Below are 60,948 nucleotides of genomic sequence, written 5' to 3' on the forward strand. Positions count from 1 at the left end.
TAAAACAGAAAACGGTTTATTTAACTATGCACGAGGCAAGTGACATCAGGTTTGTACTCACGCAGGAGTTGAGGCAACAGCATATAGAGAGGTCACACAGATCTGCAGGCAGGCCCACCTAGAGTGACACAGGCATTTCATGAGGAAGAGTCTCCATTAGGCATTTGCAGAATTCACACACATTTCCTCCTGGAAGTTGTCAGGAAGCAGCTTCTACCCTACAGTCCCTCTTCACTGAGGTCCCTGACTGGAGGCAACACATAAGCCTCTGGGAAGCTACTCCCTTACTGCAAATCCTTGTTGGAGCTTCAGCTGCTCTTTGTCTCTATCCTCTCTGCCTTTCTCTCCTAGAGAGACTATGACAAGTCTGCCCTAGTGTATCTATTCCTCATTCACGGGGTTTCCTGGTCCCCGACTTGGACACATGGTTTCTTCTGGGCCTTCTGTACCCAGCCCCTCTGAGCACACCCAGCTGGATCAGCATCCAGAGGCGAAAGAGGAAGAGGCCACTCCTTACACACACTATAGTGCAGTGTAGCAGGAAGCTGTCACACCTCTCCTGGCAGATCACTCTAAGAAAAAGGTGGGGGCCTTAAAGCTGCAGGGCAGATTAACCCATAGGGGCTCCTGCATCTGTATATATGTAATATCCTGTCATTCCTCCCTTGGTCCACCCCAAAATTGTTTAAACATACATTCTTTGCCCCAGTTGTCTAGGATCTGATGCCACAATCTGCCCCTTTGCATCATCAGTCTGGCTAGGGTTGCCACCTTTATGTCTGGCTGAGACCGGGCGGGGGGCGGGTCTGTGACGTCAGTGGGCGTGTCTGTGACGCCAGTGGTCGGACCCATGACGGCAGTGGGCGGGGCTATGACGCGGCGATCAGCGATTGGCCGATCGCCGTGTCAATCAAGGGAATCCCGCCCGGTTTTCCTTATTTGAAAAAATGTGCAGGAAGTATAGACCCGGGCAGCCCCTCAAAATACCGGGCTGTTCGTGTCAAAACCGGACAGGTGGCAACCCTAAGTCTGGCTGGTATTCTACTTTTCATTTTGGGGCAACATCAATGTCTCAGTATGGTCCTAGGCCATCAGGATTTTCTACCCAGCCCAATCCACATATGAAAAAATCTCTGACTAAACATTTAACAGAAACCAATATTTAAGTCCCATTACCTTCACAATTTAACTCACTATTGTTCTGTCTAGCAGTTGTCTCCTGATTCCACCCAGGCCCATGTGCTCTTAGGTCTTTGCCAATATCTGATTCTGTCCTTCTCCATAATGATTCCTACCCAATCACATATCTGTAGGATGTCTCCTCTAACACCCACTCCCACAAGGCTATTCTTACCCACCAGTACCAAACAGGACCCATAGTGATATGCCATGTTTTTGTAGGTCTAGTAACCCATAGCAGTAGGGTTCAGAAACGGAACTAGAGGGGGGCGGGCCCTGGCGCTGGAGGCGCAGCCGGGCCCCCCGCCCCCCTCAATACACCCGGAACTGGCCCGGCGCAAAGCGGCGCGTGAACTGCCGGGGGGCCTGAGGGGGTGCAGGCCCTGGCCCACTCGCACCCCCTGCTCCCCCGGTAGTTCTGCCCCTGGTAGGGTTGCCACCTTTTCTGGAAAAAAATACCAGGCTTCCTATATATTTATCTTTTTCCCTATTAATAACATTGGGATCAACCATAATTTTTACCGGCCACGCCGGTAAAATACTGGACAGGTGGCAACCCTACATAGCAGTGGGATGTATGCTTTCAGGATTCCAATTGCAGAAGACCAGTCAAAGCTAACTGCTGGTTTTAATGGGTTACCAGAGCACAATTTACAGTAGTTATGCAGAACTGTCATGTAATGTCACTGGGGACAGTAGTCCTGCCACTTAGGAATTTTGGGTTCCGTGACACAAGGCTACACACACACATAGCCAATAGCACTTAATGACTTTTCACCTACTTAGAAATTCTTGTACATTTTTGGCATGTTCTGTTCTGTCGGTGCTTTACATGATTAAAGAGCAGAACCTTTTCTTAAGGGTGACACTTCATATACTGTTTTTTACTGACTAAATAATTGGGATCTAACTTCCTACAGTTTGGGAACTCATGCTCCGATCACTAAAGGGTAGGAAGGGAGCCATTCCCATTCAGGTCATTTGCAGCATTTAGCAGCATGCAACAACATTTGAGCGTTTTAAGATTATGGAACAGGAAGCAGTTTCAGGTACTTTAAAGGGATTTACATAATGCATCAGTTAAAGGGACAGTGACACAAAAAAATGAGAGAATTTTAAATAATTAAAAAAAAAATGTATTGTTTCCCAGCACTAGTACAACTGGTGTGTTTGCTTTAGAAATACTACTATATAAACTATAGTAGTCTTTCTAAAGCAGACACATAGCATTTACCAATGCAAGGCAACAGTGTATGATATGTTAATTACTTTAAAATTAGTATTACTGTTCCTTTAATAGTCCTTCATACCATCTCCAGCAGAATCCTGCATTGAAATCAGTTTTTTATATTTAATTTTGAAATCTGACATGGTGCTAGACATTTCAGTTTCCCAGGTGCCCACAGTCATGTGACATTCTCTGATAAACATCAGTCTCTCTTTACTGTTGAACTGCAAGTTGGAGGGATAAAACCTCCATCCTTTTACCCCCAGCAGTCAGTAGAAACCAGTGTAACCAGATAACAGCTCCATGACATCTGCATTGCTTAATAGGCACTCAATAGCATAATCAAAGTCTGACTAAGCCAAGTCACTACTCACTTTATTTCCATTAAGTAGGAGAAACAGTAGCCTTATGCTATCTCTTCAGGCAATTGCACTGTGCCTACCACAATTGCTGGTGATTTGTCAAAATGGATATAAACTGCACATGCGCTTCATCACAATACTCAATGCCCGCATTAAAACATGGATGACGAAATGACCAAAATGGCATACCACTGGTAAGTTTACAAATCGCTGAGGCATATTTCCATGATTTGAATAATATACCAGTAGCAATTTATATTTTTGGCAAGGGCACGCCATTTTGGTTATTTTCTGACCTGTGCCTTAATAGCAAAATTGCCTGTGTGTCCTAACAGTATTTATTAGCAGAGTGACTGAGATAAGAAAGCTAATTAGGAAAAACAAGTTCTCAGCAGTTTTGAAACATGTAATTACATAAACCGGTCATACCGACTAGCAAAGAGTCGTACACAAGTTTTTAAACACATATTTTATAAAAAGGAAAAGTTGGGGGTGATAGTTTTCCTTTAAGCATAAAATGCTCATTGGAATGTGGACACAATACTAGATAACACACTTGTGTGCCAGCGCGGCTCTCTAAATTTGTCATAGAATCCCCCCCCCCTTATACAAAGAGAGAATGGAACTACAAGCAACTTATAACTAATAGACAGTAGAACAATTAGCATTCAGTAAGTGAATCACAGCATTGCCATCTGGTTCACCATGAGTGATGTGCCGTGTATAATACACTATATTCAGCACTTTAGTTGTCTCTTTTTTTCTCCCTAAGATTATAATTTTTGGTCACATAAAAGCATTTATCAGCTCCAGATATTGTATTATGTTCCAATAAGTGTGTACACCATCAAGGCCTCTTTAGCGTTGCACCCTGATTATGGAATTTACTACTACACTCCATAAGTCTCTGAATGGCTTTCTATGATTCAACGGGCCGAATGCACAAGGACTTTATGTAGAGATGGATCTGATCACATCTCCCACCAACAACGATGAAATGCTGCCAGCATCACCTGTGTGCCAGTGTACTTTTTTGCTCATGCAGGTAGAAGTCAATGCCTCCCATCATTAAGCGGAAGATCACCTTTATTTTTAGTATGTTATAGATGGACCTATTCTAAGCAAAATTTCTTTGGTTTCCATTGCTTATACAGTATCATATGTTTTTTGAACTATTATCCTCCCTAGTCTATTATCCTCCCTACTATATCTCTTTCCAGCCTGCAGCTGAAAAAAGGGAATAGTCACTCACCCCCAGCAACCAAAAAAAACCTCTGAAGATGATGTTTTAATTTTATCTCAGATCCTATTCTTTATTGCTTATTTTTTTTATGGTTCTCTGCTATTAATTTTCCACTTTGATTTCACAACTGCTAGCTAGTTGCTAGGGTAATTCATTTATAGCAACCACATAACCAGTTTCCAACTCCAAGCATGAGAGCTGAAGACAGGTGAGTAACTACAGAGAAAGCAGACTCTGCAGCTACAGGAGGGCCCAGGAGTAGTGATGTGTGGGTCAGGGTTCCCCTGACCGCACCTGACCATAACCCACCCTGCTAATACCTGCGCCCGCCCGCACCCGCTTCCGGGGGTCCTTTTATAGACCCGCACCGCCCCACCGAAAAAGGGGCTGGGCGAGCAGACGCGACACTATAAAACCAGAACCCCGGAAGTCGAATCCCGGCATTTGAAGGTGGCGGGCGGGGAGAGCAGGAGAAGAGCTCAATCCACACCCGCCACCGACGAGGAGCTCTGAGTGGTCGACCGAACCCGCCCGACCCGCGGACATCACTACCCAGGAGGTATATGGGCCCCATGAGGCCCTTTTCATATATAATTTCAATAAATAATGGTAAAACAGGTCAACCTCTAGACATTTTGGGGGCCTGAAAAATTATTTGCTGTGGGGTCCAGTAATATCTAGTTACACCACTGGTTGAATAACAAATTATGTAAAAAAATAAATGTGTTATTCTTATTTATTTTTAATATTTGACATTTTTGTCTTGAAGCATTAGGGACTCCTTGAGATGGATACTAGAAGATTTAAAAAAACAAAAACAAAAAACACACACATCAATGCAAACCCATTGTCACAATGATTGTGTTGGTTGCAGGGGGACAGCATATACACTTCTGTCTGTAGGGAGAAATAATGTGAGAATGACAAGACTGCAGCATACAGAAATTGTATTTATAATGAGCTCCCCCAGCAGACTGCAAAGGAGTGACCAGTTTACTAAATACTGGATTTGTCTACAATGGGGTGAACACGATTGTATATGTTTTAATGAAATTAAATCACATGCAAAAACATTAAAAAAAAAACACAACAGCATTTTCTAATCTTTGTGAGCAGAATAATGCAGACACACAGGCACGTTCATTTTTTAGAATATATTCTAAATGCATTCTCTGTCTCCTCGATGATATCACCAGAATCCCTAACCCCACCCCATGAGGATTTAGTCGCCGCCCCTTCCAATGGAAATAGCTGTGGACTATGAGGTCAGAGAGAGCGAGGTGGGGCTGGCTGTTGTGATGCAACTGTCAGCTGTTGCAACTGTTCTACCAATTGAGCAATGAGAGGAGCCGGCAGAGCTTGCTCTGTATACAGTGCTGTACCTACCTCAGGCTAGGCTTCTGTGTTCTGACTTGGATCTGCTGCAGAGGAAGGTAGGACTATCCCTTGGACTGTTGGCTGTTTGTCCAGTTGTACCACTTACATTTGTCACACTGTGATGTGTTAGATACAAGCCTTGCACTCAATACTGATTATTTTATTTGTATACTGCCTTTAATATATATACACTCACAGTTATCTTGATGTACCATCAGTTATATCACTACTCACCTATACAGGCATCTGATTATATGCGCCTGGCGGAGCTGTATAGCTGTGTACTGACCTGCTTGCCTCTGTGTATACAGACACACATGTATGTACATATATATATATATATATATATATATGTGTGTGTGTGTATATGTATATGTACACGTGGTTACAGTTGTAGAGATCAATGTACGAGTGACATCATCTTGCCAGCGCCAGGTTTACGTGAATGGGTTGTATTAACCCTCTTCATGCTCAGTGCGTAACCGGCATTCACCAACAGCGTTATGGGGTAGTGCGGTAGCGCTACTAGAATCTTGGTTATTCAGAGACAATCAGGATATATATATATATATATATATATTTTGCTTGTAAAAGCACCAATAAATGCTTGCCAGGTAATGTAGTACAGGTATGGGACCTGTTATCCAGAATGCTTGGGACCTGGGTTTTTCCGGATAACGGATCTTTCCGTAATGTGGGTCTTCATGCCTTAAGTCTACTAGAAATTAATTTAAACATTAAATAGACCCAATAGGCTGGTTTTGCTCCCAATAAGGATTAATTATATCTTAGTTGGGATCAAGTACAAGCTGCTGTTTTATTATTACAGAGAAAAAGGGAATCCTTTTTAAAAAATTTGGATTATTTGGATTAAATGGAGTCTATGGGAGACAGCCATTCCATAATTCTGAGCTTTCTGGATGTCGGGTTTCCGGATAAGGGATCCTATACCTGGTTAGGGTTGCCACCTGGCCGGTAAAAATGATGGTTGATCCCAATGTTATTAAGAGGGAAAAAAGATAAATATATAGGAAGGCTGGTATTTTTTTCCAGAAAAGGTGGCAACCCTACATATGGTGAATTCTAATATATGGCATATTTTGCATCCCTCCCTTCCCCTTTTGAAATGTAGATATCCCCCCCTCCACTATTTATCAGCTAATAATACAAGGGTGGAGACTATCCCCCCTCGCCCAGCCCTATAGGCCAGAGGGCATATGGATTGTTTTTCCTGCACAAATGCACTACTGGACATCAGGCTCTTTATATTGCTAATTTACTGACAATGGAATCATCACTTGTACTCACAGATGTGCACTGAGGGGGAGGGTTTGAGAGAATTAGGGATGTTTTCAACCTGAATAATAAGGGCCTCTGTCCAAATCCTACCCCCACCCCCATATTACAGTGTACCCTCTCTTGCTTGAGAAGGGTTAAAGGGCACCTCTGGGGGACAAAGAAGACTTCTGGTAACAAGGAGAAAGGAAAATTAAAGGAGAAGGAAAGGTTAAAACTAAGTAAGCCTTATCAGAAAGGTCCATCCAAATATACCAGTAAACCCCCAAAGTAATGTTGCTCTGAGTCCCCTGTCAAAAGAAACACTGCATTTCTTTCCTTCTATTGTGTACACATGGGCTTCTGTATCAGACTTCCTGCCTTCAGCTTAAACCTCATTGCCCTGGGCAAGAGCATGCTCAGTTTGCTCCTCTCCCCCCCACCCCCTCCCTTCTCTACTGTAATCTGAGCCCAGAGCAGGGAGAGACTCAGGCAGGAAGTGATGTCACACCACATTAATACTGCAGCTCGTATTCTAAACAAACAGAGAGTTTCTAGAGCTTTTTACTCAGGTATGGTAAAACATTCTACAGAATAAATATAGCATTCTAGCTTGCACTATTGCAGATAATCTATTGGCAATAAAATGCCTCCGTAGCTTTCCTTCTCCTTTAAGGAGGGAAGCCTTTGTTGAGCCTAAAAGATATCTACCTTGTTTGTTTTATCATCACAGAGTTCCAACCTGCATCCCTATAGCTGTGTACTACAGCTCCCAGCATCCCCTAAACTGCCAGTTCTGATTCTGAGAATTGTAATTCACCATGGCTGGTTAGGCCTCCCTGATCCATCATGTAAAACAAATAAAGGAGGTTATGTCTTTAAAAGTATCCCCCCTTTTTTGTCTTTACTCCTAATCCCCTTTAATTCTCCCCCCCCATCTGTTACACTTTCCCCTTCTGTCTCTCTTTCCGTTTGTCCTTCACTTTAGCTGGTTCTGCCCTCTGTCTCCTGGATCTGGTTCCTTGTATTTATCCTTACTCTCTATTCCTCCCTTCCCCCACTTCTCGTTGCTCTGTCGTTTTTCTCCTCTACTCCAAGTCCTCCCTGCATTTCTTTTTCCATCCCCTTTCCGCCTCTGTACATCTCCTTCTGTCTAATTTCTTTTAACGGGTCTCTGTATATGTCTTTTCCTATTCTTTTCCCTCCTTGTTTAATTCTTGTGCATTGCTTACTTGTTTCATATTCTAGTCTACCTATCCACACAGCACACACTCTATGGCCAGTTTTATCAGTTAACCTGCCTCTATGATGTTGTAGTATGGGAGGAAAGTAAACTCCTTGCAGAATAGGAACTGCCATACTGCTAGTCTCTAGCGAGGCAATGAAACAGTGACCTTTGTGCTCACAATCATAAATCAAGGATGAAGGTTCCTTTACCTGTTAAAGGATCAAAAAAAGTCTGACCTCTTTCTCTTTTATATTCTTCCTATTAATAACATTGGCAGCATGTCTTGTTACTGCCAAGGCCATTTAATTCCAGTAACCTTAGTATCTGTGTGAAACTATGTATACTGTACATACAAATGTGCATGGAAAAAATGTTCTTGACGTAGCGTACAGCCTAAGTGAAACAATATGGCAGCTCCCACCCTGTTCCGTCTTCCCAATAAACTATAACAATAAATTGTGGTGCCTCGATCCAGCCACCCCCACCCATAAAATATGCTGAGAAGGATCATTCTATACACTAATAGGCTATGTAAAAGAAAATACATAAGCTATATATATATAGGTTGGTTCCACACAAAGGGGTGGTTTCATCAGCATCTCAATTCAAGGGTTAAGAAAGTCTAATTTAGGCTTGTGGTTGTGCCTGATGGTGAAGCATCTGTTTAAATCCTGACACAAATAACATTTACTCCTCGGCAGATTCCCGAGGCGCGTCCCCAATATGCAAATGGATAATCCCTCTCTAGTAAATACACCGAGGCTGAGTGGAGGTGAGGAGGAGGAGGGAGGTAGCGTTGAAGAGGAGGATTCTGCCTGAAATTTCAGTCCTTCTTTGGAAATGTACATTAAGGGCAGGTGTCTCTAGTGTGGAACCGTGCCCAGTGCTAACCTTGCTTGTCTCCTATAAAGGTAGCAGCGCCCTGCTATTTGGGATCAACCTTTCCTGTCAGCTGGGCCACAAACAGCTATTTAATACCGCTGTCCCAGTTGGCATTTAATTACTGCATCTCAGACTGCCAGCGAATAGGTGGATGTTCTGTCTGCTTCCTAGTTTGTCCTCCACTGGGCCTGTAATTTTCCATGACCCTTTTAAAGGGGATGTAAGAGCAAAAATAACATTTCTACCTACTGAAACAAATTATAATTCCAAATAACTTTCCATTACACATTCATTAAAAATGTCAGTTTTAGGTAAATGTAAATTGTAAATCTGCAGCTGAAAGCAGATTTTGTTTACCCTGTTTTTCTTTTCTGGTTCTGAGCAGATTTTAATTCTGTTCCATTGTTTTAAAAGTCAGAACCTGTAGTACAGAGAATAGTAATGAACCAAAAGCTTTCAATATATATTCTATTTGCAAATGCTTTAAAAACACTGAAAATGTTTCCTGAGGGGGGGTATATGGAGCAATAGGAGGAGTTATAGGGAGGGTTATATGGAGCAATAGGAGGAGTTATAGGGAGGGTTATATGGAGCAATAGGAAGAGTGATAGGGAGGGTTATATGGAGCAATAGGAGGAGTTATAGGGAGGGTTATATGGAGCAATAGGAGTTATAGGGAGGGTTATATGGAGCAATAGGAGGAGTTATAGGGAGGGTTATATGGAGCAATAGGAGGAGTTATAGGGAGGGTTATATGGAGCAATAGGAAGAGTGATAGGGAGGGTTATATGGAACAATAGGAGGAGTTATAGGGAGGGTTATATGGAGCAATAGGAGGAGTTATAGGGAAGGTTATACGGAGCAATAGGAGGAGTTATAGGGAGGGTTATATGGAGCAATAGGAGGAGTTATAGGGAGGGTTATATGGAGCAATAGGAAGAGTGATGGGGAGGGTTATATGGAGCAATAGGAGGAGTTATAGGGAGGGTTATATGGAGCAATAGGAGGAGTTATAGGGAGGGTTATATGGAGCAATAGGAGGAGTTATAGGGAGGGTTATATTGAGCAATAGGAGGAGTTATAGGGAGGGTTCTATGGAACAATAGGAGGCATATAGGGAGGGTTATATGGAGCAATGGCAGAAGACAGAGGGAGGGTTATAAGGAGCAGTAGGGGGAGTTATAGGGAGGGTTATATGGAAGAGTTATGGGGTTATATGGAGCAATAAGAGGAGTTATAAGGAGGGTTATATGGAGCATTAGGAGTAGTTATATATATGGATCATGAAGAGCTATAAGATGGTTTGTATGGAACACCAAGACAATTATCATCAAGCTGTGGGAGTAGGGTCCTTTTGAAGACTAGTATATTGACCACTGTACATCACTGAGAGGAGAATCCAGTTACGTATGTTGACTGCGCAGAGAATATTGCTTGTCACGTTCCTGGTGTCCTCCGATGAACTGACCGGGTGTGCTCAGAATAACTCTGATTCTTTGGCTGCGCTTTTAATAAATAAACCGTTTTGCTGAAAGTAATTCTCGGCTGGGATGGCAAGCATTACCCAGATGGTTAATTTTCCTATGGAGCAATTGCCTTATTCTCTTATGTATGAACATATATTTAACTCTGTCTATGCTTGAGATGTATTCATCTACGGGAGGGTGAATGAGCGCCTCTATACTAATACCCTTGTAAGCTGTGTGTATTTTACAAAAAACTCTCAGAATTAACCCCTTAAAAGAGCTGGAGTTTGCATGCCAGGTACCCAGTCCCTTTTCATTGTTATGTGGTTTCTATGTATGTGATGTTTGCAATACACTGGCTAATGATGGGTGGGGTTGAGGTGTTGACGTGCAACAGATCTATGTACAGATTTTGTGCCAGACTTTTGGTTGCTTTGCAACTGTGACCTTGAACTGTCCACAAACAATTACCCTGAATATGTTGCCCACATCTCTGTGTGTACTTTTTGTTTACACGCAGTGGTATGTAAACTTTGAGTGTTCATAAAACATTTTGAACCTGCTCATATTTATATTTAAAGGAGAAGTAAAGCCTTGGGTAGAATTGATGTATTTTGTATACTGGACTTTCTTAGCAGATTTTTGACAGACAAGTATGTATATTCAAAATGTTACAATTTGTTCTTCAAGTCTAGAGCTAGTCGTATTTTCCTTTGGTGTCCTATAACATCTTTTCGACTTCATGGGTCATCCAAGTCCTGTATTGTGCTTGCCCTTGTCAGGAATCTTGGATGTAATTAATCTACATGACACCAGCTTTATAGTCTGCTACTCCTTTCTGGGGAGAGGGCAGTGGGTTCATTTTCATAAGGCCTGGCTGGAAACAGTTTCTAGGTCTCAGCTGCCTTCCCCCTTGTGTACAGAATGTTCTGCACCTAATGTTATGGCAACTGTATCCTAATGTGACTAGCAGACTCTATTAAAGATATATTCCTTTACTGCTCTACAAGTAGACATATCTTTTCAGCTACATACAGTAAATGCATGTAAGTGCTGTAAGCAATGTCCCCTCTAATTTGTTGTGTGCACCCTTTCTAAATGTGTGTTTACACCTTTTAAAAAAACAGTGTGTGCAGGTAATAAATTATGTGTAGTGGGCACCACAATTTGTGTGCGCTGGCCTCAAAATTTGTGAGCACAAGCGCACAACTTAAAGGAGAACTAAATCCTCCAGGTACAAAAAAAGCCCACTTCTCTCCATTGGCCCCTCATCTCTCCCTTCCCACACAGTCTATTATGTAAAAAAAGTGCCCTGTTTGAAAACCTCAGCTAAAAATGCAGAATAGTGCAGCGGAGTTCCCAGGCACAATCTTCTGTCCATTCAGATAGTCTTCAGGTTTCTTTTGTGACACGGACCCTGCAGGCGAATGCACAGTTGAATCGGATTCCTGACTATCTCCAATTGCGCATGCTCCTGCAGGGTGCGTGTCTGCTCTGAGACACTAAGCTGCTCTCAGGTTTTCAAACAGTGCACTTTTTTACATAATAGACTGCGCAGGGATGGAGAGATGAGAGGGACTGAGGGTATTTAAGGGGGACTGAAGAGGGTTTAGTTCTCCTTAAAGGGAACATTGGCTGTAAGTCTGTCTACTAATCTGTGCGGGCTCACTTGACAATGACCTGAGCCATTGTGGCCTATCATTAAGAGGTTGCATTATTTGTGACTTCTCTCCGGTTGGAGTCTTAAAGGAGATGGAAAGTCAAATCCCACTTGGGGGTGCCAAATGTTACCCACAAGTGAATGTATTTACTTACCTGAAACAACGGGTTGGTGCACCGGCCCGGAGTTATTCCATTCCAGCTTCATCTTTCTTCTCGCGGGCCGGGGTTTCAGGTAAGTGAATACATTCACTTCGGAGTGTCTAACAGTTGGCACCCCCAAGTGGGAAACTACTTTCCTTCTCCTTTAAGGGTTTACACTTTGTTAGAGGCCATTGGGTGCGTGACAAATTATTGAGCCTGTAAATTTAAGGCCTTGAAGCCATGCCACTTTTGACCACCTTATAGGACACAAGAATGCAAAGATATGTAAGGCAGACCCACAAGGTGATAAAGGTGACCTGCTCCGAGTTAGAGTAATTGGAGTGAGAGGCCTAATCACTATTTGTCTGTACCCTGTTCCTATCCTTCTCTTATTACACTTGTTCCTGTATCCGTGCACCTTGAGGGCTAGGACCTGAATATGCTTGTTGGAATAATATGATAGTGCAAACAAACCCATCAGCAAATATTTGCATTATCATATTTCAAAACAAGTACGCAGAGTGTCTTTGCATAGGAATGCGTCTCTGCATATCTAAAATTAACAGGTGTTTGCAAGACCCTGCGAGGGAACATTTTCCCACTGTGCACAAGCTTCAACTCTTAGATCTGTGTGCATATACAGCAACTATACTTTTGTATTTTTAGAAGTATATTATCTCCACTCATGTCCATACTTGTTCCTCAGTTTTATCTGCATGTACACTCTGTCCTCTGAACCATCTGCATATTCTGCCCCTCCCTGTGGGTATATTTGAATTATTTATTTAAAGTATATGCCACCGTATTTTTGCAAACACTAGTTTAGATACATCTGTTGGTCTTTGTAGCTGTGGATGCCATTTTTTGCGTTTCACCAGCCTCCCTTCCTTTTATGTTAATGTACATCTGCTTTGCATTTATATGTGTGTCTGTGTTTATACACTGACTCTGCATTTAATTTCAATTCATACAGGTGCCTGTGTATAACCAGCTCCACAGGTGCCTGTGTTCACCAGTTCAGCCTGTGTAAATGGAAGACCCATACCTCTGTGTGCTCTGTTTGCACGCATGCCTGAAAGCAATTTTAGAGACAGAAAAATGTGATGTTATATTAAGTAGGATTGGCATTCACTTTAATTTCTGTAGTTCATCAGTGAGATCCGTTGACATGGGTTACTTCTCTACAGGGATCCATATTTGTATGACTGCTCTGATGAGGTAACTTCATCTAAAAACTACAGTAAAACAGCACCTTCGGGAGGATAAATTAGGATACTAACAAGCACCATAAAGCCACTGGAGAGTCTACTCCACAAGACAATCATTGCAAAGTTTCTATGGTTTTCTATCTATTTGAGAGACCAGTGTTATATGGTAAGGTCTATTGGGTAATACGATAAAAGGTGCAAAGTTTGGCATCTCGTAACAACCAATCATTTGGCAGTACCAGGTCCGGACTGGCAATCTGTTGGTTCTGGCAAATGCCAGAGGGGCTGCTATAAGGTGCCATAGAAAGTCAGTATTTAGTGGGCTGGTGGGGGCTGTTTGGGCCTCTGTGTGGGCTACTTGGGCTTCTGTGTACCTGGAATGCCAGGGCCTATTTTAATTCTCAGCCCAGACCTGGGTAGCACTTACTTTTTAGCCATTTGGAGACAAATTTGAGATTGGTTGCTATCAGACCAGGTAAAACGTTGCGCCTTTTATTACATTACCTAGTTAATTTGAAACCCAACGTGCTGAAGAGAAGTGTGCATAGTACATCCTGGGGGTTGTTGGTCTTTGTACCTGGTTTTATAGAGCAACAAGTGGTGTGCTAGGTACGCCATTGTCTTTGACCTTTGCTGTTGTTAGTCTAATTTGCACTCGTTTGCACAGTGCTGTTAATTCCTTGCTAGGCCTCTTACACATTTAGGCCTCATACACATTTGTTAAAGCGATTGCCACATTTGATCACAATTCGATCATCTCCTGTGGTCATTTTTACATTCATCTATGTGGGATTCGCATTGTCCCATCTATATCTCGCATTCTGACTGCTATTAATGACAAGTTCTAGTTCACAATTAATTTAAACCTAAAATGTGGTCTGTCACATCAGCTGGATGTCACAGATGGTAGGCACTGACTTGTCCGTGTGTGTGTGTGTGTGTGTAAGGTGAGATCAGTGTGCAGGCTGTACTGAGTGCCTAAGGCTTAAGGGTCAGATGACCAAAACACACGGCTGGTTAACCCCCTCAGTGTCAGTCACATGGCAGGCCTCATTAAAGGAAAACTTTACCCCCAAAATGAATACTTAAGCAACAGATACTTTTAATAAATTACTTTTATTTAATATGAAGTGGCATATTAAAGAATCTAACTAGACTGGAATATATACTTAAGTAAATATTGCCCTTTTACTTCTTATACCTTGAGCCCCCATTTTATGATATTCTCTGTGCTGCCTCAGAGATCAACTGACCAGAAATACTGCAGCTCTATCTGTAACAGGAAGAAGTGTGGAAGCAAAAGACACAACTCTGTTTGTTAATTGGCTCATGTGACTTAACAAGTATAGTTTGTTTGGTATGTTTGTGTGCACCGTGAATCATACGATCCCAGAGGGTGCCCCTTATTTTTTAAAATGACAATTTTCTATTTATTATTACCCAATGGCACTTACTACTAAAAAAGTATATTATTATGAAAATGTTTTACATGAAGCAGGGTTTTACATATGAGCTGTTTTATGCAATATCTTTTTATAGAGACCTACATTGTTTGAGGGGTATAGTTTTCCTTTAACTCGCCAGTTAGTAGAAAGGCAGCCATTTTAACAAAGCAGTCAGGGGTGTAACTAGAGAAGAAGCAGACCCTGCAGGGGAGCCCAGGAGCTATAGGGGGCTCTATAAGGCCCTAATTCATATAAATTTCAATAAATAATAAAACGGGTAAACCTCTAGACATTTTGGGGGCCTGAAAAATAATTAATATCTAGTTATGCCACTGAAAGCAGTCACAAAATCGAAGACGAGAGGTCTCTGTCTTTCATATGTTCTCAAGGGAAGAGACAGATCAGTCATTTACTTTGTGTTTCATGAGTCCCAGAAGGTCAATCTGGTCGAGAGCTCAGAACATAGTTGAAAACTCATGGAACTGTAACCCATGGTAGTTTCTGCACTGTAGTGCCAGCCTCAAAGCTAATAATGTGTGTATTTAGGGAATAATGTACCCCCTACAGTAAATTATAAGGATATTGGAGGTCACAGAGGAGTTCTGTGACCATATAAAGGCACAAGGCTGCAGGCTGAGTTAAACAGGGAACTCTGAGCAACACCCATGTATTAGTAGGGATTATGTATCTCCTACTGTAAATTATAAGGATATTAAAATATTTAATTTCTATTTATTCTAGATTGATGTAATCTAAGTAAATTGGTATCTGGCATTAGATATTACATATCTAAATAATATTTGTACATGATTTTCTCTCTGTACAATATTGAATTTGGAACTGTTTATTATTATTTAAAATCATTAATTCATTCATTGTTTATTACTTATTGTTATGTGGGTTCTCTTCATTCCAGCGTTCTAACTTAACCACATTATCCATAGATTCAGAATCCTGACCAAGTTTGCTGGCTGTTATTCTAAGTGTGTCAGAGGTTAATATATCCAATAATTACTATAGCCCTATCATTAGGACACATTCCTTACTATAATCATACGAGCAGCAAGAACAATGGCGATTGTGTATGCACACCTGTTTTTTTTCTTTGTGTTCCTATATTTGCAATGCAAATTTAAGGTATTGTTTTTCTTTCAAAGTCAATATCACCTGTCTGAAAAAATAATCTAATAATAACTGGCTTTCTAAATATAATTCTGACAAAACAGGTTGCACAATTCCAGGTCTGGACTGGCCTTCAAAATAGGCCCTAGCAATCAAGTTCACAGGCCCTAACAGACCCCCACTAGCCAATTAATAGTAATTTTTTATGGCATCTTACAGCGCCCAGAATCCAGAGATTGCCAGTCTGGGTCTATTTTTTCTTCTTAGGGGATGCTATCAAACCAAACAAACATGCAGCTCAAACCCCAGTCACACATATTTTTTAGCCTCTGTGCTTGATTTTTTTTTTAATGTAAAAAATTTAAACTATGATAAAGAATTATATGCAGTATTCATATTGATGATGCTCTTTTACGGAAGTGTCGGACAATTTCTTGTACCTCCCCCCCCCACTAATGCCAGTACTAACGTGCTGCCATGATCCACCTGCTCTCTCCTAATAATTCACTCTACAATAAAAAATGTAAAGGTTGTTGTTTCTTCTACTCAATGTAACTGAATGTGATGCAGTGGGACCTGGATTTTACTACTGCATGCTGTTCTTAGATCTTGTTATCTTTTGTTAAGGAGCTACTAACTTGTTACCTTCCCATTGTTCTGTTGTTAGGCTGCAGTACAGCAGTGACTGAAGTTTCTCTGAACACAAGTCACATGACTTGAGGCAGCTGGGAAACTGACAATATGTCTAGCCCAATGTCAGATTTCAAAATTAAATATAAAAAAATCTGTTTGCTCTTTTGAGAAACAGTGCAGAATTCTGCTGGAGCAGCACTATTGACTGATGTGTTTTGAATTGTTTTTCCCATGACAGTATCCCAAGTAGGGTTGCCACCTTTTCTGGAAAAAAAATACCGGCCATCCTATATATTTATCTTTTTTCCCTATTAATAACATTGGGATCAACCATCATTTTTACCGGCCAGGCCAGTAAAATACCGGCCAGGTGGCAACCCTAACTGCAAGCCTTCAGCTTTGCACATGCAAAATATTGCCAGACGAAGGCTGAGCAGGAGAAGGAGTCATTCTCTGACATGCAGGTGACGTGTATGCCTACAGTAAGGTTTTTCCTCCAACTTCAAGTATTGGCATTATGGGAGCGGCTGGGAACCAAGTAACACTAGGAACCAAATAACACTGTTAACTTGTCTTGTCATTTAATCCTTATGCAAAGGAGGGGGTTTCCATTTTGATACCAAGTGCTTTTTTAAGAGTGATGGACACGGGACTTTAAATAGACCACTCAGCTTGTTTGTGCAGAACATATAGTAGGGTTGCCACCTGTCTGGTTTTGACCCGGACAGCCCTTAGAAAACCCTGCCCGGTTTTCCAAATTAGGAAAGTCGGGCAGGATTCCATATGATTGACGCGACAATCAGCCTACCTCCGATCGCAGTGTCACAATCCCACCCCCATTGCATCACGGCCCCGCCCCCTGCCCGGATTCAACCGGGCCAAAAGGTGGCAACCCTAACATATAGATAGATGGGAGCTAGAATTTCCCTTACACAGTATGCAATATACACGCATACACACGTGGGTGGGAGCTGCCATGTTGCTTTAGTTCATTTTATAAGAAAATATGCTTCTAATGCATGAGGGCATATATTGGTTCACAAAAACATTCCTTCTCTGCTTATTTGTTCAGTTAACTGTTCAGATTCTAGTCGATGGAATCAAATGGGTTAATAATCCCTATGCTGTATTGTCTGTGTGTGTGGCACCTTCCACCCATGTGTCCAAATACATTTATACTGTATATGTCATGTAAGGAATGTTCATTGCAAACTGTAAGCGAAGTGCTTGTATTTGAAGTCTTGTTTTGTACTGGACCAACTGGCGGAAGCGTAAATCTGAAGAATCTAATGTTTCTTGTGGGGGTTGTATTGAACGCAGTTGATGGGGAAAAAAATATGAGTTAATTTGTCAAATTCTGTTTCTCTGCAGGGCTATTTTCAACCAAGTCATATAGAAGCCTGATGTTTACATATCGCTCTGCCGGCCTCTGCTGACCCCCTCCAGGCCTCACACCACTCTCTTGTTTACAGCGCTTTAATTTCCGCACTCCTAGGAATCCCCAAAGGACTCTCCAATCATGTTCCAGCGTTTAACAAGGCTCTTTTTCAGCGATGTACCTTCCAGCAATACCAATGAGCCCAAGCCTATCATCTCTGAGGAAGAGGATGATGGCTGGCTCATCATCGATATCCCAGGTGAGCCCATACACCTTCCAGCCTGCTTCCTTGACCTCTGGTCAGCAGAGTTTGTGAAATGACAACTCCCAGGATCCTAGTGATACAGGAAGGGTGTAGCTTTATTAGGTAGTAGGAAATAAAATAGGTAAATCAGACATGTCCATCTTGTGAAACTTCTACAGTTGGCACTTCTGATGTTAAACATAATGTCCAGGTGGTAGATGTACATAACATAGTAACAGTAGTTCAGGTAGAAAATGTAAAACATGCCTTACTGTTAGTTGTAATTTAACAATACTTGAAGGTAAAAAGGATGGGCCTGTAAGTTGTATTTACTGAAAAATCGAACCAGGTATTGAATGGGATTCAAAATAGGTCTTGGCATTTCAAGTACACAGCCGCCCAAACAGCCCCCACCAGCTGACTAAATAGTGACTGTATGGCGATTGCCAGTCAGGTCCTGAATCTAACAATTGCTAGACTTTAATTCATGCAAATTTATTATATACAGTATATGAGGACACCTGGAGGAACCTGTTATCTCTGACAGCAGAATGACATCATTCAAGCCTGTTGAGATTTCTGGGAATTGTAGTTAGATAGAATCTGGAGAGCTACAAATCAAGAGCTCCTGCTATGTAATCACTGCCTCTTTGTTTGGAGATACTACAGTAAATGCTAAATATTCTAAAATTCATGGGCTAATGGGCCAGCAAAGGGTTCTACTTTAAATTTAGCTCTGGACGTTGTGTGAGCCTGTACAGTCACTTGATATTGTGTTGTGAAAAAATGTTATGAGGGGAGACGAAGGAGAATTGTCTGTCTCCATTTTCCAGGCAGACTTTCTCCTGTAACTGGTCTACTGACTTTATACATACCTGTAAAGTTGTGGGTCCCTGGACAAAGCAAACATTTGGAGTCCCATTTTATTTTTACGTTAAGTAGGAGATTCAATCAGTAACCATCGGCTGTTGGTGGGGGCTGGGAATTGCTTTTCAGAAATAACTTAAAGGTGGCAATAAATGTTACAATTACGAACTTTCCTGCGACTAATGGTTCATTTTTAATACTAACTGGTAGAGCTAAATTGTCAGATACACAGGTAGACTGGTAACAATACAATTCTAATAGAATGCTACCTGGATCTGATGATTCAGCACTAACAGTGGCCAATATTCGGGGGCCTTCAAAATAGCCAGCTCAAAATTTTCCTGCCAGCCCAATCGATGAGCCAACCGATATCCAAGTCTTCTGTTGACATTGTTTGGCTCGTCTCCCGCCATAGACACACGGCATATTGTATGAAATTTGTACAATATTATTGGTGTGTCTGTTGATATTGTTCAGCTTGTCTCCCGCCATAGACACACAGAATATCATATGAAATTCGTACAATATTATTGGTGGGTCTATGACCACCTTAAGGCCAGCATTTTGGTCATATTGCTTTACTGGTGCCATCTTGCTGCGATGCAACCATCTTGCCCTAAATACAACTGGATGTTCCTGGTTGCCACAGCAAAATCATTTTAGGGCCCCCTAATTTTTCGATTCAGCCAATCATCAAATCCTCTACAAACTGACTACCCAAACTGACTCTGAGCCCTAATTTGCATTTACCTGTGAACACAAAATTATCCTGTGATTTTATTGGTTCTACCGAACCACATAAAAACCCTCAGGATTCATCTGAATTTAGAGTGAATTTGCAAAGAGTGCTAATTTCAGACTGAATTCTGGATTCAGTGCATCCATACTTTTTGTACCGCCCAAAAACACAACTCGTGTTATACAGAATTTATAACAGAGAAAGACTGTAGAAGAGCAGCTGTACTAATGATATAAAAAAATAGACATTTGTAGGGCTAAAAATTAGCCTTCCAAGGAGGAATAAATTGTAAGTTATAATTGCAATATCATCTAGAAAAGTGTTAACCTAGAAAAGAGCCAGTAGCAAAATTGCGTGGGTTATGATCAGATACATCACCAATGCTACACATTAGGTTCTAAAACAGGCCCCTATGCTTTTAAACCTGTACTTTGTTTATGGGGCTGACATTCAAATTTAAGAAACCTGGATCAACATAAAATGTTTTATTTAGGATGATAAAGCTGTTTGACAGTTTCAAATCATGTATAAAGGCTGATCTTTGGAAGGGGCATTTTCAGTCTTACTGCATGTTGTTAATAGATGCTATACTTGGGGGGGACACCCTTGTTGGATTGTCACCTAAATGTGCAATATCCTGACAGCTAGTCGGTATGCTGGAAAATGTTGCCTGCTAATGGTTTCTGGCTCTATCTAGAATTAAAGTTAATGCCCCCATAATGATAGTATTAGTGACTTATAGTAAATGAATAACTCCTTCCCCATCGTTTCTCCTTCCCATCACCCCCCCCCGGCATTGTATGTGTGTGCCTCCCCCCCCTTTCCCCATTCCCTACCCTGGCATGGATTTGCATTTCCTGTATTGTCTCGTGCACATTCCAGAGAGCTATGACTTAAACTCAAGCGGGGAAGATGTGGCACAGGAGCGGGAGTATAATACCACCCCTAGCCCTATGCCCCACTCCCTGGCTGAGAGGATTGGCTGGTCCATCCCACCCCACCCTTCCCAGTCTATGGATGAGAGCTGGTTCGTTACCCCTCCCCCCTGTTTCACTGCAGAGGCACTTGGGCAGAACGAGTTGGGGACCAGTCCTCTTGAAGACCTTCTAATTGAGCACCCCAGCATGTCCGTCTATATCACCAATGGGAGCATCGTGGTGGAAGAGGACACACGTGAAGCACCCAGAGACAGGTAAGGAGTAAAAATGATTGTTCTCGATCATTTTTTAAATGGACAGCAAGATTTTGGGTTCCATTTCAACAAATGTCACCAAGGTATCCAGTGAGTTTGCTTGTGATCTGTAAAGGTGGCAATACACAGGCAGATTAAAGCTGCCAATATCTGTCCTTTTAGACTGATTCGGCAGCTTATCTGCCAGTGTAGGGGGGGCTTCTCCACTATCGATATTTAGCCAAGATATCGATCAAGGTCTGAGTTTTCTGGAGATCGAGGACTGCATTGGCTAGTTGATGCGGCCCTCATTCGTTTTAATCCAATATCGCCCTGCCGTTGCTGGGTAGATCAGGGAAAGTTCTGCTCATTTGACAACCTCGGCAAACGAATAGATCTTATCATCAATGGCAACCTTTAAGAGAAGACAATGGGGGTAATTTATCAACACTGGGCAAATTTGCCCATGGGCAGTAACCCATGGCAACCAATCAGATTGCGGCATTCATTGTTCTACTTACAGCTGGCTTTAAAAAGCTAATCACTGATTGGTTGCTATAGGTAACTGCCCATGGGCAAATTAGACCAATGTTGATAAATGAGCCCCAATGAGTGGGGAGCAACTGTACATTATCGTCCAAATCATTGTGGATTGTATAGTTGCGATTAAATATTCAATATTTTTGGGAAATCCGTGAATGGTGGGCACAGTGTTGGGAAAAAATAGAAGTTCTGATGTAACAGGGCATAACTATGGAGCAGTAGCATTTTCAGGGAAGGGGTAAAAACTCAAAAATATTTCTTACCATCTCCACAGGTCCCCATCTAAAACAAGAGTGGAACGTCGCACCCCTCATCATGCCACCTCCAACTCTGCCAAAGCTGCTATCCTGGGTAAAGTAGGCCAGGCCTCCCGGATCCAACGTGCCAAGGCTCTTGTGGACAGACGCAAGATGAGCCGAAAGAACTTGCAGCGACAAAACCTGGCACAGGAGATTCAAGGGCGCTCTGTGACACGACACCGCAACTTTCTGTGCCAACCCAGACAGCGCCAGTGCAACCACTGATCCTTCCCAACAGCTGTTTACATAAAAGTGGGCATTATCTCTACCTATATTCTTCTTCTCCTGTCTATTGGGTTGGCATCAACCTCTCTGGCTTCTACTACCCTCATCTTTCAAGATCAAAGAAAATTCATCGCCCTCCAATTCTTTGGTAATAAACACACCCAGCACAGATGGAATGCTAAAAGTCCCTTGAGGTCCTGGCAAAGATGCAGAGACTTTACCACTCAATAAAGACCTCTGAGCCCTTAGAAAGTTTCTATAGCTTCCAGACTGCCTTTGAAGTCAGCATTGTATAATACCTTGTAGCCTGCTCATCTAAAAATCAGTCACCCCCCCCCATCCTTTCCAGTTATCCGTACACTTTATCAGCTGAAGGTCAGAGCTAGGACAGAGTTTGTTTTTTTAATATAATTGTTTTTAAAATGGGGTTGGTTAGTTGTATTGTGGGAAGCCACCCATGCAAAGTAAGTATTCTAATTGTTACCAGGAAAAAGGTGCTATGTACATATTAAGAGCTCACCACTGAACAAAACAGAGGTCATTTTCCTCCAAAAATTCCCCTCTAAATTCCAGTAACCTACCAGATGTAATGGGTAAACAAAACGGCCACACTAATGGCAACCAAGTTTGTGGTTCAGGTTGCAGGTTGAAGAGAGCAGGCGGAAGTAGTATAAAGGGTTAATAGCTAGGAGGGAATGGAATTCTGGGAAGAGAGGTATTTCATAGGGTGTGGGGTTTTCAATCAGTGATGTAATTGGGAATCAGAGTAACATGACTGCCAGGGTTGCTGTAACTATTTCGACATTGATTTTAGAGGGCGAGGAAATCCACCCATTCCACCGCAACTCCTCGTTAATTTTATTTTGGCCATTCCACCATCTTTTCTGCACTTGTACAGTGGAATCCGTTGTACCTTTTCTACTGAATATTAAATGGAAGGTACATCCTTGTTTTAAATCGGATGCATTTTCCTTTCAATTAGAGAGCATGTAACTATTTTAATTTGACATTTTTGTGCATTCTAAATGCATGTAAATCCTGCTCTTTTAATTGTGTTTTGCTTGCTGGTGGCTGGAGATAAATTGCTGATACTTATTACTTTCTTTTAGCCTTTTACAGCAGCCCTGTTTTGGGTGGGATTATGGGAGATTTGTGTAGGAGCATTGCAAGTCCATCTAAATGATCATGGATATGACTGTGCAACTGATAAACAATGCAGTCAGGTTGTTAGAGAGTGGTGGGCTACTGTGTAATGTAAAGTGACCTCCTACCAGGAGATGAATCATTGGGTCCCTCTGCAATGTAGCCTTACCTACTACCTATAGATTACCTGGCCAAAGTCAGACAGCCCTTGAATTCTATCTAACTGAATGCGGTCTGCCTACCTGCAGATTATCAGGATTATGCTGGATTTTATACAGTGTGGTCTGTAGGCTGCAGATAATCCAGCTAACACCATTCTGTGTTGCAATAAGGAGCTAGGACTGACATTATTAACCCATTGCTACCTTTAAAGTTAAAATATCACTGTATTCAGTCGGCAGTTATGTGTAGGGCCAGTATTCATACAGGGTGCTGAGGCCTGAACGTACACTGTAAGAGTTCTATATTAAGATATACGTTTATCTTATACTATAAGTATTTATGTTAAGGGTTTCTATCTTTGGTCCCCCAGCTGTTATCAATAGAAACTACATATGAAACCCCACATTCTACATAGCTAAGAAGTAATAATTGAATATGCATTTTTCACGGCTGATAAGAAATCACTGCAGGCTGTAGGATTTATATTGCAGCCTTAAGCTATCCAACATGTAGGTTTTATGATGTTGGTATTAAAAGGAGCCGTTGTCAAGTCTAGGCACCCCATATTTATAGTTGAACATTATTTGGGTGGCCCAGCCTTTCTGCATTGCGTGGGGGCTTTCTTCATAAATTTCCCACTCAACCCAACCCCCCTGCTTTATATCCCCACATGTTTTTGGCAAATGTAGACTTTTATCCCTCTGCACAATGTCCCAAGAATCCAGCCTTGCTTTACACAAGCTCTAATAATCCATCTTACCTGTATATATCACAAACTAAACGGTGCTTACTATAGTAACTTTCATTAACAGTGTGTAAATATTTTTAAAACACTTTAAGAAAGAAAAAGCATGTGTGAACATTCTGATGATTGCATTTTCACAACTTGTGCACAAGTGTGATACTGTTCGTTGCTCTGCTTCTTAGGTACGGGATGAATGGATTGTGGGTTTTTTTTTTTAACCATTAAGTGTTTCAGATTTGAGATTTTTTTTTTTTAAAAAAGGTCTTAATGCGTGCATGGAGAAATTCAAACACCAGTGTGGACTCAGGGACACTATCTGAAATTTTTTTAAAAGAAAAGTTTGTTGTTTTTCAGTCTACATATTTTTTTTTTGTTATTTTAAATGATTTAGATATGACTCACTGGCTATACTTGACGTTAACACTATCACTGACTGATATGTTGCCAACCCACTTCTGGCACTGAGAGGGTTCCCTGTGATTTAAGACACACAGGGGGCCATTTAACAATACTGGGTAAAATTGTCTCACTTCTATTCTAACCCACAACAACCAATCCGATATTTCCGGTGCATCACTAAAGCTAATTCCTGATTGGCTGGGTTACTGCAGAGAAGCAGTTTTTCCCAGTCTTAGTAGATGAACCCCAGGGTATTTGGCAGGGTGTGCATTGTTAACCTCTGCAGGAGATAGTAACAAAAAAAAAACAAATCTTTTTCATAAAAATATGCTTTATCGTTCCTTGCTTTTGGTTTTTATCTTTTCCAGTGCCACAAAGCCCTATAAGCACCCTGACACTAAAGGACCAGTAACATCAAACATTTTTTTTTTAGAAAAAATCATTAGTATACCATGAAAAAAAAACAAAAAACAACAAGACAAATTAAACTTTAAAATCGCACAGCCTTTATAAAGAAATAACTTACCAAAACTCTGCTTTTGCTCCTCTTTGGAAAAAGCGATCCATCCTGTGGCGAAAGGGAGGTGAAATCGAGCGCCGAATGATTGATCGGCGCCATGTCGACAGCCTTTATAAATAAATAACTAACCAAAACTCCGCTTGCGCTCCTCTTTGGAAAAAGCGATCCATCGTGTGGCGCAAGGGAGGTGAAATTGAGCGTCGAACGATGGATAGGCGCCGTGACGAATTTTCTGAAGAGGAGCATCAATGGAGTTATTCCTTAATAAAGGCTGTGCGATTTTAACATTTCTTTAGGCTTGGTGGGGTTTTTTTTCATTGTATACCAACGATTTTTTTAAAAAAAACTTTTTTTGATGTTACTGGTTCTTTAAGTAATTGCAGCCTTCTGCACATCCCAGCCTGCTGCTTCTTATTTCATAATAACATTATAATGTTCTAAAAAATCATAATATGACCATACACACGCTGATAAAAGTTCCCCCTCGAGCCTGAGTTATCATATAGGGGCGCAACAGCGATAAAGCCGAGTTACAGGCAGATTAGAAAATCCTGCTGGGCGAGGACCAAATCAACCCTTCAATGTGGTCCTTTCCCATTGTGTATACATAGGCAGACTCGGACTGGGATTCATGTACATAGAGGCCCAAACAGCCCCCTACCAGCCCATTGAATGGTGACTAAGGCATTTTACTGCAGCCCGTCTGGCAATTGCCAGAATCCACTGATTGCCAGTCCGCGCCTGTGCATAGGCCTTAATTTAGAAAAGTAGCATGTGAAGCGATTTTAAGCAATTTGCCCAAAAATCATCACCCAACTGAATTGAGTGCATATAACAATTTCTCTGCACACAACCATTAAAAAATAAAGTGCACATAAAAGATATATATTTTAGGCTAGGTGCTTAACAGTAACATTGGCTACAGGCCTAGTAACCAGCGGCATATCAGTCGTAGAGAAGACCCCGCAACAACAGGGGGTCCTGCGAGAAAGTGAGGCCTAGACAGGGTCTGCTGTATGGTTCAGCAGAGGGTACAAGCTGCTCCTCCTGCCATGTGGGGGCCGGGCAGGACTATGGCTACACCACTTCTAGTAACCCATAGCAACCAACACCAGTAGCATTTACTGGTCTGCATTTTTAAAGGAAGACTATACCCCGGAATATTGCAAGTCTATATTGTAAAATATATAAGATAAACAACCCATATTTAAAACCCTGTTTGATTAAAATGAAGCATTTTAATGGAAAAAATTGTTGTTTTCTCACATGTGTGAGTTTTGATAACATAGGGTTGCCACCTAGCCGGTATTTAACTAGCCTGGCCGGTAAAAATCTTGCTTAATGCCAATGTTATTTATAGGGAAAAACCACAAAAATATAGGAAGGCCGGTATTTTTTTCCCGAAAAGGTGGCAACCCTATGATATCATACTGAAACACTGCTAAACTTATTCCCTCTGGCTAGTATAAGGCTCTGTGCTCACACACTAACTAAGAGCACACATACTGCTAGGTTACATCAGCCAATGAATGGGCAGAGGCCTCACTTTTTCCTGTTACACTCAGAACCTGCTGCATTAGTTCCAGTCAAAAGTTCAGGGGGGAAGCAGAGCATCACAAAATGTCAGCTTAAGTTAAAAACATGTGAAAGGGAAATATTTACTGTTATATGCCAGCTCAATACTCTTTAGATAACATCTGTCTGCTGGTTATGTTCTTTAGCAACATATAAATAATAAATAAATATCTGCTAGGATGCTGTGGGTTAGAACAAGGCCTGACCTGAGACAAATACTTTGTACATGTACACAGTTCACCTTATTTTGTCCCTCAGAATGTAGCTTTTAATAAATGATGAGCTTTATTTCATGGCACCAAGGCAATTACCATATACTAGCTGCAGGCATAAATGTTCTAGAGCAGCGGTCCCTGATCTTTCTTGCCCCAGGGGCCGGTGTAAAGCCGGGGGGACGTGAACTGCGTGTGCTGCTTAAATTTTGCATGTGCCATGTCAAATTCGGACGCAACAGCATCAAATTTTGTGCGCAAATTCAGACTCGTATCGGCGTCCTAGTTCAAGTATGTCCGTGGCCCGGGGGTTGGGGACCTCTATTCTAGAGTTACCTGCTCCAGGGCCATTTCAGAACCCTACTGCCCCGAGGTGACTGATCTGATGCTGCCACTTTTCCGTTTCCATTTTTGCACCTGAGTAGGGTGAGGGGCCACATTGTTAGCACTAGAAGAGGTAATATTCCGGTTAAAAAAAAAAATTACTTTATTTTTTTAATTGACACAGCTGTAAAAGTGCCGCACACTGCCCTGTGTCAAGGTTCTCATCTTGTCCCATGGCAGCAGGAGTGGTTCTGGCCTGCCCAGCTTAATCTTTGCAAGCACAAGCCTTTCACTTAGCTTTATATATTATATGTAGTTAGAATTGGAATTTTGGCTTACCTTTGTTGAGGTTGCAAACCTGATACTGTATGCTCACATTGAGGTGGGATCACTTGAGGGGTGCAATTACGAAAGGAAGCAATACTCGTCCCAAATTTTAAAGCTGCCCAATTTTCAGACAGATATCAGTCGGACAGGCCCGTCAGAGGGTCTCATGCAAAGGTGAATAAGTTGCCGACTCGGTTTTGGAAGAACTGAAGCAGCAGTTTTTATTGGCCAGTGTATTGCCTTTGACTATTTTATTACATTTGTCTGTGCAAATGGGTAATTCCCTTGATATAACTTATATTGAGTTTGGTAGCTGTGTGATAAAAATTTACTCACAGGTCACTATTAAAATCAGTCCTTTATGTGCTAACAACTAAGGGGCAGATTCATTAAGGGTCGAATTTCGAAGTTAAAAATACTTCGATATTCGAAGTCGAAGGATTTAGCGCTAATCCTGCGATCGATCGATCGAAGGATTTTTTGTTCGATCGAACGATTAAATCCTTCGAATCGAACGATTCGAAGGATTTTAATCCAACGATCGAAGGAAAATCCTTCGATCAAAAAATCACAGGCAAGCCTATGGGGACCTTCCCCATAGGCTAACATTGACTTCGGTAGGTTTTACCTGCCGAAGTAGGGGGTCGAAGTTTTTTTTAAAGGGAAAGTACTTCGACTATCGAATGGTCGAATAGTCGAACGATTTTTACTTCGATTCGTTCGATTTCGTTCGAATTCGAACGAATTTAACCAATTCGATGGTCGAAGTACCCAAAAAATACTTGGAAATTCGAAGTATTTTTCATTCGAATCCTTCACTCGAGCTTAGTGAATGGGCCCCTAAGTATTTTCAACAGAGCAAACCACAATATATCTCCATTTTCATGGAGAAAGCAGTTGGCATTCTTGCTGTGCCCTCTGATCTTTAGGTGTTTTTTGCCAATGGAACCAACTGATATTTTGCACTAGTTAATTCCAACTGTCTGTCCATATGTTCTCAAAAGTTGGCTCCACTTAATCACCTATTAGTTTGAGTCACAAAATACGAAGGAAAAACTCGTATACATACCTTGTTACATGCTCCACTCACTAGCTTATTCTTCTGCTTGAAGGTAAAAGATACCCAGATAGTGAATTACTACTACCCATTATTCGGAATGAATGAATGTGTCACACTGTAAAACAATGGTTAAAGGTAAAACAGTTGTAGGTACAAGGCACATGTTATATAAATGATTCTACCCAAAGGTCTGTGGTGCATATAGTGATCCTTGGCAGAATAAAATTCAGTGCCGGGGGCCTGTACCTGCGAGGTACACTTCAGGTTCAGGTAGTTGACATTCAATGCATTCTGGGCATTTTGTTGCCGACCACTAGTGATGGGTGAATTTGTCCTATTTCGATTCGCCGAAAAATTTGTGAATTTCCTGCGAAATTCACGAAACTGCAAAAAATTAGTGAAACGCGAAGTTTGCCTCCTGCGTCAATCTTGATGCTGGCGTTAAAGCCAACGGGCGTCCGAAAAACGTTGCCGTCCGACGGTTTTGATGCAAATGATTTTTTTCCGACGCGCGGCCAAAATTATTTTTGCTCTGGTGAATTTTTGCGTCAGTCTTGCAAATTTATTTACCCATCACTACCGACCACCAATCCTCAAATGCTTAGGCTTTTCAGCACCAAGTTTGGCAGTATTTGTGTGTGCCATTGCTTTTATAATCACAGTATTGGAAAAGCTTACAGCTGTTTGATAACTATGTAGCAGAATTTGTGGTGCTTTTCAACAAACATCTGCACAGTATTAGTCGCGTCTAAGCACAGCCATTAAGCCTTGCCTGGTAGCGCTACCACTTTTAAAAGCCCATGTCTTACTTTGGAAGCCGTTTCTTATAATGAATGTACGCTCCATTATACTTTATGCTTTGCTTTGAAGATTTTGAGCTCTAAATAAGATTTTAGAACAGACTGAAAATAACATTTCTTTAAAAAAATGTGTATATACAGTATATAGAGATGCATATAATATCTGATATTTATCTAAATGCAGTGAAAGCCCTCTTTGGACAGCAATACAAGGAATACACCATATATGTTGATATATTGAATTGCCACTTATGAAATGCATGTGCCTTTAAAAATTGATTTTTGCATGTGTTAAAAAAAAATCACAGTTTTATAAGCCGCCTCCACTTGGTTATTGGGCTTTTAGTGAGCCAGAGTTAAAGGGTCCTGTTCTATGTAAAGCCTCTAGGGATGCCCTTAGCTGTTTTGTATGACGCCTTACAGATATTGTTCATTATTCACGTCAGTCCCTTCCTCTTCTAGGGAACAAAGGACACTTTGGGGAGGCAAAATGAGCACTGAGCAAATCCAGTACAGGTATAGGATCCCTTATCCGGAAACCCGATATCCAGAAAGCTCCGATTTACGGAATGGTCTCCCATAGACAAATTTTGGAAAATGATTTCCTTTTTCTCCATAATAATAAAACAGTAGCTTGTACTTGATCCCAACTAAGATATAATTAATCCTTATTGGAAGCAAAACCAGCCTATTGGGTTTATTTAATGTTTAAATTAATTTCTAGTAGACTTAAGGCATGAAGACCCAAATTACGGAAAGATCCGCTATCCAGGAAAACCCCAGGTCCCAAACATTCTGGATAACAGGTCCCATACCTGTACTAAGGTTTTTTTTTTTTTTTTCAAGGATTAACAGAGCAAAATGTACTGTAAAATGTAATTAAAAAATGCTGATTCATTTCTCTCTTCTACGTTAAACCAAAACATACTCTAAATGATCCCATGGTTCTCAAATATTGCTCTATGGGTTTTTTCGTTTTTTTTTTTTTTTAAATGGGGAAACCTAATAGCAAGGAGCCGCCAGTTTGATTATTTTTCCCCTCGAGTTAAGCTGGGCATACATGGCCCTATTCACCTATTGACATTCTTCAGAATAAGTCTAGAGCTATTGGTCCATGCCAGGAACCCTTCCGCTGGCCTGCCTAGCCGATATCTAGCCATAGCCACCCTGATATTTTATATGGCAGAAAAAAACGCTACTAGGGAATGATGAAAATCAAAACTGCCACTTGTAGTCAGACAGGACAAGCCCAGGCTACCGATAACACTGAAACAGTTAGTCACACCCTGCATGGCAAATTAACGGTTTATGTGGACACTTGCCGCAAAATGTATCTAAACTGCAAATTAGACTTTCCTTTTGATATTAGAAACGTGTGTTTGGTTTTATGCAGCAGTACATAAAATCTTTAGTTTGTATGATATTTAACTTATCTTAGTTCTGTTACACATTCTGGTTAGCCTTTGAAAAGACAAATATCGTCATGTTTGCAGACAAACCATACCAGGCCTTTATTGCAAGGGGAAAAAAAAAGGACCACAGGCACTGGTTATATGGCTAGTGAGGCGTCATAGATGTTACTGAAGTGCTGTGACTTAACAGTAACACCAACAAATGAAAGTATTTTAAAGGGATGAAAATATAATGTACTGTTGCTCTGCACTGGTTAAACGGGTGTGTTTGCTTCAGAAACACAACTATAGTTTATATAAACAAGCTGCTGTGTAGCCATGGGGGCAGCCATTCAAGCATAGGATACACCGTAGATAACACAAACTCAGAAGAATCCCATTGTAGACTACAGAGCTTATCTGTGTATCCTGTGCCTTTTCTCCTTTTTCAGCTTTTAATGGCTGCCCCCCATGGCTACACAACAGCTTATTTATATAAACTATAGTAGTCTTTCTGAAGCAAAAACGCCAGTTTTACCAGTGTAGTGCAACAGTACATTGTATCATTACTTTAAAACGCTTTCATATTCTGAGGTCAATATTCCTTTGAGTTGTAACCCCACCTATATAACCAGTTGCATAAAGAATCCACGTGCTGCATGGCTTATTAGCAATTAATATAGACGCTTGCTCTAGAGTGCATTGGCGGTATGTGGCACATACACGGACTGAATTCGCCCTGTAGGAGAGGGATTTGATGAAGAATGAGGCTTTGGTTAAGAAAAACCATTACATTTTAATGAATATATATATATATATACATACACACACACACACATACATACATACATACATATATACTGTCCCTTTAACTTTAGTGCTTGCTTGTATGTAAAACAATATTTAGTTATATATAATGCAATTGAATCTAGAATTTTGCTTTTTAAAGTCATAAGTTGAAGCCTTTAACCCAGGGGGGGGGGGTGACACTCATGCCCCTGCTTTAACCCATCATATGCCTTACCGTAATATTTATTTTTTTCTCAGTAACTTGTAAGAATTTGTCCCTTCCGGGCAGAGGGAGGGGGGGGGGTATCCTGCAACGCTGTATTCTCATTTGCACCAATCGTGCTTTTGTACCTGGGCAGTGACCCTCTTGCACGGTAAGGGCGTATCTGTTGCACAACGTACACACAAACGTCTTGTCCACTGGAAGGGAGAACAAGTTGCCCCTCTGGTGGAGTCAAGGTTTTAAGTGACGCTCCCCCTAAAGAGGGGATGGAATTGAATTCTAAACCTAGTGTGTTAGCTCTTAGCGTGTGTAAGATGATGCATAATCTCTTGTGGGTATATAACAGTTGTGTCCGTGCTTCAGACTGAGTACAGATAAATTATTTTGGTGTGGCTGTGTGCGTTGACATTTTATTTGTATTTTGTTTGAGAGGGGTTGTTGAACTGTAATGTTTGTCTTTAACGGAACAAAAAAAATTATAAAAGGATAAAACACAAAGGATTAAAAAATTATTTCAATTATTGTTTTGTCTTTTTTTTGGGAGGAAAAGGGTTTTCTTTCACATTTGGAGTTTATAGAGAACTGCTCTTTATGGTTGGGTTTGTGTACCAGCTAAAGCCCAGCATTGCAGTCAGGGGCTCTGTGGTAGGTGTGGGGGCCCCAAAATAAAAATGCAATATGTGGATCTCAAAGGGGACATGTTTGCGGTCAAGTGGGTGTAGGTATGGCATAACATGGTTTATATTGGGTGGGTCACAGCCATGACCATGCATGCACTGCTCCACCCCTCCATTGGCACGCCATTGTACTTGGCAGGTCACTCCACACAAAGTGGTCCAGTAAGTTAATAATTAGGGCCCTGGAAACTTAATAGGATAGAGCCCCATGATTCCTGATGGGCCCCTGCAAAAGCCACTACAGCTCTAACATCTGGGCTTCCTAAAGATGCCGCCAGTAGCTCCCCATCTTATTTTCTGCTGTTTCAGTGCACACACTGCGGCCAGATGTGAAGTCGCTTGAGCTTAGGGACAGACATTATACCGTATAGAAGATAAAATTCATGTTAGCAAGCAGATTCAGATTAACAGAAAACCGCACATTTTACATCAGAATGTACAGTCATGTAAAAAAAGTTTGGGAACCCCTCTTAATTCTTTGGAGTTTTGTTTATCATTGGCTGAGCTTTCAAAGTACCGGTAGCAACTTCCTTTTAATATAGAACATGCCTTATGGAAACCGTAGTATTTCAGCAGTGACAAAGTTTATTGGATTAACAGAAAATATGCATCATAACAAAATTAAATAAATTTGGGTCTCTACTGGCAGCATTGTGCGCAGCTTCCCCAGCGGCAGCTCCTTGTCAGCGCTGGGGAAGTGGACAGAGGGGAGGGCTATGCTCCTGCACAACAGCGACCCTTCCTTGCTCCTGCACAACAGCGAACCCACAGAAGCCAGGGTGTCTTCTTTCTTCATCAAGAATCTGCTGGGCCCCGAATCAAGGAGGAGAAGAAGCCGAATGCTGTCACTAGAAAAGCCAGGGAGGAGAAATGGATTGCTGCAGGATGGATGGTCACCTTTTCTGAAGAGGACAGGAAGTGGACTTTCTGTAAGTTATTTTTTAATAAAGGCTTTGCTATTTTAAAATTTAATTTGTGTTGGTGTTTTTTTGTTGTTGTATATTAACGAATTTTCAAAAAGAAATTTTTTTTGTGTTACTGGTCCTTTAAGTCTCCTTTTGCAAATGTAACAGCCTCTAGACGCCTCCTATAGCCTTTAATAAGTGTCTGGATTCTGGACGGCGGTATTTTTGACCATTCGTCCATACAAAATCTCTCCAGTTCAGTTAAATTTGATGGCTACCGAGCATGGACAGTCTGCTTCAAATCATCCCATAGATTTTCCATGATATTCAAGTCAGGGGACTGTGACAGTCATTCCAGAATATTGTATTTCTCCCTCTGCAGATTTCCAAGTGTGTTTCGGTTCATTGTCTTGTTGGAATATCCAACCCCTGCGTAACTTCAACTTTGTGACTGTTGCTTGAACATTATCCTGAAGAATTTGTTGATATTGGGTTGAATTCATCCGACCCTCGACTTTAACAAGGGCCCCAGTCCCTGAACTAGTCACACAGCCTCCACCAAATTTAACAGTAGGTTTTCTTAGAATGAGGTGTTCTTCTTCTGCCATGCAAATCGCTTTTTTTTTTATGACCAAATAACTTTGTCTCATCAGTCCAAAGCACTTTGTTCCAAAATGACTGTGGCTTGTCTAAATGAGCTTTTGCATTATCTTTTGCGGTTATCTTTTTTGTTGAAAGTGGAGTAAATTATGATGCAGGCTGAGAGGGGTTCACAAACTTTATCATATGACTGTATTAATCAGCCCTGTAGAATCAGCTTCCATGAAAGTCAGATTGAAAAAGTATTAAATCAATAAATAGCAACAGGCAGTTATTTAAAATGTCCATATATTTATTACAAATGTGTCCACTGGTCCAATTCTACAACAAATTAACCGTATAATTGTTATTATTTACAACATTTACGTCACCTAATTGGCTGCCATATTCAATAATCTATATAAATACAGTACTTCAATAAACAAAATAAGTGGAGTTTTTACATCTTGTAAATTTTTCACAAAAAAAAAAAAAAAGACAATGGAACCACTTTGTTTTCTTGTGTAGCAGGTCAAATGAATCAATCCACTACTTTCATAGCTTAGTAGTTCATACCCTTGCAACACTCGTCTGTATGTCGGCTTTTAAAAACAAATGACAGGCAGTCAATTCCATTCATAAAAAATTCACATTAAAAATAAAGCATTCTCAAGAGCTTTTAATATGTTGTAGGCTCTGCAAAAGTGCAAAATACACCCAAAAATAGAGCCTTTATCTTCCATTTATTCTTTTTAAAAGGAAACCGTTGCCAAGCACTACATATTTATCTTTAAGCTTCCCCTTTAATAGTTTCTTTACACAGTTATCTACTGCTAATTTAGGGATGGGAAAGTTTCATTCTTAAAGATGCTGTTAACTACATTTGCAATCAACCCCTTACACGCTCCTGCTGTTGATGAGATGCTGGGAGTTATAGATCAACATCTCCAAGTGGATCTCAAAAGTGAAGATGCTAGGATTTGTAGAGCAACATCCTAAAAGGCTGCCAGTGGACAAAGAGCGATTTGGTGACAATATCCAAAATAACCTGTTTACGGCCAGCTTTAACGAGTCTTGATCAACTCCCAGCATCCCCATCCCAGTTTAGATATCCAACCATTAGACCAAATCTGGACGATCTGATCTCCAACAATTAGATAATACAACAGACCTACAGATACACTTTGGAAAAGGACCAACACCCAATGTGTTCATCTAACGGGATTTTTAAAACCTTTGTAGCTGATTTTCTAACAGCAAGCCATCCTGAGGGTTAATAAGCTGCTGCGTTGGACTGAAGAGGAGGGTAGCCTTTATCTGCCAGTGTACAGACATCTTTGCCTGCCTATTAAGAGCTCAAATGACAACATTAATAAATGAAAGATAAAGCTTCATTATAAGGTATAGTTTTCTTCTTCTTAACTCCCAATATTCTACGAGTGGTTTAATGACAATTAAAAATGAAATATTAAAAAAAAAAAATATTTCTCCTTCAAAGCAGAAAAAAAATAAGCAGTTAAAACTGTACAACCATCTTCCACGGGTAAAAAAAATAGAGTTAGCAAGTCATTTACATATCTCTCAAAAGTTTAAAAAAAAATATCTGAGTCCATCATATGTGGGTTTGGACGAATAGCAAACCCTACACAAAACATTCAGCCACATACTGAACATAATCCAAGCTCTAATTTGCATACTGAAATTAAGGGGTGGGGTGTGTGCTTCATCTGTGATTAAAAACGTGTTGCCTTCATTGGCCCAGAGTTGAAAGTTACATGAAATTAGGATTTTGGCGAAGCACTAACGAAGTCACCCAATTCCTGAAGTGCTGGGGACACGGGTGGATCCCAAACTGAATTCTGGATTTGGTGCAGAGTTGAAAACAAAAAATTCTACTTGGATTTCCTTCGTTTGGCCTGGGCGGGACTGGCTCCAGAGTCTGCAACACAAAAAATACAGGAATAAGTGTTTTATAATATTTTCACAACCAGAGAGAGTAGTGCCCCCATTACTGACAAATAACAACTAGACCAGTAAAATCAAACTATGCATTTTACTCATTCGAATTGAGCATTGGAAATAAACATTATTATATGCTAAAGAAACATTTTATCTGTTGACCCAACCTCTAAAAGTCTCATTTAGCTTATTGGGAAACTTGGGACAAAAGGCCCTTTAATGTGAATGAAAAAGGATACACATAATTAACCCTTTTTCATTATAATACCATTATAGGGCAATGGTACCAACAATGCTGTTCTGCAGCAGAAAACATCCCATCCACCTGATGTAATGTTATTAATGCTAGTGCCACACAGGGGCTGAGATGAGTCTGCTGAAACACAAAAACCAGCCTTTATGCTGACATTAGTCTCTTCTGCCTGCACCCAGAGCTGTTGTTTCTACTTGAGTGCAGGCACACGCGGCTGATTTTGGAGCGAGAATGCAAAGTCTTGCTATTTTTTGCCGAAATCAGCTGTGTGTGCCTGCACTCAAGTAGAAACAACAGCTCTGGGTGCAGGCAGAAGAGACTTATGTCAGCATAAAGGCTGATTTTTATATTTCAGCAGACTCATCTCAGCACCTATGTGGCATTAGTCTTAATGGAAATCTCTGTGGCTGGTGTCAAGACCTCTATTATCTCTTCACCTTTGTAAATTCATCCGCAGGCATATTCAAGCATCAGTGCAGTAAAGATGATGGCACACAAAGAGATTAGTTGCCTATGAGATTAGTAGGGACTTTTAGGGTAAGGACACACTGGACAATTTGTCGCCAACGTTTTAAAAAAGTAAATCGCGGCGACAAGACGATCGTCTTTTTTGAACAGACGATTCACAGCGACTATTGGCACAGAGCGATTTGTATCCCATTACTCTGTGCGGTACGTGCTCCACCCAAACCGGAAACGGTTTGTGCTTCCCGCTGTAACCTGGCGTCCTTACGTGCTTGCGTTCTTGCGTCATTGCGTTCGCATTGTAATTTGAATACAATTGCTGCTACTTATCTGTATGTGTGTGCGTGTCTAGGAGATTTCAGTGCTTTTCTAAGTACATGCTATTTCTGATAAATCGCTCGGAAAACGGTCTCAGTGCGTTTTGGAGCTACAGGCGATTCACAAACGCGCTGTGGGCACAGGAGCTGGCGTCTTTCATTTGGTTTTGTTCAGAGACAAAACGAGCGATATGTCGACCACGATTTGCTTTTTAAAAACTTTGGCGACAAATCGTCCAGTGTGTCCTTACCCTTAGGGCAGAGGCACACAAAGCTACTGGGGGAGACAAATTGCTTTTTCGGACGACTAATCTCCCCGAACTGCCTCCTCGCCGGCTAGAATCTAAATCTCCGTCGGGATGATACTCAAAGCACTTCATTTTCCAAAGTAGCCCGAAGTATCCTCGTGAGGTGACTTCGGAAAACGAAGCACTCCAAGTGCCTCCCCGCCTGCGATTTAGATTCTAGCCAGCGGGGAGGCAGTTTGGAGAGATTAGTTGCCCAAAAAAACAACAAAGCTGTTTTGATCAATTTTGTGGCTTTAAAAAGTGATACAGACTTGTGTTGTGCAAGTGGATAAAAAGCCAAACTTCACCCAACACTAACTGCCCATCTCTCAACCCGGCCCAGACCTGGCAGGCCGCCATGTTTTATCGAACCGACCAGCTCATCTCTGATGTCGCCAGAGGGTGCAAGGCAAGCATTCGCAAGTATATAAATAAGCCGAAGGCAAGCAGAGGAATTAGCACCAGGCTAATGTTGTGGGTACGATGGCCATGGGGCAGAGTTTGGCCAAGCCAACCACCCGCCCACTAAAGATGTGTTTTGCTGGCTCCAACCTACAAAACCCCAGGGGCTTCAGGCTGGTTACACAGCTGTAATGCAGCTAGCAGTCTTGCTGATAATATATCCTCAGTTCATAGATGTACTATTGAGGCAGGGGGGTCTGCATTTACAACTTTACAGGGCATATTTACTAAAACTCGACTTTTTCTCACTTTATTTAAAGAAGTAAAATCAACCAAACTCCCAAACCCAAATGCCCTTAATTTACCAATAAGTATTCCTGATAAAATCTGTGGGAGAAAAAGCCACAACAAAATCGTGAGGTAATTCGAATTTCAAATTGTCAATCAGCAAACTCAGATAATTGCACGAAAACAAGCACAAACTGCCCAAAACTATAGACAATTATAAAGGTAAAAAAATGTTCCAATTGTTAAAGAGACCATCTGAAATTGACTTCTACATGATTTTTCCAGGCTTTAGCTGGAGTATTTTCAAATTATTAGCAGCTTATGAGCATAATAAATCACAAGTTTTTTTACCCCTCTAAAAATTTAGATTTTTTCTATTGATACCCAATGGAAACACATATGGCAAAGCAAAGTGTAATGATGGCTGGCATTTAAAATGATAATCATTACACTGCGGCTACCTCAATCTTACTGCTAACTTTGCCTTCTGCTCCAGGGGACGATGGGAGCTGTAGTCCAACAACAACATAAGAGAAACAGACTGAAGATCTCTGTTCTCTTAGTCATTATACCAGACATGTGTTTACTCTGGAACCTACCTGCATGTGGCACTTGTGTACAGTGTAAAAGTACTGCACTCACCTTTCGCAGAGGCGGTGCCTGGACGGGCTGAACGCTTGCGTTGTCCAGTCTCCGACACCTCTTGGGGCTCCTCCATCTTGGAGTTTCTCCGGCTCAAAGGTTTTGTTCGCTCTGTTATTTCACTATGGTTCGTGGTTCAAAAAAGCAACAGAAATTTGAGGGAACGAGCAGAACTAGAAGAAAGAGAGCAGGCCAACACAGGGCACAATCCAGACATACATTCTATCACTGAATTACTTGGGAATAGACATATGTAAACAAATGGTTGCATGCTGGGGTCCTCTAGTGACCAAATAGAGGTATAGCCTCATTACTTCCAAAAAAAAAAAAAAAAATCCCACATGCATGCTATTAAGATATAAAGTATAATTTTATTGAATAATTTTAAAATATCAAACAACCAACAGATTCAACAGTCATCGCATGCATGCTGCTGATTCTGTGTAACAATGATTAATTGAGGCTTGTTCCAAAGAATAATAGCTTGTTCCAAATAGCAGCAATGTGGAGTTCAATTAGTGAGGTCATTATGTAAGGGGAAAAAGGAAAGCAGCAAATGTTGTGAATGCTGCACATGCCATAGTACAGTGTGAAAACAGTGAAACATGGTGGCACAAGCATCATCATATGGGGGATGTGTCTCATACTATGGTGTTGGGCCTATTTATCACATATCACATACCAGGGATCATGGATCAGTTTCAATACATCAAAATACTTGAAAAGGGCATGTTGCCTTATGCAGAAGATAAAATTCCCTTGAAATGGGCGTTTTAACAAGACCCCGAACACACCAGTAAATGAATAACACACATTTGATATATTTTTCTTCATGTTTTCATTTGGAATAGAATGTGCAATGTACGATTTTTAGGGTAGTACAGCAACAACAGCAATATCCTTGTAAACTGATGGTAAAATGAAATGTGGCTTACCTTTCTGGGATATCCTGGGGATGGACCTCTGCAAGACAGAGAGAAAAATCTATTAATCCTTGAAGTTTGTCGATCTAAAGGCCTAGAAAATATGGGAGTGACTACTGCTATATGGAAGTGACCAAAAAAGAAAAAAAAAAAAAACACAATGGCTGAGAGAAAAGAAATATGAGTCTGACATGGGCTGTTTTAAACAGCCTATACAGACAGATGACAAAAACAAATCAATAGATAAAAACTAAGGTGTGCTTTGGATGAATACAGGAGTATATTGTCAGTGTAAATATATTGTACCATAGGAGTTAGAGAGAAAGGTATATTATACTGAACAGACATAAGGACATTAATAGCAAATACTTAAAAAAAAAAATCACCAGATTTTTCTGGAGCTATCTCCTTGTTGCTTGCAGGTTGTTCCTCTTGTCTCACACTATTGGAGGAGACTTTTGAACATGCAAAAAATGTTGAAAAGAATCAGAACATGTACTGGGCCTGTGGTACAAAAAAAATAACCGAGAACTAATATAACAATGCTTTTTTTGCTGCCCAAACTAGGGTTAACAGTGGGTTGGACATCTCTACAAAATGGACAATAAAAACAGCCTTTGATAGAAATGTGACAACATCAGTTTGATACTACATACCTATTTCATGTGTGTTTTCTGCTGAAATATTATCCAAGGTGCTGTCATTTCTCTCTGGCACAGTGTTGCCTACATTCCTCAACTCCCCATGGGTTGATAAAGCAGCAGATGGAGCAGGCAGCCCTTCTACAGGACTGGTATTTGTGGGACACAAAGAGTCAGAAGAGGAGATTGCAGTAGTGACCTCTGGATCAGAATCAGCCAAGTTAGCCAATGGGGGAGTTTTGTCTCCCTCTTCAAGTTCTTTGTTTGTTTCCAAACTGTCTTCTCCTGTGCCACCTAACACATTCTTATTCACCTTTGTGAATAGGATTTGCTCAGTCTGATCCACCTTGGGCTGACCCTTAGATGATGCTAAAGAGTTCTTTATGCTATAACAAGAAGCCATGGGCTGTGATGGTATAGAAGGGCATTCTTCAGATGCTACACCCAATTGAGAACTCTGTCTAAAAGGTGTTGATGAAAGAACAACAGATGGAGACTGTGCAGGATGTGCAGTGGTCTGAGGAGGAGTAACTAGGACTGCTCGAGTTGTATGCATACTGGAAACAGTACTAGAAGGTGAAGTTGAAGAAGGTGGTCCAGCAGATAACTGAATATTCTGTGGAATATGTAAAGCCCCCACAACTGCCACAGACTGAGGAGCCATGTTTGAATTGGATGCCACTGTGGAAACTGGCAAGTTCCCTTGCTGTGATGCCTTCATGACTTGTATGATTGAAGGAGAATTGAAGAAAACTGGGGTGATAAACTGAGGGCACACAGTCGACTGAGAAGCCTGCTGCTGTCCTTCGGACACAATAACTTTGTTGCCCATGTTCTGCACATTCACCACAGTTGGCAACAATGATTGCTGCTGCAGGTGGGAAGTCATAGGGTCAGTTGTGGTAGAAGAAGTTGTGATGGGGTTTGAAGTGACAAAAACAGTTATCTGGCTCTGAGACACTGAACTGGAAACAGAGGTCTGACCAGCTGGTTGTTTCACTGCAGAAGATGGAAGGTTCAGAGACACATTTGTACTGGGTTCTATGGTATCTGTTCTAGGTTGAGCTGCATGTGGTCCCGTGTGTAAAAGCAAATTAGGTGTGGCTACAACTTCATTACTACTACTTGTATCTTCTGGTACAGGAGAAATGTCAGCAATTTTGGGATCATCTGAAAGCAGCTGTAAAGGAGGCGATTCAGTTACAGGTACTACAGAAGACTTGATGGTAAGATTGGGAGCAGCTGAATGATCCAACAATTGATTCAACGATGTTGGTGCATCTCTCATTGCTGGTGATACCATAGTCTTGATCTCTTCTGCAGAGGGAGGTTTACAGGCATCCATGAGCTGGAGTTCTTTTCTGGCCATCTCTTCAGAAGATGTCTTCAGTTCTTGCTGGGCCATAGCTTTAAGTTCTGCCTCGGTTTGCTCTTTAAAGGCAACTTGCATTGCCTGGTTGTCTGTCTCCTGCATCACTGCCGAGCTATCTTTATTCTCTTCAGTTATATTGCTTATGGCTGGAAGAGAAACCGGTGGATATGAACCAACTGGAGGTCCAGGGACTAGGGACTGCATGGAAGTTTGAGCCTGCATTGCGTTTCTTTGGGGGATTCCAGGGTTTTGTTGTGGCCCAAGCACAAACTTGTTGGCCTTTAAGTTCTGCCTGCCTGGGCTAGGGGTCGTTTTACGACTAGAAGCAGGGCTTGATCGCCTGCTGTTGCTAGGGCTTGCTCGTTTATTTCCACTACTGCCTGTCTGTTTCCCTGCCACAATGTCCATCTTGTGTGATGGGACAAAACCAGTTGGGTTGTTTACAGTCAGTCCAGGAGGAGCTTGTCCAATGGCCTTCAAGGTTGTTGGATTCAACCCTTGTTGATCAAAACCTCTGTTTAGTGTAGGCCTGGGAGGCAATGGAATATTTATCTGAGGAGGGAAGAGGCCTGCAATGGAGGCATTTAGTCTTTCTGGAGACAGGCTAATCTCAGAAGGCTCTGTACTTGGAGGACGATTATTTGGAGTTTGAGGGTAGTAAGGTCTCGGGCTTGCTCTGTTTGGAGTCTTTGGTCTTGATGTTTGTGACGGAGTTTGCACACTCGGAAAGTGGTGTCCATGAGGTCCAGGCATAGAGTTGACATGCTGCTGTTGCTGCTGGGGATTGGCCCCTTGAGATAAAGTCATAGAAGAAAGATTTCCGGATTTGTTCCCAGGCATCATCAGCTGATTCTGGGAAAGAAGCATTTGAGGTGCCATGTTGTTCTGCTGTCCAGTAACTGCTGCCTGATCTGGAATATCTGCTAAAGAAGATGTTGCAGGCACCTCACCAAGTGGTGACCCTGACTGATTTCCACTGTCTGAGAATCCCATCTTCCTTCCATTATTTCCCAAAGAAACATTAGGCGCCATAGGCATCCTCTGCTTGTCTGGAGAAGGTGGAATTGAGCCAGAACCATGCACATTCACCATAACTGGCATATTGCCACCAGGCTGCATGGGCATCCTCTGAGCTTCAGAATTTAAAGATGGTCGGCGGTTAAAGTCTCCTTGTTGCCCTGGAAGCCTCACAGACTTTTGGTCATGTTGTTGCATCATCAGCATCATCATCATTTGCTGAGGAGGAGTTGGTTGTTGCGCCTGCCCTCCCAGACCTTGTGGCTGTTGCCCCAACTGTTGCATTAACTGAGAAGGGATCTGCTGTAAGGATCTTTGCTCTACTGGCTGAGGTGGGAATGCTACAAAAATAAAAACAGATATATATATTTTATACATTATAAACATTAGTCACTCTTCTATAACTGTAGGACTATCCAGGGCAGCAGATAAGCACTCAATCCAAATCATTCACACCTTCAGGCTGAGTCCTTAGTACATAACTAGGTTACAAATTTATAGAAACAGTGGTCACCACACAGTCACCCGGCTATTGTACCCAGGCCACAAATAAGCACTCCAAATCTAACCCTAACTGGCCTTCAGGATACACCCCCTTGACTAATAACGTTACAGATATATAGAAACACTGGTGCAACAGTCACCCTGCTATAGTTCCAGAACCAATTTCAGAACATTTTACACAGGGAACAATGTACCTTCATATGTAAATTATAAGAATGAGTTCTGTGACCATATAAAAGGCACACAGCTGGAAGCTGCCTTATACAGGGAGCTCGGAGTATCACTCATGTATTATACGGGATAATGTACCCCCTACTGTAAATTATAAGGATATTAGAAGTCACCGAGGAGTTCTATGACCATATAAAGGCACAAGGCTGCAGGCAGAGTTATACAGGGAACTCTGAGTATCAGTCATGTATTATAAGGGATAATGTACCCCCTACTGTAATTGATAAGGATATTAGAAGTCATTGGGGGGTTCTGTGACCATATGAAAGCACAAGACTGTACGCTGAGTTATACAGGGACCTCTGAGTATCACTCACATACTATAGGAAACATTTCCCCTTGCTCTGCTTATTCTAGCAAACCTACTTCTCTACCCACAAAGTTTTTACGGTGCACACAAAATAGTTTTTTTCACTCACTGCCACAAATAAAAAAAAAAATTGATGGATAAGGCTACAGTTTATTATTTCCAAGATTTCTTTCATAAAAACCAAACTCTCAAACTCCAAAAGTTAAAAAAAACTGTTGTGTTTATAAGGAATTATGGGTACAGCAGCCAGAAGCAGAAAAGGGAGCCTTATTTACTTATACAGGTATGGGACCAGTTATCCAGAAGGCTCAGGACCTGTGGTCTTCCGGATAACGGATTTATACATAATTTGGATCTTCATACTTATTAGAAAATAATTTAAAAGTTACATAGGCTGATTTTGCTTCCAATAAGGATTAATTATATCTCAGTTTGGATCAAGAACCATTTTAAAGGAGAAAAAGCCAATTTTTAAAAAATTATTATTTGGATAAAATGGGAGAAGGCTATAAGTGCTTTTTGGATAATGGGTTTCCGGATAACAGATCCCATACCCGTATTGTTATGCTCTGTCTTTAAATCAATATTCCCCCAAAACAGTCGAGTCCTGTGGCTCAGCTCAATAATTTCAGTTCAGTTTGTCACAGTACAAAAAATCTGCCACAAATAGCATTTGATTTAGAATGTAAATTGAATTCCTTTTTATGCCCACTAATCCTTAAGAATATTAAGTCACTGACTGGATAAGAAGATGCCCTCTCTGTACACTGCTAGGTTAAGTTTGTTTATTTCCACCAAAGCTGGTCATACACTAATATGCTTGTTTGGTGGATCTTTGCCTGATTTTGCCACCCACATACTGGCCCAAATAAGGCTGATCCAACCAGTTGGCTTCCAGGTGGTATTTTTTTAACCTGCTCAAGAGATATCTGGATTATTTATGGATCAATATTGGTCAGACATGCCGCTGGAGTGCCCCCATACATCATCCCTTTCTATAAGTAATAGAAGGAGAAAAGGAAAGCAAACCCTAAAAGGTGCACCTCCCCATCGTTGGATCCGATGACTCAAAGAACCAATTGAAACTTAACTTTTATTGATATTAAAATAAAAACCATGAGTCCAGAAAAAATTAAAATGATTGTTAAAAACAGGGGGATAAACGGACTGTAATTAAGTTGCACAATATATACAAGCCGTGAGGTGGAGATTAGACCAATCATAAGGTCTTGGGATAACCACGGGGCATAGATGGGGGTTAGTAACCAATTTTCTGGAAAGCAATGGGTAAAAACCCGATCCTCATAGGTTCCCTTCCTTGATTCACCATCCACCCCTTCACCCTCAGTTTAACCCTCCCAGTTCCTTGGAAGGGGAACAAAGTGAACGCTGTACCAAAAAAAAAAAAAAAATCGTATGAACACCAATAAGGGTGACAAGACCCATACAAATGGACTCTCTCTGCAGCACACTTCGCAGCCGTCAAAATTTAACCCTCAAACACCCCCCCCAATTCTATCAGGGAGATGTGCAGGTACAAGTGAATACTCCCAAATTCTACCCCAGCAAGGCTCCGTTGATCTCCCTCCCCTTCACCCACAGAGCGTCCCTCCCGGTATCGCCGTGGATCAAGGCCTGTAGCAAGCCGTATAAGTTTGCACCCCCTGCCTAACCAGTCTAAAAAGCGCCTGACGCGCGTTTCACCCGCTCGCAGCAGGCTTTGTCAGCAAAGATAAAAAACTGTTACCTAAATATATCCATTTAGAACAGTTTACAGGGTCTGCGAACCCCCCCCCTTCCCAGAGCTGCTTCAGAAGGTGAAAAATAACACTTTACACTTCATTATTAGAAAAACGGTAGAAAATAGAAAGTCATTGGAAAAAGATGTTATTTCTGGTGATCTATTTGAAAACAACTAGTTGTTTGAAGGTGAACAACCCCTTCAAGCCTCACTATAGAAATTGTTTGTTTAAATGCATTACATTTATCATTTTTGGAAATACTGAATCTTTTACAAACAGTTCAGCTGGATAACAAACTGTAGCCAAACCCTAATTTGTATTTTCAGAAAATACATTTCATTAGTTCTCGCAAAGAAAAAATTGCAGTTGTCCAGAGCTTTCAAGGCACATGATTTATGGGGATTGGATTCAGTTCAGCCAAATCCAAATAATACAGGAACTGCTAGAATGCCACCAAATACCAAACCAAATCCGGAGTTTGTTGAAACCTGGCAGCCATTCTATAAATTAAGAATGGATCTGAACAAGGTATCGGCAACTACAGCAGACATAGAAAGTGTGCCACTAGGGATTTCTAAATGTGTTCACACAATCCCTATTAAAGTTCAAAAGAGCTGCAAGAGTCACATCTGAATAATTGGGCTGCTGTGGCTCTGAAAATAGTGATCTTTGCAAAACGAAATGTCATCCCTAATTACTGTATAATCTTAAAATCCTCTGATATTAATTTAGAGGCTTTGGCATGTGGCAAACAACCTGCCTATTATAAGTAGCCATTTGAATCTAAAATGCGTCTAAAAATGTGTTGTTATTAAATGGAATGATAATGAACACTTGGGGAGTTATGACAAAAAGGTTCTCACCCGCTGGCCTGTTAGGAAATTCAGAGAGTTTCTGTGTGGTCTCCACAGTGCTTCCTTGTTCCCCTCCTATCCCCAAAGGGTCAGGGTCTTCCATGCGGGTTTCAGCGGCACTGAGGGGGGAAAAAAAAAAAAAGACATATGAAAACGTTACAAAGCTTGATCCAGTAGGGCTCCTATAATAAGTGAATTGCACAAATTCTATACTAGGAGGAATCAGGTTTTGCCACAGCAACAACATAGTCTCTACTGAAAATGGGAGTACATGGTAAGGAAAATAACATGGCAAATCTTGTGCAGCCAAAAAGCAGCAATCTATATAAAGAGAAAATAAAGAGAATTTGTCCTCATGAATAGGGTATTATTGTACTGAAGAAAGATAAAGAGTCACTGGACTCGAGATCGAATACCAAATCCTGCACAAAAAATTTGCCTGAAGAATTGTCAATGTTTTGTACGGTGCTTTACATGACTTTAAGGATTAGGCTTCTGTTTGGAAAAAGTAATAGGATTTGTCCAAATCCTGAATTTAGTGCATCCCTACTGAATACATTTTTAATGCATCTCACCCACCTAATTTGTTCCTCAGTCGGCTGGTTCTTCTTCTTCCTTGGTGGCTTCTTCTTCTTGGGTTTGGCAGGACTGCTGTTGTTCTGCTTACTGTTAACCCCAAAGTGCCCAGCGGAGATATCACTCTGCAGCAAATTCACCAGTAAAGGACTGGTCAGGGTTACATCCTTATTAATAGGAAATGATGTGTTCTGGCCACACCCCATCTGATTTCCATTGCCCCCTTGGCCAAATGGAGAGCTGAAAGGTAGTCCATGGCCCGGAAAATGCTGTCCTGAACCCCCTGCCATGCTTTGCATGTGCTGTGATGCCATGTTAGCAGTTGTTGGCATAGAAAGATCTGGAAGCAGGGAGTTTAGATCACTGCCAGGCTGTGTTGCACTGTCTCCATGTGTTTGCTGCAAGTGCTGCCCTGGAACTGGGGCTCGAAGTCCCTGTCCTTGCATATTCACCCCTTGGGAAATGTTATTTACAGACCCCTGTTGAGAAACCTGTCCAGGAAACTGCACCATGGCATTCTGTAGCCCAGCATTTGCTCCCCTAATAATCTGATTGGGCCCACCCATAACCACTGCTTGGCTCTGTGCACTGAATGCTTGGTTATTTCCCTGTATAATCTGCTCCATCATGCTCTGACCCTGGGGCGTCATTATCTGGTTGTGGGACTGTAGCATCTGTTTGGGTGGAGTCATGCGCTGAGTTGTTTGCCCAATATTTTGGCCCGGAGATGTGACCATCATCTGTCCCTGGGGCATGAGCTGATTCCGAGAAAGTACCAGCTGCTGAGCCTGTGTGTTTAGCGGGGCCTGCCCCTGAAGGTTTACTATCTGGCCTTGGGAAGAGATGATTTGCTGTTGCATGCTGAGAAGATGTGACTGATTGGCTTGCTGGTTTTGTCCATGCAGACCAGCCATGTTTACCTGGTTCACTCCGCTGCTGCCAGCCTGCTGGTTATTCAGGTTGCTGTGAATTCCCATCAGGTTGTTTTGCATTACATTTGGACCACCATGTGACACCTGCATCTGACTGTGTGTGGATCCATTCACTGAGCCCCCTGCTGAACATGGATAAAATGCAGAACAACTATTTATGTATTTATACATCTACAAACACATACAACACATTTTTTTTTCTAGAAGGAAAACAAGTTTATAGTTTTACTAAAAACCCAGCTATGTGTCTGCCATTATATTTCTTGCCACTAGAGGGTGCAACTACACAATGCTTTTGATTTTAGTACTCCCTGTGCTATGGGCTATTATATGTGTTCAGGGAATATGGACAAGTGCCATTCAGACCAATCATAAAAACAGCCACTATCTCAATTGCCACAGGGCTATTGTTCTTTTGGTCACATACATTAGCCTCATGGGAAATAAAAGTTAAGCGCATTGGGCACATTTTATTTCTGGGCCTTAGTCATAATCCATCAGTGGCAGAACTAAATAAGCCCTGTTATCCACAGACAGCTACTTGGAAAATGATTCTGGTCTGGTAAGCCTCAAGGCTTGTGACCATAACCTCCAGGTAATATTGTGTACCTGTTGTTTGTCCACTTGCACTGCCTTGTTGCTGCAGTACTGCTCCGTTAGAAGGTGATCCTGCTGTGCTAGGTGGAGTTTGACCTTGCAGAAAATTAGCATTTCCTTGGCCTGCTTGAAAACCTGCGAGGAGGCGTTTGGTAACCCCTATAATAAAAAAAAATGAAAGAAGGTAAAAAATATTAAAGATATTGTAGTTAAAATGTGCTACTCCTACATTTACAACACTGATGCCTGGAGAGCATAGTGACGAATTGAGTCATGGGCTAAAAATAAACTATAAAAATAAATAATTATGAGATATACATTTTTAGATGCAATGCTATTCTGACCAACAGGTGGTGCGCCTGAACTATGGTATTTTCACTACTACAGATTCTAGTTCATGGAGAATATTCAGTTGCCAGAATACATCGCCTCCATCCCTCACTGGAGTTCTGGTCATGATAGATCACAAATGCTGTGACTTTCATTACATTCCTCCCACAGTATTTAAGAAGCACTTACCTGTATGAATAGCTTGTGGCCCCTGATTTTGTTGTGGTGCATGCTGCATCATGAAGCCCCCTGTAGCAATTCCCTGTGTTATTATTCCCCCACGGCTGGGTGAGCTGATTGGCTGCTGCTGGAAACCTTGCGGCAGAGGTGTGGCCTGCCCTGAGCGTGGTCCCACAGCCTGTTGCTGCACTTGGTTCACAGTAGGTGAAGAGGCCGGAGGGCTCTGCTGAAAGGATGAAGATGGAGATGAAGCAGGAGACTTACTAGTAAGATGAGGCTGCTGCAGAGGTGTGGGGACCCTAGATGGCCCCCCTTGCATAGACTTTATTGGTGTGCCACTGAACTGGTTTTGGTTGGCCATTGAAGGGAAACTGGTGTGTGTCTGGGTGGCTTGCTGACTTCCAAATGGATATGGAGGTGGGGGATGGGATGGCGTTTGCACCGTGGCTAATGAAGGTCTTTGAGGGAACTGCTGTTGCTGAACTGGACCTGTGTTCATTGGAGATTTCTTCCATCCATGGTTTACTGTCCCAATGCCTGCTTGGGCAGGAGGAGGCTGCAGAGCCCCTGAGGCAAGCTGGTTCCAGCCAGGGGGTACTGGAACTTGCGATGGGCCAGAAAAGGACTGCCGCATCCCTCGGGAGATCTGTGCATGTTGGGGAAGCCGCGTGTGCTGTTGGAACTGTTGGAAGTTGGCCAGATTCATGGGTCTGCTGCCAACCACATTCTGCATGGGATGGACCTGGGGACCCAGGGAACCAGATGGGTGATTTGACTGCTGAACATTCAAGCCGGACACGTGAGGATCAATTGTATCTGCTGGGGGAAAGATAGAACAATACAGCAGGGAAAATAAGTATTAAAAACATCAAAAGTTTTTCTCAGTAAATATATTTCTAATGGGGCTATTGACATGAAATTTACACCAGATGTCTGCAACAACTCGGGTAATCCACACATACAAAGAACTCTAAACAAATAAGTGCATAAATTAAGTTATGTGTAGTAAAGTGGAATGGAACAGGGTATAATATTGAACACATGAAGAAAAGGAGGTGCAAAAAGGCATGGGAAGCAGGGAAACCTGCTGAAATCTGTCTGAAAGCAATCCTGTGCAAAATAATATCAGCTGTTTAGGCCTAAAAATGTTTCTCATTACCAAGGTGTCGCACAAGAAGCGTCTCGTGATGGGTAAAAGCTCTCTCAAGACCTCTGCAACCTTATTGTACCAAAAACATACTGATGGCATTGGTTACAGACGTACAGTAATTCTAAGCTTCTAAATGTTCCAGTGAGCACCATTGGGGCCATAATCCGGAAGTGTAAAGAACATCATTTCACCCTAAACCGGCCACAACCAGGTTCTCCTTACAAGATTTTTGACAGAGCAGTCAAAAGAATATTCAGAAAAGTTGTCCAAGAGCCAAGGATCACTTGCGGAGAACTTCAGAAGTTAGCAGGAGAATTGCAACTCGCATCATTGTCCCAAATGTTCTAAAATTTAGAGGTTATGGGGGATGTTACTTTACAATATCTTGCAAACCAAAAGATGCCTACCTCTTGGCCTAGTTATAATTATGCCACTAGTCCCTCCATCTTTAAACCACCCAAAACAGTCTGGGTCCATTCCTGCAAACTCCACATAAACCATTCTCAGGCTATTTACCCACCATGATAATATTGGCTTTAAGATTTTGTTTCTAAACTTCAACTCTTATGGGAAATGCTTCAACATTTTGGTCCAAATTGTATTAACAGGATTCAACTCGTTTACCAGTAACCCACTGCGTTGACACTATATACAGACTACCTCCTATTATTTTAGGACAATTACCAAATTCACTGCCTGCCGTGCTAAAAGTTCTACAGAAATTCAGTGCATACTCTGGACTGACTATAAAAAAGGATTAATCAGTAGTACTCCCTTTTCAGCACACAGCTACACAAGGGCTCAAATGAGTCACTAAATTTGTAAGTACCTTGTAAGTACCTTGAAATATTAATTACAGCTGACCTAAGTAAATCTATTGAGGATAATACTGTTCCCATTACAGGCCAATTTTGGAATACAACTGCTGTCTTGTCCAGACTTTCTCTAACACTGTGGAGGGAAAGTGTCTGTGTTTAAGATGATTTATTTCCCTAAATGTTTATATTAACTACACTCCACTATGGGTCCCCAATGATATATTTCATATATATATTTCATATATTCTCATTCCCTTCCTATGGGCCAACAAATCCCCTTGCTTTTCATAGAGTTTACTTACACCTCCAATAGCTATAGAAGGTCTTGCCCATGCACATCTATAGCATTACTTCCTAGCTAGCCAAATTGACCATGTTCATAGTTGGGTCATGAGGCCGATCTGAGTGTTTGTCTATTATCCCTCAGAGACTGTGCCAACAGTAAATTAGAAGATTAGAATGTCTGCCAAGTAATAATGACAACACATACAGAGCCTGGGCTGCAAGATTTCTGGCCACCCTTTTCCAGAAGCTCCCCATACCTACCACCCCAGAAAAAGTCTCACCATAAGAACCTCACAGATTTTTTTCTACTGGCTATTATGCTAGATATCAATTTACTCGAGCCTTTACAGATACATTTATTTTTTGCTAACTATATTAGAAACATTTTTATTTTACGCAGTCTATCAATTTACCAAATTTTAATTTTACACTGAACTGTTCTTTAGCAATGAGCAATGGGAGGAGGTAACAGACTCTTTGTTCAGGAACCCAATATCTGTCCATAATAGAATGATTCAATTCATGCTCCTCCTTCATATTTATATTTTATTACCCCTACGCCTCCTTCCTCCAATTGGCTTGGGAACGGCCACCACTACAAGCTTACTAGAAATAAGTAATCGGACATTTGAAGAAAAACTCTCTTTACTGCTGAAGTATGTTTATTAGGTTTGGTTGAGGACTTATTTCTGCTGGACTCTCCTGCTCTACGATAGTTATCAGGAATTAGATGGAAACTACAGTGCTTTCAGTTGTACTCTGTGTTAACCTAGATAATAAATCTCTTCCCTATGTCGGACTAAAGGTGGCCATACACGGGCCGATAAAAGCTGCCGACAAACCGAGTCGGCAGCTTATTGGCCCGTGTATGGGGGCCACCCGACGGGCTTCCCCGATCGAGATCTGGCCGAAAGTCGGCCAGATATCTATCGGATAGGACTAAAAATCCCGTCAGATTGCGGCCGCATCTGTTCATTGATGCAGTCCCGCGATCCGACCACCCGTTCCCGTTTGTTAGGATCTGAACGTTGGGTCCTAGGGCCCACGATCGGATCAGCCCAATATTGCCCACCTCGAGGTGGGCATAGAGAGAGATCCGCTCGTTTGGCGACATCGCCAAATGAGCGTATATGTATGGCCACCTTAACATAAATTGCTCCGGGTTGCCCGGCTAAATTTGAGAGGATATGGTCCACTTGGTTACATTCACCAATCAAATACTATTGAGACTTCGTAAGTAATCGCAAATCTTCTCCTTTATGTATAATCTTACACTGGTTAAGTATCTACAGTCTTGGCAGTGCGGATATAGCTGCTTGTTACACCTGTATATGCCACAACTGTGTAGTGTGCTCCATCACAGAACTAAGTCATCATAAAAGATGCAGTGCAATTATCCCTGTCTGAATTAATCTCAAGATCACTGGAATACAGTTGATTTCACCACCCTATAGCAGGTGTGTACCTTCCCCAGTGGAGAAGATCCAGTGGCTGCCAACTGGGAGATGCAGATTATTTTTGCAATGGATGGAGCAAACTCTACCAGATATGGAAAATTTAAACTTTCTCTTGTTCCAAGGCTTTTTGGCCTACATTAAATAAGTTTTAACCTACTAAGGTATGCATCTTCACGAGGGTTTCTATCCCTGCACTATGTTTACCTTGTTGTGAGGGGGGCCTGGATGTTCTTGGTTGAAGTTCAGTGCATCCACCAGGAGTCATCACAGCAGAAGAGACATGAGCACCTTGAGACATCATGGCGACCGCAGGGCTGCTCATCCTGATGATGCCTAGGCAAAGAGGAGAAGATTTAAATGAATCACAAGTTAACCCCTTATGGCACACAAACACATTGAGAACATGCAAACGCCTTGAAGCAGTGCCCAAGTTGTAATCAAACCCAGGTCCAGAACACTACAAGGCAACAATACATGCAGTGTGCCAACCCCTTGCTGATGCTGAACAATGGCGAGCAGTTCTACCATAAACAGTGGACAAACAACAGCTACAGACCACCTGGTTCTAGAACCAGAATTTTCAACTTCAGTCCTCCTGCTGCTTAAGAACCCTGTCAAGGGCTTGGGTAGCTCGGTCTGAATGCATGGATAAATCAGTTCCAACTAGCGCACGTTTAAGTATAAAGCTGATCCCAGCATATATAAACATATATAAATCTAACCAAAAAAACGACTAAGTGTTGAGCCAAGGAAAGGGGCCTGAACTCAAAAAAATTGGAAGGCCTCTCACTTACCCGTTCCGCCCTGCATTGCAAAATTGCCATCAATTCTCATAGCAGTGTTTGCTGCCACTGGACCATTCATTCGCACCTGTCCCTGATTGTGGGGCAAAGCTAGGTTTATTGCACCTTCCCCTATGGAAAATAAGATACATGTATAAGAATCCTGGCTTTTGTGTGTATAAGAAGCACTAAGCCTGGGTGCAGTTTTACAGTCCACATAACAACAGATGCCCATATACTGAAGGAAATCCACATTCACAGGTCTTGAACAAAATTATGAATTTGATGCAAAGGTTTTGCATTATGGTACTATAGCAGCGTACACTCATATGTATGAATACAAATATACAGAGAAGGAAAATTCTCTGCACACAATCAAAGGAAAAATACAAATGACTAAATATAAAATTATGGGAAGCAGCAATTAAGGATATACCTTCAATTTGGACAGACAGAATTCCTAAGTCTCGTAGTTGCTGGTTGTTACCCTGAGCAAGGAGGCGCAAACGCTCAGCAGCTTCCCGAGGTATGTTAAATGTTACCCTAACACTGTTCCACGGCTCCACCTTCTGAAGTCTCAACTGATCGGACTCTGCAGAGGGATGACAAGCAATCTCAATGAGTTGGTTTGCATGATAAAGACTAGCAAAGCAAACCCTTGCAGATTATGTATGCCCCCCCCCATATAAACTGATTGCTATACCCATGCTAACAAGGTTCGGCACATTATTCAAAATGTGGTTTAGTTTTTTCTGGAAGTCAGCATCTCCAATATCTCCTTTGAAAGCCAAGAAAATTGTAGAGTCTGCCTGTTCTAATCTGAGCTCATCTTCTATTCCGGAGTCATTGTCTCCATCTTGCAGTTGTGCAGGGGAGACTAGAGGACTCTCTCCTGGATCAGGAAGGTAGTGGGAGGCCATGACTGGGCGTCTTCCAACTCTGCGTCAATGACACTCTGTGGAGGAATCAGAAAATATAGCATTGTCACGGCTTATGTTTATTTTAAAAAAGGTACCAAATAAAGCTTTGAGTTAAGGATTTGCAATTTGGTTACCAATAATGTTCAAAGCTCCCTTTTCCTACGTTTCTACACCTTCTGATTTTGTCAGATGAATGGCAGAGGTAGGCATCCATCTTCAAAATGGTTCTACTACCAGGATCTCCAAATTGTTAGCCTGTTGAGAAAATGATACATGACACAGAGACTTAGACATGAAGAAAACGCTTACCCTTTTCTTTGGTGATTACCGAGAAAGTGTATGGATGGAGAATTGCTAGCGTTTTGCTGCCTGCTGAGCTGAAAATCACATGGGTATTGCCGGAAGTGACTGAACATTTGCTAATAAGCATTACACTACTTGGCCAATAGGGATAGGCCACATAGGCAACACAAGCATGAAAACTTTCCTGGGATGGCAAATGAGGGCTGTGATTGCCTATTTGGTAGGTCTTATGTAGAGAGAGAGAGAGAGAGCGAGAGAGAAAACCCAGTTTTTATTTTTACACAGAACTGTACTTTTAAGCCTCAAGCTATAGTTTGGGTGCACAAAACATCCCTTCTGTGCATAAGAGTGGGTGTTGATAAGTTTTGGATGTTGATGGGATGCTGGTAGTTGCAGGCCCAGATTCATGGGAAGGCCACAAGAGCCTCGGCAGAGTGCTGCCCAGCCACATCTAAATTGGGGTCAAAGCACTGGGGATGTGCAGGAGACTTCATTTATTTTTTGAATTTCCTTCTCACCAATCCCCAGTGCACCGTACTCTATATGAGTCGTGATGAGCCTGTGACAGGGGCATAGCGGCACCTGATAATTCAATCCAGGCTGTGGTACTTGGTATTTACAGGTTACCTATTCCTGATAAAACTTGTATACCCCCTTGTTCAACATAAGTCCAATCAATGAATAGGGCTGTGCTAAACATACGGTACTTTTTTTTTTATACAGAACAATTCTTTGAAGATAACTAAATATAATTATTGACTAAACAGCCTTGTGCCTATAGCTCTACCTATAGTCCTTTACTACTACTTTACAGACTTTAATATTCTTATTCTCACAAACAAAACACCAAATATCGTCATCCTGGATCTTTTAGATTTATAATGAGCCTACATTTTCAGAAGCCTTCTTTGTTTGCATACTTGTATTGGTGTGAGTGGGCGTTGCCATATTACGGCACGACATCCATAAATGCTAATGAAACTTTCTCAAGCAGCTAAGTCAAATCGATAGGACAAATTTCCACCAAAGATGGGACTAGTACCTGTTTCACTTAAAACACTACCTTTTTTTTCAATAGATTAAGCCAAATAGCCAAAGTTTCAAATACTCAGTAGGCCAACTTATTGTAAAGTGATCTTGTGCAGGCTGGGAGTCATATTAATTACCTGGAAGGCTGCATGCAAGACCCCCCCAATTAGCTAGCACTGACCATTCACAGGCTGAGAGATATTTCAACAAATGACACACAGGAGATTTTGTCCTCACAAGTGCTCATCACAAGTGCCCTTGTTGGTGCACACTGTACAGTTGCAGGGGGACTAGCACTGCTTCATGTGAGTCAGCCAGGGTGCCTTCCATTTATTAACACAAGGAGGCCCATTAATCTGTGGTCGAAATTCGAATCCTTGTAAATTTTTTTATATTCTAATATATTCAATATTTGGACTGGGAGGTTAAGAAAAAAATTGAATGTCTAATATTTGATCGAATAGTTCCGACCCATAAATTCATTTTGTATTCGATTCATACGAATAGTTTTTCTCCCGAAAAAAAAAAACTTGAATGTCATGAAGGCTATAAACATTTCTAAAAAGCTCAACCTACCTCTGCCATTGACTTGTAAATTAACTTGGCAGGTTTTAGCAATTTATTCAAATTAGGACTGATTCCATGGTTGAGGTGTCATAAATCTCACATTACATTTGATTGTGTGAATTTTGACATTCGAAAATTCTAATTTGGAATTTACTATTCGACCCTTGATAAATATTTTGACCTTCTAAAAGATGACAGTGGCGGTCAAAACACATCCTGTGCCATAAACCGTAGGTGAGTGACGCTCCATTTACTCTGACATGCTGGGTTGGGGAACTTGGGGGGGAGCAGTGCAAACGATTGAGCACAAAGGAGGGACATGCAGCTTCAGAAAATGGACGGTAAAGCTGATCATACACCTAAAGATCTGCTCATTTGGAGAGGTCACCAAATGAGTGGATCTTTGCCCAATTGCCCAAGTCCTGGGCCAAACTGAGCTGATCCAATTGTTTGGAGGCAACAATCAGATCATAATATGGGCCCACAGAAGCCTGGGCAGGCCACCAAAGTCAAATAACACCATGTCATTGGGGTGATGATGACCCATATTACAGACCTTATTTCATGTTCCCATTTAGCACAGAGAAATGAGGTTTACTAAACCTAGGCCTGGATTATTAACTCCTTGAAGACATATAGTTTTAGCTAAACAAGGAAAAGAGGTGCCTACTGCCCTATAGGCAATAATTGGTCCCTGTAAAGAAGGAAGGTGAATTTGTGGGCTCTTCTATACCTGCTAACAAAAAGAGAAGTCGATGGCGGAGCTCTCCCCACTCCTTCCACTCTCCCACGTCCTCCGCAGCTATCGCGGGATCCCGGCAACACTCAGCCGAGCATTCACATACAAACAACCAAATTACCGCTGGCAGCGCTGGAAAACGTATCCACGGGAGACGGTAGGATAATATCAATATCTGGCTTTATTTAAACATACATTGTGGTATCATAGTAGTGGGAGTGCCAAAAAACTAACGCGTATCGTGCCCCACACTGGGCACTTCTTCAGAGTTCTTCTATACCTGCCAATTCTGTTCTTTGGATCTAGAAACATCACTATTTACTTACAAAACACGAACAAGTTATGGAGCATTTTTTAAAGGACCAGTAACATCAAAAACATTTTTTTAATAAATGAGTTAGTATACATTGAAAAATAAACACAAACACAAATTAAACTTTTAAATTTCAAAGCCTTTATTAAAAAATAACTTACTGAAACTCCACTTCCGCTCTTCTTGAGAAAAAGCGACAGGGCAACCATCCATTCTGCAGCAGTTGATTCCTCCTCCCTGGCTATCTCTCCTGGCCGCTCTGCCAGCAAGATGGGGCAGCACTTATAAGCGATGCACGTGTCGTATCTTCCAGCCCACGTCACCATTGCCTGCCATTTGCTCCCCACTTCCCAGCATTGCTCCTACGTCTCTCCCTGAAATGTTTTATTCTTCCCGCACTGCCCCATCTCCCTCCTCCTGTGCTGCACAGCAGCTTGGACACCGAATCCGATTTTTACGAGAAGATCGAAGTGAGCTGCACCCAGGACTGTAACTGGTCCATTTTAGGGATATTGTGCAGCCCCCCCTCAAACAATTCACACACCACTGGATTATTTTTTTTCCGCTCCTATTTGCCTCCTGCTTAACTTTGCATTGAAGTCGGACAAGTCCAGCAAAAGACTTTGGAGGAAAGCAAAACTCACCTTGCACCTTCTTGCCTTGCTGCTAGACAAGCCCGGCTCCACGAGAGAACCGCAGTCATGACCTGCACCTGCCGCCCTGACATTTTCTCTTCTGCCCGCAGAGGCTGCTGAGTCCTTGTTGCAAACTGCCCGATTTGCCTTCTTCTTCCCACACTGCCTACACTGCTCCAGTGGGGCAGCGCAGTGCTGGGGCTGGGGGTGCGGGAAGAAAATGAAAGTTGAAAGCGCATTAGTTTAACTGCGCTGTATTGAACTCGAGAGCTATGTTGTGCCACAGAGGGAACTTTTTTTTCTCTGCACTTTCTGACAAAACATCTTGACAAACACCATCCCACAAAACCCGTTCTGTGCCGGTGCAAGCAGAAACAGCACGTCGGCTAAATGTGGATGCAAACTGAAACAGCACGGGGCACAACATAGCGCTCAAGTTCAATACAGCGCAGTTACACTAATGGGCAAATTTTCTTCCCTCACCCCCCTCACTGCGCTGCCCCGCCAGAGCAGTGTAAGCAGAGTGGGAAGTAGAAGGCAGATCGGGCAGTTTGCTGGGAAGTGGGGAGCAAATGGCAGGCAATGGCAACGTGGGCTGGAGCATACGACACGTGCATCGCTTAGAAGTGCTGCCCCATCTTGCTGGCAGAGCAGAGCGGCCAGGAGAGATAACCAGGGAGGAGGAATCAACTGCTGCAGAATGGATGGTCGCCCTGTCCCTTTTTCTCAAGAAGAGCGGAAATGGAGTTTCAATATAAGTTAAGGGGCTGTGTAGGTGACATGTTTGCGCTCCATGTGCTATTGCTATTATAAGATGACTTTTCAAATTCCTATTTGTCTAGAACAGACAGCACAGGTAGGAACTCATTATCTCTTTATTGGGGGGGGGAGCAGCAATAAGTAATGCCTTCCATACCAATGAGTTTCATTAGTGCTCCATGTACAAAGCTGTTAAATATACCACCACCACAAAAAAATGACACTTTTTGTAAACTGCAATAATTTATTCAGCTTAGTCATTTTGGTAATGGCACTTTCCTTACCTCAGCCCTGCTGCATTCAGCAATTCCCCCATACCTCTGTGTCTATTCATCCCATGAGCACACCCTACAAAATAAAGGCACAGATGAGAGACCGGAGTCATTTTGTTCCCATGACCTGTACAGCCTTTACCCGACTCACATCATCATTCCATGTTGCTAACCTTTTATAAACAGTCAAATTGTGAGGATGTATACCAGGGGTCCCCAACCTTTGTCACCCATGAGCAACATTCATATGTAAAAAGAGTTGGAGAGCAAAACAAGCATGAAAAATGTTCCTGGGGGTGTCAAATAAGGGCTGTGATTGGCTATTGGTAGCCCCTATGTGGACTCTCAGTCTACAGGAGCTTCTGTTTGGCAGTACACCTGGTTTTTCTTCAACTAAAACTTGCCTCCAAGCCTGGAATTCAAAAATAAGCACCTGCTCTGAGGCCACTGAGAGCAATATCCAAGGGGTTGAGGAGGAACATGTTGCTCACGGGCTACTGGTTGGGGATCACTGAAGTATACACTCCATCTTTACTACCCAGCCACCCTCAGCCTTGGCATTGCCCAGATGTAATGTACATAGTAGCAGGTTTTTCAATAATATAAAGCATCCTACTTTGTAGAAACTTTTGATTGCTTTAGCACTTTTATATGTAGTTCATACTTGAGCTTTGTCTTCAAATTCTTACAAATTGGTGTTTACAGTTTACTGAATGCAACCTATAAGGCATGCGACCTGTGGCTAATGTACAACAGCTAGCATTCAGCTGTTAAGAGTATGCCGGTATTTGTAGTTAAAAAAGGCCAACCCCTTAAAATGAAAATAAAATTCTGGACCTACATATATCATGGCTTATCAAGCATCTAAAGCATCCAGTTAAACATCACAGAAGACTGCATATCGTATAGCCGATTCTAAAGCACAGCTACATGACAACTCAATTTAACTGAAGCTTTAAGCAGACAGGCAAATGAATGTTAATACTTTTTCCGTGTAATTTTAACTCTATGGTTTCCTGCTAACTTCAGAGTACACCCGGGTCAGAATCAAACGGAGGGCTCAGCACTGTAAGGTGACAATGATCGCTACTTAGCCAACGTGTTACCCTTTCCTTGTTGGTGTGGGTTACACCAGGGCTTGTCCCACATATACCAAAGTCTTCCATCAGACTGGCTGTGCCCATCCCACAGGGGGTGCCTTCCATTAAACACAGGAAGGAGGGGAATAACCTTATTCTGAACTTTCTTCACTAGTATTCCTCGTTGACCAGTACTATGGGGGGGGGGGGGCTACAGCCACTCCCATCAAATTTGGGGTACAGCCCATTAAACAGGGGTGTCTCCCGTGTGACAATAGTGGGGAGTCTTCCAGCAGTCCATTCATTCTGTGCTTCCACACACACAGCAACCCCAGCCTTCAGTTTGAGGAGACCCTTCAGGGCAGACTATTCCCTCCACTAGTGGGGGCCCCTTAGGACAGCACATTCAATTAGTGGCTCCCCCTCAGTACAGCCCCTTCCCCTCAGATGCTGCCCATTCCCTCACACACTAGGTCACCAGTTGAGGACAAGCCATTCCTTCATACTGGGTCGCCCCTTCTCTCAGGAAAGCCATTAGTAGCAGAGCAGCTCATTCCCCACGCGGTACCGCCACACGCTCCAACTCATTAAAGAGACAGTTTTTCGCACTAACTCCATTTACATCATTCTTGCATTTCCTCCAGGCCCTGTAGGCTTTCCCCGCCCCGGTAACCGCGTACTTACCCCTTGCCGGTTCCCTGTACCTCCTCTTCTCCCACCACTCTCAAACGTTTCAGGCCCCGGGAGGAGGCGGAGACGCTTCAGCTTGGCTGTGAGAAACCCATCTGGCTATGCCGATTGGTTGCGACAAAACCACGTGACCACCTCTTACCTCAAGGATGGGCAAACACAGTTCCGCGCCAACCGAGGCCTTGGAATGGTGACCACGTGAATGAGCAAAGGGCGGGGCTAAAGGGCATCACAGCGGCTTTGAATGCGCAAATGCAAACCCCACGGATCGTGTTGATTGTTTTTGTTACTATTACACCGCCCCCAGTGGCCATAGCTTAGTGACACCGCCATATTTATTAGGCAACAACTTTAGGAGTTTCAGTAAACAAGATTCCGAACAAGACACTGCAGCTTAAGGGCTGTAACAGTTGGGAGAGGATGATCTTGACCTTTAATAAGGTAAAACAGCCTTTAAAGGAGAACTAAACCCTAAAAATGAATGTGGCTAAAAATGCCTAACGTTTCAGCTTGTCAATAGCAGCAATGATCCAGGACTTCAAACTTGTCACAGGGGTCACCATCTTGGAAAGTGTCTGTG

At 41.9% G+C, this 60,948-nt stretch overlaps 2 protein-coding genes across 11 annotated transcripts; one reads left to right on the forward strand and one right to left on the reverse strand.

The window, feature by feature from the left end:
- Positions 1 to 5,279: 5,279 nt before the first annotated feature.
- tp53inp2.S (tumor protein p53 inducible nuclear protein 2 S homeolog) lies at positions 5,280 to 22,874 on the forward strand. Of its 2 annotated transcripts, XM_018242188.2 has the most exons (5): positions 5,280 to 5,445; positions 8,594 to 8,664; positions 17,823 to 18,088; positions 20,562 to 20,871; positions 21,668 to 22,874. In XM_018242188.2, the coding sequence occupies exons 3-5, from the start codon at positions 17,971 to 17,973 to the stop codon at positions 21,915 to 21,917; spliced, it is 678 nt and encodes a 225-aa protein (XP_018097677.1). In that variant the 5' UTR covers positions 5,280 to 5,445; positions 8,594 to 8,664; positions 17,823 to 17,970; the 3' UTR covers positions 21,918 to 22,874. The 2 variants fall into 2 exon arrangements, with proteins under 2 accessions (XP_018097677.1, XP_018097675.1); XM_018242186.2 differs by lacking the exon at positions 8,594 to 8,664.
- Positions 22,875 to 34,040: 11,166 nt separating this feature from the next.
- ncoa6.S (nuclear receptor coactivator 6 S homeolog) lies at positions 34,041 to 60,560 on the reverse strand. Of its 9 annotated transcripts, none has more exons than XM_018242185.2 (16): positions 60,363 to 60,560; positions 58,612 to 58,675; positions 54,117 to 54,237; positions 53,766 to 54,017; positions 53,499 to 53,654; positions 53,075 to 53,194; positions 52,485 to 52,613; positions 48,580 to 49,386; positions 48,073 to 48,219; positions 46,535 to 47,585; positions 45,965 to 46,074; positions 39,941 to 42,655; positions 39,671 to 39,739; positions 39,297 to 39,324; positions 38,362 to 38,483; positions 34,041 to 35,687 (listed from the first exon to the last, which is right to left on the reverse strand). In XM_018242185.2, exons 4-16 carry the CDS (start codon positions 53,980 to 53,982, stop codon positions 35,641 to 35,643), a joined length of 5,718 nt encoding a protein of 1,905 aa, XP_018097674.1. In that variant the 5' UTR covers positions 53,983 to 54,017; positions 54,117 to 54,237; positions 58,612 to 58,675; positions 60,363 to 60,560; the 3' UTR covers positions 34,041 to 35,640. The 9 variants fall into 9 exon arrangements, 8 of the variants coding, with proteins under 8 accessions (XP_018097674.1, XP_018097670.1, XP_018097669.1 ...); XM_018242181.2 differs by having other exon boundaries at positions 46,535 to 47,588; positions 60,363 to 60,559; XM_018242180.2 differs by having other exon boundaries at positions 48,580 to 49,389; positions 60,363 to 60,558.
- Between the last annotated feature and the right edge of the window lie 388 nt (positions 60,561 to 60,948).

This window comes from Xenopus laevis, chromosome 9_10S, assembly GCF_017654675.1.
Source record: "Xenopus laevis strain J_2021 chromosome 9_10S, Xenopus_laevis_v10.1, whole genome shotgun sequence".
Taxonomy (NCBI): Eukaryota; Metazoa; Chordata; class Amphibia; order Anura; family Pipidae; genus Xenopus; species Xenopus laevis.

Excerpts from the sequence above, each read along its gene's own strand:
- ncoa6.S (XM_041578835.1), bottom strand. The coding sequence starts at position 53,982 with ATGGCCTCCCACTACCTTCCTGATCCAGGAGAGAGTCCTCTAGTCTCC. Across the intron at positions 47,589-48,072 it reads TGCAAGTGGACAAACAACAG|CAGGGGGCTCAGTGAATGGA; the intron begins GTACACAATATT and ends ATCCATGTTCAG. Across the intron at positions 39,325-39,670 it reads GATAGCTCCAGAAAAATCTG|AGGTCCATCCCCAGGATATC; the intron begins GTGATTTTTTTT and ends TCTGTCTTGCAG.
- tp53inp2.S (XM_018242188.2), top strand. The coding sequence starts at position 17,971 with ATGTTCCAGCGTTTAACAAGGCTCTTTTTCAGCGATGTACCTTCCAGC. Across the intron at positions 18,089-20,561 it reads GCTCATCATCGATATCCCAG|AGAGCTATGACTTAAACTCA; the intron begins GTGAGCCCATAC and ends TGCACATTCCAG. Across the intron at positions 20,872-21,667 it reads CGTGAAGCACCCAGAGACAG|GTCCCCATCTAAAACAAGAG; the intron begins GTAAGGAGTAAA and ends CCATCTCCACAG.